The sequence below is a fragment of the Arachis ipaensis genome, chromosome B9, assembly GCF_059453495.1.
Source record: "Arachis ipaensis isolate K30076 ecotype BB chromosome B9, ASM5945349v1, whole genome shotgun sequence".
Classification (NCBI taxonomy): Eukaryota; Viridiplantae; Streptophyta; class Magnoliopsida; order Fabales; family Fabaceae; genus Arachis; species Arachis ipaensis.
In genome coordinates, this window is record NC_142444.1 from 124,428,975 (window position 1) to 124,501,063 (window position 72,089).

The 72,089-nt window shown below is 35.3% G+C and overlaps 1 protein-coding gene and 3 non-coding genes across 4 annotated transcripts; 3 read left to right on the forward strand and 1 right to left on the reverse strand.

Annotated features, from left to right (window-relative positions):
- Nucleotides 1-23,013: 23,013 nt before the first annotated feature.
- Nucleotides 23,014-23,121, reverse strand: LOC148546199 (small nucleolar RNA R71). The gene has a single exon (XR_015900981.1). It is a non-coding gene; the product is annotated as a small nucleolar RNA R71 (small nucleolar RNA).
- A 7,618-nt stretch (nt 23,122-30,739) lies between these two features.
- Nucleotides 30,740-30,847, forward strand: LOC148546200 (small nucleolar RNA R71). Its single transcript, XR_015902099.1, has one exon. It is a non-coding gene; the product is annotated as a small nucleolar RNA R71 (small nucleolar RNA).
- A 10,667-nt stretch (nt 30,848-41,514) lies between these two features.
- Nucleotides 41,515-44,330, forward strand: LOC107617245 (ENTH/VHS family protein). Its single transcript, XM_088500608.1, has 4 exons — nt 41,515-41,641; nt 41,904-42,026; nt 42,465-42,626; nt 43,706-44,330. Exons 1-4 carry the CDS (start codon nt 41,535-41,537, stop codon nt 44,328-44,330), a joined length of 1,017 nt encoding a protein of 338 aa, XP_088356734.1. The 5' UTR covers nt 41,515-41,534.
- Nucleotides 44,331-52,792: 8,462 nt separating this feature from the next.
- LOC148546201 (small nucleolar RNA R71) lies at nt 52,793-52,896 on the forward strand. The gene has a single exon (XR_015901373.1). It is a non-coding gene; the product is annotated as a small nucleolar RNA R71 (small nucleolar RNA).
- The last annotated feature ends 19,193 nt before the right edge of the window (nt 52,897-72,089 follow it).

The following is a 72,089-nucleotide window of genomic DNA, read 5'->3' on the forward strand; positions in this document are numbered from 1 at the left end:
TATTTATGAACTTATCTAAACTAATTTTATTTATATTTATATTTACTAAAAATTATTTTTAATTTAATTTATTAAATATTAATACTACAACTTTTAAAAAATAAAACTTTACCTGACTAAACCTAAGTCTTTCACAAACGCAGTTCTGACACAGGCTATTTTCATAGCAAATTTGAGACACACTAATTTAATTTTGCTATTAACATAAGTCTGGAATAAAATTTTTGTGATGAACTTCCGTGTTTTTAATAGTGAAACTAATATTCAAGTCGATATTCTACTGTCTTATATAAAAAACTATACATATATTAGAAAAACTACGATTTTCTTACTATTTTTCCTTTCATTATTAAATAAGATTTTATTTCTTAATTAAAAGTCACTAAATACAGAATTATACTTTTCTCTAACTTTTATTTTTCGTCCAATTAAAGTTTAATTTACTAATCACTAATTTATTAATCAGCATACACAAACTGAGAAATGATACATTTTTATATTAAACATACGTACAATAAAATCTTATTCTATTAATTAAAGTTGGCTAGCTACATAGACTAATTAAATGACGATTTGCAGTAAAATTTTCATGGAAAACTCCATTAAATATAAATATATTAGAAAAACTATGATTATTTATTATTTTATTATTAAATAAGATTTTATCTCTTAATGAAAAATCATTTATATATTAAAGGAAAAATATTTCTTATGAATTGAAATATAAATTATTTGCATCATGTGCATGCCATAATTGTTTAGATTTATTAGTTTTATTTATTTTTCATTAGTTTTTGTTCATCTTGATACTAAAGTAATACTCTTTGGTTTAAGGGAAAATTTTCATGCAAAAAACTTTCTAAATTTGCTATCCTCTTTGTCTAACACAAGAAAACCACTCTTTGCGCCCCTTGTATATGTTAAAACTTGTAACCATTCAACTAGTCAAACTTTAATTATTTATCAATTATTAAATGTCATTAATGCTTATAATACCACACCAATTTAATTGTTTTGAACATATGATTATAAATATGAAAAATGCAATGCATTCATTTAATTTTCATCAAGCAGTTTTACCTATAAAAAGCCTAGTTTGATGTATGAGAATATATCAAACAGAAGTAAAAAATAATTAGTCGTGTCTAAACTCTAAACTCTAAAGTTTTCGCCTTTTTTTTTGTAGATCCTTATCATTTTCGATAGTAATAATGTCCGACACCTTTTACAACTTCCGTCGACAAGGTTTGTTCAACTATGGGCAATATCGTTCTCTTAACAATAATCACCAAAATCCTATTTCATGTAGAATATGCAACCAAGTTTTTCATAGTTTTCAAGCACTCATAATTCATTCTGAGTCTCATTTATTAACTCGAGAAAATAACCTTTATAGGGGAACACAATCATTTTCACCAAACCTTGTCAATTCTCAAAGAGAACGTTTGATTCCTAGTCATCATAGAAGATTGGTTGCTAATTCTTTTCAACCAAGATTAACAAGAGCTAGCCCATATCCTTATGCTACTCGAGCCGCAATGTCACGACCGCCGTCATCAACAATTCGGCCATGCAATTTTCCTCTCGAGCTTAGGTCGTCTTCTACCTTGAGCTATCTAACGGAAATGACAAGACTGCCATCATCATCAACTCCACTCATCCACCAAGTGGAGGAGATAATGGAAGTTTCAACAGTTGATGGAACTAGGGCATTGATCGATAAGCTCAACAAACCTATTGTCAAGAATCATTTTGTCAATATCATTAACTTAAATGACCCTGCATTGGACCTGGAATTAAATCTCTAAAGTCTCAAGGGTTTATTCATTCATTTATTAGTTTGGTTTTGAGAAATTAAAACAATTGTTTGGTTAAGCATTTATAGAAATTTTATGATACAATGGTCACCATCAATTAGAGTTATATAATAGAGTATCTTTGTTTTTTTCAGTGATGTTATGATTTACATTATGCATGAATTTACAGTAAGTGATTTATTTAATTTATGTTTTAAAATTATTTTATATATATCAAAAGCTATCAATCATTTTGTATTTGTATATATACATATTATTTCATACATTTTTCCAAAAAAATAATCAGCCAAGAGAATAATCAATGAATTTATCATGATAGAAACTATTAGAAACATGCTAGTTATAGTCGAATTTTCCAACGATCGTTATCGTCGAATTTAGAGTAGTTTTTTTAATGATAACTAATGAAATTCGTTTCCGATAGTAAATTATTACCATCAGATTACAATTTTCAACACTAAAAATAACACAAAATTACGGCGCAAAAACTTACCATTAAATTTTGCTTGAAAAAATCTTAAGGTAAAGTATTTAATTGAAACACATCATTTCACGTTGTTATTATTGTGATGCGCCATTTCTGGCAAGCAAGTTGCCATCGCACTATCTTCATTGTGATGCATTTAAAATTGACTAGTTTTATTATACATTCAATGTAGACAAAGAACTTGAAGCATAAGACAGATGACATTGAAGGCTTCAGGAACCTCCACATCATTTTTCCAAAAAAAAAAATTAACTAGCAGCCAGCAGAATAATCAATGAATTTATCATAATAGCAGAAATGATTAAAAATGCGCTAGTTATAGCCAGGTTATTCAGACGATCATTATCGTTGAATTTAGCATAGGTTTTTCTTACGATAACCAATGAAATTCATTTTTGATAAATTATTACCGCCAGATTATATTTTTCAACGTAAAAATGACACAAAATTATGGCGTAAAAATATTTACCATTAAATTTTTCTTAAAAAAATCTTAGGGTAAGGTATTTCATTGAAATACATTATTTCACGTTGTTGTGATGCGCCACATCTGCAAAGCAAGTTGCTGTCACACCAACGTCATTGTGACGCATTTAAAATTAAATTGTGATTTATTTTATTATTCATTCTATATAGGTAAAGGACTTGAAGCATAAGTCAGATGACATTGAAGGCTTTAGGCACCTCCACACCATTTTGCCAAAAAAATAATTAGTGATGAACAAAATAATTAGTAAATTTATCATATTAGAAACTATTAGAAATATATTAGTTAGTGTAAGTTATTCTAACGATCGTTATTGTCAAATTTAGGAAAGATTTTTCTGACGATAATTTAGGAAATTTATTTTTGGTAAATTATTACCATCTGATTATAATTTTCAACACCAAGAATGATATAAAATTATCACGCAAAAACTTATCACTAAATTTTTCTTGGAAAAATCTTACGGCGAAGTATTTAATTAAAACACGTCATTTCACGTTGTTGTGATGTGCCACTTCTGCCAAACAAGTTGCTATCACACCGTTGTCATTGTAACACATTTAAAAATGAATTGTGATTTGTTTTATTATTTATTCTTGTAAAAAAAACTTGAAGCATAAGCCAGACGACATTGAAGGCTTCAGGCACCTTCACACCTTTTTTACAAAAATTAATTAGCAGCTAGCAGAATAATTAATGAATTTATCATAATAAGAACTATTAGAAATGCGCTAGTCATAGACAGGTTATTCCGACGATCGTTATCGTTGAATTTCGCATAGATTTTTTTGACGATAACCAATGAAATTCATTTTTGGTAAATTATTACTGCCAGATTATATTTTTCAACATAAAAAATGACACAAAATTATGCCGTAAAAATTCACCATTAAATTTTGCTGGAAATAATCTTAGGGTAAAGTATTTAATTGAAATATATTATTTCACATTGTTGTTGTGATGCGCCACCTATGTTAAGCAAGTTGCTATCACACTGTCGTCATTGTGACGCATTTAAAATTAAATTGTGACTTGTTTTATTATTCATTCTATGTAGGTAAAGGACTTGAAGCATAAGTCAGATGACATTGAATGCTTCAGGCACCTCCACACCATTTTGCCAAAAAATAATTAGTAACGAGCAAAATAATCAATAAATTTATCATATTAGAAACTATTAGAAAGATGTTAGTTATAGTCAGGTTATTCTAACGATTGTTATTGTCAAATTTAGGAAAGATTTTTTTGACGATAATTAATGAAATGTATTTTTGGTGAAATATTATCGTCAGATTATAATTTTCAACACCAAGGATGATATAAAATTATAACGCAAAAACTTATCACTAAATTTTGCTTAGAAAAATCTTATGGCAAAGTATTTAATTAAAACACATCATTTCACGTTGTTGTGATGCAGCACTTCTGCCAAACAAGTTGCTATCACACCGTTGTCATTGTAACGCATTTAAAAATGAATTGTGATTTGTTTTATTATTCATTCTTGTAGGAAAAAGACTTTAAGCATAAGCCAGATGACATTGAAGGCTTCAGGCACCTCCACACTATTTTTCCAAAGAAATAATTAGCAGTTAGCAGAATAGTCAATGAATTTATCATAATAGAAACTATTAAAAATGCGCTAGTTATAGTCGGGTTATTCTGACAATTGTTATCGTTGAATTTAGCATAGGTTTTTCTTACGATAATCAATAAAATTCATTTTTGGTAAATTATTACTGCCAGATTATATTTTTCAACCAAAAAAATGACCCAAAATTATGGCGTAAAAATTTACCATTTAATTGAAATACATTATTTCACGTTGTTCTTGTGATGCACCACCTTTGCTAAGCAAGTTGTTGTCACACCGTCGTCATTGTGACGCATTTAAAATTAAATTGTGACTTGTTTTATTATTCATTCTATGCAGGTAAAGGACTTGAAGCATAAGTCAGATGACATTGATGGCTTCAAGCATCTCCAAACCATTTTTTCAAAAAAAAAATATTTAGTAAAGAGCAAAATAATCAATAGATTTATCATATTAGAAACTATTCGAAATATGTTAGTTATAGTCGGATTATTCGAACGATCGTTATTCTCAAATTTAGCATAGATTTTTCTAACGATAATTAATGAAATGTATTTTTGGTAAATTATTACCATCAGATTGTAATTTTCAACGCCAAAGATGATACAAAATTATAACGCAAAAATTATCACTAAATTTTGCTTGGAAAAATTTAATGGCAAATTATTTAATTAAAACATGTCATTTCACGTTGTTGTGACGCGCCACTTCTACCAAACAAGTTGCTAACACACCGTTGTTATTGTGACACATTTAAAAATGAATTGTGAGTTATTTTATTATTTATTCTCGTAGGCAAAAGACTTGAAGCATAAGCCAGATGACATTGAAGGCTTCGGGCACCTCTACACCATTTTTCCAAAAATATAATTACCAGCCAGCAGAATAATCAATGAATTTATCATAATAGAAACTATTAAAAATACGCTAGTTATAGCTGGATTATTTCGACGATCATTATCCTTGAATTTATCATAGGTTTTTCTTACGACAATCAATGAAATTCATTTTTTGGTAAATTATTACCGCCAGATTATATTTTTCAACGTAAAAAATTACAAAAAGTTATGACGTAAAAATTTACCATTAAATTTTGCTTGAAAAAATCTTAGGGTAAGGTATTTAATTGAAATACACTATTTCACGTTGTTGTTATGATGCGCCACCTCTGTTAAACATGTTGTCACACCGTCGTCATTATGATGCATTTAAAATTAAATTGTAACTTGTTTTATTATTCATTCTAGGCAAGGAAATGACTGAAGCATAAGTAAGATGATATTGATGGCTTCAGGCACCTCCACACCGTTTTTCCAAAAAAATAATTAGCAACCAGCAAAATAATCAATAAATTTATCATATTAGAAACTATTAGAAATACGTTAGTTATAGTCGGGTTATTCCGACGATCGTTATTGTCAAATTTAGGAAAGATATTTTTAAGATAATTAATGAAATTTATTTGGTAAATTATTATCGTCATGATACAAAATTATAACGAAAAAACTTATCACTAAATTTTCTTGTAAAAATCTTATGACAAAGTATTTAATTAAAACACATCATTTCACGTTGTTGTGATGCGCCATTTCTGCCAAACAAGTTGTTATCACACCGTTGTCACTGTGACACATTTAAAAATGAACTGTGATTTGTTTTATTATTCATTTTTGTAGGCAAAAGACTTAAAGCATAAGCCAGATGACATTGAAGGCTTCAGGCACCTCCATACCATTGTTCCAAAAAAATAATTAGTAGCCAGCAGATTAATCAATGAATTTATAATAATAAAAACTATTAAAAGTGCACTAGTTATAGCCGGGTTATTCCGACGATCGTTATCGTTGAATTTATCATAGGTTTTTCTGACGATAACCAATGAAATTCATTTTTGGTAAATTAGTACCGCCAGATTTATTTTTCAACGTAAAAAATGACATAAAATTATGGCATAAAAATTTACCATTAAATTTTTCTTGAAAAAATGTTAGGGTAAGGTATTTAATTAAAATACATTATTTCACGTTGTTATTGTGATACGCCACCTCTGCTAAGCAAGTTGATGTCACACCGTCGTCATTGTAACGCATTTAAAATTAAATTTGACTTGTTTTATTATTCATTCTATGTAGGTAAAGGACTTGAAGCAAAAAGCTAGATGACATTGAAGGCTTCAAGCACCTCCATACCATTTTTCAAAAAAAAAATAATTAGCAGCCAGCAAAATAATCAATAAATTTATTATATTAGAAACTATTAGAAATACGTTAGTTATAGTCGGGTTATTCCGATGATCGTTATTTTCAAATTTAGAAAAGATTTTTCTGACGATAATTTATGAAAATTTTTTTGGTAAATTATTATCGTCAGATTATAATTTTCAACAATAAGGATGATCCAAAAGTTTAACACAGAAAGTTATCACTAAATTTGCTTGGAAAAATCTTACGACAAAGTATTTAATTAAAACACATCATTTCACGTTGTTGTGATGCGCTACTTCTGCCAAACAAGTTGCTATCACACCGTTGTCATTGTGATGCATTTAAAAATTAATTGTGATTTGTTTTATTATTCATTCTTGTCGGAAAAAACTTGAAGCATAAGCCAGATGACATTGAAGGCTTCAAGCACCTCCACACCATTTTTTCCAAAAAAATAACTAGTAGCTAGCAAAATAATTAATGATTTTATCATAATAAAAACTATTAGAAATGTGCTAGTTATAGCCGGGTTATTCCGATGATCGTTATCGTTGAATTTAGCATATGTTTTTCTAACGATAGCCAATGAAATTCATTTTTGCACTACTACATACTTGATTTTTACTAACATTTAAAAAATGTTACCAAATCATATTAAAATGTTACCTATGTATATTAGTAACATTTTAACAAATGTTAAATATACTTTATGTTACTAAAGAGTTTTACTAATATTTTTCTAAAGATTTCATAACATTTAGTAAAAATGTTATTAAAGATATTCTATAATAATATTATGAGAAATGTTACAATAGACCATTTATGATAATAACACTTAGAAAAATATTACAATTAATATCTTTTGTAACATTTAAAAAAATGTTATCATAGATAATTTTTGTAACACTTAAAAAATGTTATCATAGATATTTTTTGTAACACTTAAAAAAATGTTACCATAAATTATTTTTATAACATTTAGAAAAAAAATTTTTCATAGATATTTTTTGTAACACTTAAAAAAATATTACCATAAATATTTCTTTTAACACTTAGAAAATGTTACTCTTTAGTATTATTTTTTTAGTTATATTATACTATTTTTTTATTTTATATTATACACAATATAAATATACTAAAATTAATTAATATAACATGAAATATTTCATTAAATTCACAAATTCACAAAATAAAATTTTTATAGCCTCTTTCATTAATCAATAATCATTGTACAAATTTGCCTCTTTCATTAAATTCACAAATTCACAAATTCATCTCAATATTACAAGCACACCACTTTCTTCTTTTTTTGATCTTTTCTTAAGCTGGCCATGCTTCATTTTCTCTAATTTCAAGTCAAGAATCTCTTGAGTAAGAGAAGAATAAAGAGTCTGCAAAAAGATAATAACTATTTTAAGGCACCAATACCAATATTTCCACAATAAATCTCAATATGATTATTATAAAGCATGAATTATAAATGCTATTTTAACTTCTTCAATTTTAAGTATAAATAAACCTGCTTCTTTCTAAGTGAAAGAATCACATTCTTCTCCCTTGTTTGAGGTAATGACTTAGTATGAGACTTAGAAACACCTCTGTTATAGTAGATGATTCTAAAGTATTTTCACTATCTGACTTTGATTTACTTGGAACTTAAAATATAGAAAAAATAAAATATTATTAGACCACCCAAAATATAGATGACTTTGATTTACTATGACTGTTGAAGGAGCAATTAATATACATCTGTGCATAATGATACATATGCATACAACTGCAAAGTGTAAATGCTCTGTGTGTGTGCATGCATCTATATATTTCATATTATAGCTAAAATCAACAATTTTAATTTAGACAAACTTTAACTTATTTTCAAGCATTATGTTTTAGCCAAAAAAATGATAAAATCATAGTATAATACACAAATATGTCACTTGACATAACTTTCATTACCAATCATCAAATATTCTTCTTAAAGTCTACTTCAACCCTTTAAATTCTCCAGAGAAACAAGACTTATTTATCCCTTAACCATAATATAATTGGGGAATATGAATGCACTGCTTTGTCTATGCAATCCATGTTTTTTGGGTCTTGGTAAAAAAAGTATTAGAAGGAAACAGAGTATAAAGACCATGAAAGATAAGAATCTGAAGCCATTGTAGTATTCCATGACCATGCTAATGCTTCTCCTTCTCCACTTCAACCACATATAAGGGGAAATTTCGCTACGAAAGACACTACTTTTTTCCATCTACAAATTATAGTAAAATTAGAGGTAGGTTTCACATAGTGATTTATGGAGAGAGAAGAAAATGAGAGGAAAAATGGGATAACATGATGAGTTTTGATCATTGGCATATGGTACTAAAGGTATTTGAGAAGGGCTTGATGCAGTATCTTCTAGCTCACCAATGATATTAACCATAGAACTACCTTTCAATCCTCTACTTTTCTTCACAGTTGATATTAATCGGGATTGACGAGGACCTAATCCAATTTGCTCTTCTTGTTCATAGATAATATCTCTCATTAAGATGCTTGACCTTAAAGCTTTGTCTTTCTTGTTTGCCATAGTACTATTATAAACCAGAATCACAGGAATGATAAAGATTATTAATTATGTAGAATACCTAGACTAGAAAGTGAGAGAAAGTATTCAAGAAAAATCTGAACAAAATCCTGAACTAATTAACCAATAGTGTAATTGTAATTGATGGTCCATTTATATTCATAGGGTAAATCATATGTGTGCAGCATATACAACATACTATTGAAAGTGGCGACCAAGATGCTAATAATTTCAAACACAATAGAAAAGGGGCAATATCAAGAGAGAATAAAGAGCACAATGCAAGATGATATAGCTAGAGGCTCTTATCTATCCTTGTAGTAAATAAGAGCTTTCAGTTTTAAGTTTCTCTTTCCCAGTTTCAAGTTTCTCTTTTCCATGATTTCAAATATATTAAAGTAGATTTATTTTAAAATAGAGGATACATATATATATATATATATATATATATATATATAAAATTCAATATTCTTCTAGAAAACACAGTTTTTTTCTACCTCTTCTCCAAAAGCATAATCTGATTTAGGTTATTATCAGTATGCTCTTGCATATTCATGTTGCATAACTATGGTTTTTATGTAAAATTTGGAAATATTTCTGAAAACTCACCAATATGCTATAGAACATGCGAGCAGAGATCCTTCTAGTTTTCCCTTCCAAGATCTTATTCAAGCCGAGATTTTCAGCAGGGTCCTCCAAAATTAGGGTAATTCGACTTTTGAAAAATTTAGCTACAGCCCTAGAGTTAAACAAGTCAAGAATATTAGCTCAAAGCAGGGGACATAAACAACTAGTACATCAATAACAACACCTGAGCCCTATCACACTAAATAAAGCCAACTACATTTGATGAGGCCTTTACTTGTTATGATTCTTTTGCATAATCACCACCATCAATCCCAAATATATCCAATTACTAAAAGTAACCATTTTTAACTCATACTTACTCTTGCTTGATATGTTATGTTTGAATTTCCACTTACATATTATGATACATCAAATAAATAATCTATTCTAGCCCATGAAAGAGGTTAACCAAAGGCCAAAAATCATATGATGTAGAAGTACACTAGGTAAACGGGAACTATTCAAGTTCCTAGGCTACATGAAGAATAAAATAAAATACTAAAAGTAGATAAAATTAATTATTCATGTAAAACTTGTAATTTGAAGCATAAGATATCAAGTAAGAGAAATTTAAAGAACTAACCACTAACCTGCACAACAGTTGCATCACTAGTAGTAAGAAAAATTCTTAAGATATTCCAACCGAGAAAGTAAATAGGTCATGCACTCGTACACCACCTAAATATGCCATGCCATTTTCTCATACTTTAACTATAATTTCTTTTTTCCTTTTCTTTTTCTTTTTTTTTATGACTAAGAAATGATGCGAGACAGCACGAGCTCCTTTCTTCTTTTTTCTAATCTAGAAGCAATTCAGCAACTTGCATTCTGCTAATGTCCATTGACTCTATTAAAATATCTTGAAAAATATTTGACAAACAATTCAGTGCGTTTTGACCATAACTTCTTCCTAAATTCCAAATTTCCACAGTAGAAAGGCTGCTAAAATTACGTGCTAATAGTGTTTCTAATTGGATGGATTTTTTCTTCGGACAAAGACATAGTACCTAAATATAACTACTACAGTACTAATGATAAACCTTAAAAATATATAAAAAAAAAAGGAGAAAAAAATCAAATCAAATAACTAAAAATTTGACACGCATGGAAAAACGAGAGCCATTCGAGCCGAACTGAAAAGAGCAACTTAACGAGATCGTTTAATAGAGAATTTTTCTCAGCAACTAAACAGAGAACTTATTATCGTTCTTATTTGAAGCATAAGAAAGAACCAAACATGTCTGATTTCATTTGAACTAGAATTGTTATCGTAAAATATTTTTTAAATCTTCTTATTTTGTATAAAATTAATTACTACTCAATACAACAATTTCATCTGGAATCAATATATGAGTTTTTCCAATTGGCAATATCAAACAAAACAGAAATTAAAAATTAGAATCCAAGCTTAGTAAGAGAAAGCAACTAAAAAATAGAGGATATGAAAACATAATAATGTATGGTTTTAACAACTTAATAAGCAAATAAACATGCTTCGAGATTGGTAAATGAAAACCTAAATTCAAAACCTAACTACTAAATAACCAATTAAAAATATAAATCAACTAATAATTGTACAAGAAATTAATTATTACGTAAAGGTTAAAGAGGATTGAAGGAGCAAGAAACTAACTAAACAAGAGAACTGGAACTTACCAGGTCGTGAGACGAGCAGACGATGGAACCGGCGAGAAAACGACGGTGCAAGCGCGAAGACGACGGTGCGAGAGGATGAACCAGTGGCAAGACAACGCGAGCTGCAGTGAGAGCAAGAGGTTGTAACACCCTACCATGCAGAGCTTTACGCTTAAGCTGTAAAGTAGGGGTGGTGTGGAATTACGAAATAATAATAATAATAATAATAATAATAATAATAATAATAATAATAATAATAATAATAATAATAATAATAATAATAATAATAATAATAATAATAATAATAATAATAATAATAATAGTAATGAGAATGATACAATATACGAGGAGCCTTGAAAAATGGATAAAGCAAAATCGCAAAATAAAAAGCGCAACGCTCACGAGACAAGATTACTTGCGTGCTAAGAAAACCACAGTTCATAAGCATAAATTGAACAGAAAAAAGGAATAGAGGGTCAAGAATACAAGATAACAAGCCTCTGACTCAGCCTGCGAAGCTAAGGCTGGTCGGAGAATATTTACATACTAAATATACAACCTTTAACCCAAAAATACATGTTTAAAATCTTAGTTCTCCATAAAACCTCTAAGAGGTACAAAAGCAAAGTATATATATACACCTGAGGAGAATCTGTACATATATATATATATATATATATATATCAAAATATCAAAAGTAGGGCACAAAATAATCGACTTCGCTGCGGACTCCAGACACCTACCGAGGTGCCTCTCAACCTACATCTGAAAAACAACAACATAGTATGGGATGGGAATCGGAGGTTCTCAGCATCGTAAAGGTGCCACGCACATAAGATATAAAGGTCCTAGGATTGCTAGAGGCAATCCAATAACGCCGACACTCAGATTATAAAGCTTAAGGTACTAAAACAGAAACCTTAACAGGTGGTCTTCTAAGATTTTAGCCTAACTGATGATGCGGATATTTTATACGCTTTTTGGCATCATTTTCATATAGTTTTTAGCATGTTTTATTTAAGTTTTATTATATTTTCATAGGTTTTAGTATAAAATTCATATTTTTGGATTCTACTTTGAGTTTGTGTGTTTTTATGCAATTTCAGGTATTTTCTGGCTGAAATTGAGAAGCTGGAGCAAAAGTCTGATTCAGAGACAGAGAAAGCACTGCAGATGCTGTCAGGATCTGAACTCTATGAACTCGGAAAAGCTTTTCTGGAGCTACAGAATCCCAAATGGCGCTCTCTCAACGGCTATGGAAAGCTAACATCCAGGGTTTCTAAAAATATATAATAGTCCATACTTTGCTTTAGAATTGAAGGCCCAAAATTGGCATTCAACGCCAGCCATCTATCCTAGTCCTGGCGTCCAACGCCCACAAGGGAGTGGCCAGCGTCCAATGCCCAAAAGAGGGCCCTAGCCAGCGTTCAACACCCCTAGGGAGTCCAAGCACGTGGGAGACACTAAAGTCAGCTCAAACACTTCCCAAGCGGGTCCCAGAAGTGGATTTTCGCACTACAAGCCTAAGTCTATCATATTTCTATAATTCTTAGTCATTAGATTAGTATTTAAAATAGAAGATCACCCTTGTTTAGGATCTTCGACCTGAATCTTTGCCCATTCGAACCTTTCATTGTATTTTTCTATCAGTATGAGTCACTAAACCTCCTAGGTTAAGGTTAGGAGCTCTGCTGAGTTTTATGGATTAATAAAAGTATTATTATTCTATCTCAATTCGTGTTTGATTCTCTCCTAAGATGTATCTTCGTTCTTCAACCTTATGAATGAGTTGAATCGGCACAAGGTTATCTCTATTCTACATGGGTTCAGCGAGCGTCATTCATCGGATATCAGTGAACCACTAGCTTGAGGATACATCTCTTAGACGGCTAATCCACGACTTTGTTGGGGACTTCTCGAGACATCAGTTCAGCTGAGGTATGGGGAGATTAGAGTCTTTATGGTAAAGGCTAGAACCAAGATGCAACATTCTCTAATCCAGAAGATTCGACCTTGTCTGTGGCATTTTGAGTAGGATCACCAAGGGAATGAACTGCAGGAGCTTCACCCTCATTCAGACTGGATGCACACTAAACCTGGTGTTCAACCTGAGGAAGATTGGCGGCTTTTCAAACCAGCGTTGATCACATACAGCCTGCTATAGAAGAAATCATTCACAATTAGAGTAGACAGTAAGACCGAATTGATCCAGAAGAATAAAGTATCTTTGAATCCTTAACCATCTTATTATCATTGCATTCATCATCAAATGAGTAACATTTTAATTATTTTACTTTTATACACTTAAACAACTAAACTACTTTTCTATACGCTTGACTAAGATTTACATGATAACCACTGTTTGATCCAAGCCAACAATCCTCGTGGGATCGACCCTAACTCACCTCCGGTATTACTTGGACGACCCAGTGCACTTGCTGGTTCAGTGGTACGGAGTGTGAAAATCCGTGCACCACTAACCAAACCTTAAACTAGATTAAAATCCATAACGTCCCCACCTTTCCTCCAATCCTCCAACATCAGTGATACTGCACAGACAAACAAGCAAGCAACGGCAAACACAGCTAGTATACAAGTACTGCAATTAGCAAATATAATAATTAACATAATAATTCACTTAGGCATTCTCAATTAACGCACAACAAGCAAAGCAAACAATATGCACATGATGTATGTCTGTCCTGTGGCTGATGAGTCTCATCTATCGGTTATCAAGCCAACCCGACAAGTGCGGCTGCTAAACCCTGGATTGTCCCCCGTCACGCACCCCCATGAGTCTATGCATAACTTTTTCTCTTTTTATTCATAATTCATACATATATAAAACTTTACTCAATGGGGGTCAACATTCCCGGAAATTCTTAAGTGCCCGGTCACCTCTTACGACATAGAGTCAACAGAGTATCGAGTCTCAACTTGGAACACGTGGTGGCAAGTCAAGGTACTTTATCTAGGAAAACTCGTATCTTAGATAATTGAGTACATAAGCCAAATAATATTTATAATCATTTGTAATCATTGCATAATCATATCATTTAAGCTATGGTACCATATACACTCCAAATATACCCATTTTCATATATAATTCATCACTTTTCCAACTTTGCATCACCCCCAAGTTACCTCCATTTCCTAGCTTCGCCTTATTACTAGGCTTACTACCATGATCTAAGGCTAAAAGAGTAAAAACAAATGTTTAGAGGTTCAAAATTTAGCTTTAAAACACAAAAACTCATTTCCTGAAAACAGGGACATCGCATTCTTGCTCGTGTACGCAAGGACTGATTTTTCCTTACTCGCATACGCATCCTCTTGCTCGCGTACGTGAGATACCTAAACCGATTAGGTTGGTCACGTCGCATTCAAGTGGTCGCATACGCAACCCCCTTAGCACCCTTTGCTCGCGTACGCATGCACCACCCAGTATACGCGAAACGCCCAACCTGAATGGAATGGCCGTGTCGCGTGTGGTGGTCGCGTACGCGAGTTATGCAGAACCAGAAAATTGTTTAAGTTGCAGAATTTCACTTTTTAGTACCAAACTTCCGACGTGCATAACTTTTTTATTTTAAAACATTTTTCATTCGTTCTTCGAACGGCGTAAACTTTACGGACCCAGTTTTCATATGAAATAAGTTTGAAACCATTTGGGGATCCAGAAGCTGAGTTATGGCTTGTCAAAGTTCGGTCAAAAATTAATTTTTTTTACAAAAACTTCAAACCTCAATTTTCACAAAATACTAAACTCAACTCCTACTTCCTTTACTCATATTCAACACAGTAATATACCATTTAAAATACCAAAACCTCTACATCCTACCTTAATAATTAAACCTCAACATATACATAATCTCATACCAAATATTCATTATTTAATCAACAAGATTCATCAACAAACCACCACAAACTCATATTAATCCTTCTACCTTATCAAGCATCATCAATTTATCATTTAGAATTCCAATACCAATATTAGCAATAGACCAAAACTCAACGTTGTTCAAGATATATCATTTAAAGTACTAAACAATTTACATACTCAAGCATTCATTCCTATCCTAAGATCATCTAACCTAAGTTTTCACAGAATATTATATATTAAATACGTGAAACCTAAATCATACCTTGGCCGATTTTCACGTATTTCCCAAGGCAACCCACCAAATCCAAACACAGCCCCAAAAGTCCAAAATCACCAAAGCATTGACACCCATCCTCCACCAAGTTTCCAATGCCCACAATTCAAGCTCATATATATATATATATACACACCTAAGTTTATACTACCACATATATGTATCCAAAACTTAATACCTAATACATAAATTTAAAGAATTAGCTAGAGTTCTAGGATCCTCACCTTACTCAAGTGTCACATAAGCTAGAGTGAATGTTTTCCTCAAGCTAATCGGGTCCTAATCCATCAAAAAAGCAAAATCTCAATATCACTCTAATAATTTTTGAAAATCAAAGGAGTAGAACAACTGGAGTGAAAGTGACGCTTACCAAGAAAATTATTCCGATAGATTCGTAGAGCTCGACGCGGTGGTCGCGTGGTCGCAAACGGTGCGGCGACCAGAGCTCGGAGTGAGGAGATATGGTGGTTGGAAGGTGAGGTTAGGGTTGGAACCCTTCTCTTTCCCTTGGCTTGTTTTAGCGTCCCTTTTTGCTGAATGGGGAAGAAGAGAGCTCTCTCTTCATTAAGTATTAGGCCAATGGGTTGGACCTTCGGCCCATGTTGAGTCCGATTCGATCGGTTCGGTTCGGTTCGTTCGACCCCATCTTCGACCAAATTCTTTAAAATTAGTGTCAAAATTTTTATTTTAATTAGATCTATCCTATTTTACTATAAAATTTATATTTTTAATTTTATTTATTAAAATTTAATTTATTGATTAATTATTTGTTAATTTTACGAGATTTACAGAAGTGGTTTCACAGCTTTGAGAGTGGGAGTGAGAACGACTTTCAGATGCGTGAAATTGGGGAAAAATGAAGAGAACCCCTTTGGTAACGTTTGTATCTTATTTTTATTTATTTTTTTAAATAAAAATTATATTTTCTCACATTTATTTTACGAATGTTACTAAAAGTATAATTTTATTAGTATAGCTAACATTTTAAAAAATGTTAGATAAAAAGTATTAGTAAATATCTAAATTCCAGTAGTGTTAGTAAATTATTACCGCTAGATTTATTTTTCAACGTAAAAATTGACACAAAATTACGGCCTAAAAATTTACCATTAAATTTTGCTTGAAAAAATCTTAGAATAAGGTATTTAATTGAAATACATTATTTCACATTATTGTTGAGATGCGCCACCTCTACTAAGCAAGTTGTTGTCATGCCGTCGTCATTGTGACGCATTTAAAATTAAATTGTGACTTGTTTATTTTTTATTCTATGTAGATAAAAGACTTGAAACATAAGTTAAATGACATTGAAAGTTTCAGGTACTTTCATACTATTTTTCCAAAAAAAACAATCAGCAGCCAACAAAATAATCAATAAATTTATCATATTAAAAACTATTAGAAATACGTTAATTATAGTCAGATTATTCCGACGATCGTTATTGTCAAATTTATCATAAATTTTTTTATAATAATTAATGAAATTTATTTTTGGTAAATTATTGTCGTTAAATTATAATTTTCAATGCCAAAAATAATACAAAATTATAACACAAAAATTTATCACTAAATTTTGCTTGAAAAATTTTACGGTAAAATATTTAATTAAAACACATCATTTCACGCTGTTGTGACGCTGTTGTGACGCGCTGCCAAACAAGTTGTTATTACACTGTGACGCATTTAAAAATAAATTGTGATTTATTTTAGTATTCATTTTTGTAGACAAAAGACTTAAAGCATAAACCAAATGACATTAAAGGCTTTACCACCTCCACGTCAGAAAGAGAATACGGCCTTGTAGGTGGACGAACGTTCGCACGCTTTACATGTAAGTCTGGTATTTTTTAAAGGTGGATACTACAATGAATATTTTATAATTGTCTTCATGTGAAAATATTCTCTTTTGACCTTTGGATGATGAATTGTATGGTTAGATTTTGATATTTATAGAAGTGTTGTCTTATTTAAAATGTAGCTAAAAAATAAATCACATTTTTAAACAAAGCATCTTCATAAAAAAATGTTTTTACCATCTTCATTTGAGTTGTTACCTTTTTTTAAATATACTTCAAATAATGTTCATTTTAGTTTCATAACAAAATTTCTTATTATTGCATAGGATCACACAAAAAATGGAGACTCGGACTCACTGAACCCAACAAAGTGGCAAGGAAGGCCAAGTGGATCCTAATGCGGCTTACTTCGATACCCTTAAAGAGTGGTACTTCATTTGCCAGGACTCTTTGTTCGGATTCATTGGGAGTTTCTTCCTCCACAGCTATATATAAGCCCACCTCTACCTTCTCAAGGAATCATCACACAGTTACGTATGGCGAAGGCCAGCACTTGCATGAAGTTGAGGAGCGGATACGCGTCTTACTTGCTCACTTATATGAGTGTAGGGGTGTTTAAATCTAAATCGATTTAAATTAAACCGCTCATTCAATCAAATTTAAATTAAAAATCGATTAAAATCATACTAATTCGAATTTAATTGGATTCTATTTTTGTAAATCGATGAATCGAATCAGATTTCGGATCTATTTTTCATAATCGATCCAATTCAATTCAAACTGCACAATGTGTTATAATATTATTATTTTATTAATATATTTATAATTATACTTATAACATGTCCAATTTATTATATTTTTATATTATTTATGTATTATTATTATTTAATAAATATTTTATGTTCCAAATTTTATTTATTTATTTATTTATTTTAATTAATCTAAAATTTTATTTCTATTATTATGTTATCATTGGCTTTTTAAGATATTGTTGAGAGCTGTTATGTTTTTTGATTATTTAAAATTTGATGATAAGACTTGTTATATGTATTTAATTTTTTTAATTTACAAAACCGCAAATCCAATCTAATCCATACCTCTTGAAATTGGATTGGATTTGATCGATTTTTTTTTTTAAATTATTCAATCCAAATCCCACCGCAAGTAAATTTAGTGTTCGGATCGGATGAATTTTTGACTCAAAATCGATCCAAACCGCACTACAAACACTCCTAAGGGTGAGTCAATGATCAAAGAGGAGAACTAGAAGATGATGAAGGACATTATTGTTCTGTATTAATTAAAAATTAAAAAATGAGTATATACTCATTTTTGTTCTCAAAGAATTTTAAACTGGACACTTTAGTCCCCAACTAAAATTAATTACTTGATTGGTCCTTAACAATTAATTTTGTCAGTCACTTAGGTTCTTTACTCCATTAACTCTAACGGAGGACAAAATAGTCCCTGATAACTATAACAGAGGACAAAATGGTCCATGATCTCCTCTGTTTGGAAATGACACTGTTCTCTCTCAATTTCCATCATATCTCGCATAATACTAGCAGTCTAACACTGTAATTTTAAACTACACAATGTACACTGATGAGCGGATAATTTATACGCTTTTTGGCATTGTTTTTAGTATGTTTTTAATATGTTTTAGTTACTTTTTATTATATTTTTATTAGTTTTTAAATAAAAATTATATTTCTGGACTTTACTATGAGTTTGTGTATTTTTCTGTGATTTCAGGTATTTTCTGGCTGAAATTGAGGGACCTAAGCAAAAATCTGATTCAAAGGCTGAAAAAGGACTGCAGATGTTGTTGGATTCTGACCTCCCTGCACTCGAAGTAGATTTTCTAGAGTTACAGAAGCCCAATTGGCGCGCTCTCAATTGCGTTGGAAAGTAGACATCCTGGACTTTCCAGCAATATATAATAGTCCATACTTTGCCTAAGATTTGATGGCCCAAACTGACATTCCAAGTTAGCATAGAAATTCGGGCGTCAAAACGCCAGAACTGGCATAAAAGCTGGAGTTAAATGCCCAAACTGGCACAAAAGCTGGCGTTTAACTCCAAGAAAAGCCTCTACACGTGAAAGTTTCAATTCTCAGCCCAAGCACACACCAAGTGGGCCTGGAAGATTCTGCATCATTTACTCATTTCTGTAAACCCTAGGTTACTAGTTTTCTACAAATAAGACCTTTTGCTATTGTATTTTACACACTTTTTTAGACTTTGATATACTTTTCATCTTCGGGAGGCTGGCCATTCGGCCATGCCTAGACACTTTTGTTCTTATGTATTTTCAACGGTGGAGTTTCTACACACCATAGATTAAGGTGTGGAGCTTTGCTGTTCTTCATGAATTAATGCAACTACTACTGTTTTTCTATTCAATTCATGCCTACTTGTTCTCCAAGATATACTCACGTTCTTAATTCAGTTAAGTCAGAATGAAGGGGTGACCCGTGACAATCACCCAAATCTTTGTTACTCGCTTAGCCAAGGTCGCGTGCTTGACAACCACAAAGCGATCTACATGATGTTCAACGTAGTCATTGGACAACAGCTGGAGTATATTCTCTTGGGTTTCTAATCTCAGATTAGAACCTTCGTGGTATAGGCTAGAATTATTGGTAGTCATTCTTGAGATCCGAAAAGTCTAAACCTTGTCTGTGGTATTCCGAGTAGGATCTGGGAAGGGATGACTGTGACGAGCTTCAAACTCGCGAGTGTTGGGCGTGTGACAGACGCAAAAGGATCAATGGATCCTATTCCAACATGATCGAGAACCGACAGATGATTAGCCGTGCGGTGACAGCGCATTTGGACCATTTTCACTGAGAGGACGGGAAGTAGCCATTGACAACGGTGATGCCCAACATAAAACTTGCCATGGAAAGGAGTATAAATGATTGGAAGAAGGCAATAGGAAAGCAGAAGTTTGGGAGGAACAAAGCATCTTCATACACTTATCTGAAATTCTCACCAATGAATTACATAAGTATCTCTATCTCTATTTTATGTTTTATTCATATTTTAATAATCAATTCTCCATAACCATTTGAATCTGCCTGACTGGGATTTACAAGATGACCATAGCTTGCTTCAAGCCGACAGTCTCCGTGGGATCGACCCTTACTCACGTAAGGTTTATTACTTGGACGACCTAGTGCACTTGCTAGTTAGTTGTGCGAAGTTGTGACAAAGAATTAAAATTATGAATGTGCGTATAAAGTTTTTGGTGCCGTTACCAAGGAATGAACGATCACGATTTTGTGCACCAAATTTTTGGCGCCGTTGCCGGGGATTGTTCGAGTTTGGACAACTGACGGTTCATCTTGTTGCTTAGATTAGGTAATTTTATTTTATGATTAAGCTTTTTACTTTCTATTTTTGAAAAAAATTTTCAAAAATACAAAAAAAAATTATATTCTGTTCTTCAGAGTTTTTAAGAATGAATTCTAGAGTTTCATGATGATCTGTTGAAGTCAGTCTGGCTGGCTGTGAAGCCATGTCTAATCTTTTGGACCGAGGTTTCAACTTATCATCACAAGAGCTTGTTGATTTCTATCAATTTTGCTGTTGAGAGTAATGATCTGCTAAAGCTTGGCTGGCCATTTGCCATGTCTAGTGTTTTGGACCGAAGCTTTCATTGAAAGCTTGGCTGGCTAGTAAGCCATGTCTAATTCCTGGACCGGAGTTTTAGACTAACATTGCAATTATTCCTAGAATTCTCATTAAAAATTTTGAATCTCTTTATTTTCTTTTCCATATAATTTTCGAAAAAAATTACAAAAAAAAAATTTAAAATCATAAAAGTCAAAAATATTTTATGTTTCTTGTTTGAGTCTAGTGTCTAATCTTAAGTTTGGTGTCAATTGCATATCTTTATTCTACTTGCATTTTTTCGAATATATGCATTATGTTCTTCATTAATCTTCAAGTTGTTCTTGATGATTTCATTGCTCTGATCTTTAAATTCACTTGTTTTGTGTGTTTTGTTGTTTTTCATTTATTTGTTAGAGTCTCTAATATACAAACTTCTAAGTTTGGTGTCTTGCATGCATTATTTATTTGATCTTAGTTCTTCATGATTTAGTTTCATTTTGTTATTATTCTCTAAAAATTCAAAAAAAAATTTCAAAATTATGTCTTTCCAAGTCAATAATACAGAGAATTGAAGATTCAGAACAGTCAGCAAAGGAATTATAGAGAAAAAGCTGGGCATTCAAAACGCCCAGTAAGGAAGGAAAACTGGCGTTTAAACGCCAGCCAGGGTACCTGGCTGGGCGTTAAATGCCCAAAAAGGTAGCATTTTGGGCGTTAAACGCCAGAATGGATGCCATTCTGGGCGTTTAACGCCAGGAGGACACTAGAGGGAAGATTTTGTTTTTAATTCAAATTTTTTTCAAATTTTCATAATTTTTCAAAATCAAATTTTTTTCAAATCATATCTTTTCAATCATATCTTTTCAAAATCAATTTCTTTTCAATTTTTTTATTTATTACTATTTTCAAAAATCCTTGCTACAATTAATGATTTAATTCAAAATTTTCAAGTTGTTACTTGCCTATTAAGAAAGGATCAAATTTTAAATTCTAGAATCATATCTTTTAGTTTCATGTTAGTCAAGTAATCAACTTTAATTTTAAAAATTTCTCTTTTTGATTTGATTCTCAATCATAGCTTCTCAATCATATCTTTTCAATCACATCTTTTTCAAAATTAATTTTCAATCATATCTTTTTTATTTCTAATTTCAAAATCTTTTTTCAAAAATCACTTAATTTCTTTCCCAATCTTAGTTTTCGAAAATCATTTACCAAATTTTCAAAATTTCTTTTAATTATTTCAAAATCTTTTACTTTAATTTCGAAAATTCTTCCCCTCTTCTCAAATCCTTCTATTTAAAGGACTAACACTTCTCCATTATCAGCAATTCGAACTTTGTCCCTCTTGATAAGTTCGAATTCTCTCTTCTCTACCTCATCCTTCTATTTTTATTTTCCTCTGACACCTCAAGGAATCTCTATACTGTGGGATAGAGGATTCCATATTTTCTTCTCCTCTCTTTTCATATGAGCAGGAGTAAAGACAAAGACATTCTTGTTGAGGCTGATCCTAAACCTGAAAGGACCTTGAAGAGAAAGCTAAGAGAAGCTAAAGTACAACTCTCTGTAGAGGACCTAACAGAACTTTTTAAACAAGAAGAAGATATGGCAGCCGAAAACAACATCAATGCCAACAATGTAAGGAAGGTGCTTGGTGACTTTACTGCACCTACTCCCGACTTCTATGGGAGAAGCATCTCAATCCCTGCCATTGGAGCAAACAACTTTGAGCTTAAACCTCAATTAGTTTCTATGATGCAACAGAATTGCAAGTTTCATGGACTTCCATTGAAAGATCCTCATCAGTTCTTAGCTGAATTCTTGCAAATCTGTGACACTGTCAAGACAAATGGGGTTGATCCCGAGGTCTACAAGCTTATGCTCTTTCCCTTTGTTGTAAGAGACAGAGCTAGAACATGGTTAGATTCACAACCTAAAGAAAGCCTGAACTCTTGGGAAAAGCTAGTCAATGCCTTCTTGGCAAAGTTCTTTCCACCTCAAAAATTGAGTAAGCTTAGAGTGAAAGTCCAAACCTTCAGACAGAAAGAAGGTGAATCCCTCTATGAAGCTTGGGAAAGATACAAGCAATTGATCAAAAGGTGTCCTTCTGACATGCTTTCAGAATGGAGCATCATAGGTATCTTCTATAATGGTCTGTCTGAACTGTCCAAGATGTCATTGGACAGCTCTGCTGGAGGATCTCTTCATCTGAAGAAGACGCCTACAGAAGCTCAGGAACTCATTAAAATGGTTGTAAATAACCAATTCATGTACACCTCTGAAAGGAATCCTGTGAATAATGGGACAAGTCAGAAGAAAAGAGTTCTTGAGATTGATACTCTGAATGCCATATTGGCTCAGAACAAAATATTGACTCAGAAAGTCAATATGATTTTTCAGAGTCTATCTGGAATGCAAGCAGCAACAGTCAGTACCAAAGAAGCTTCATCTGAAGAAGAAGCTTAAGATCCTGAGAACCCAGCAATGGAAGAGGTGAATTACATGGGAGAATCCTATGGAAACACCTATAATCCTTCATGGAGAAATCATCTAAACCTCTCATGGAAGGATCAACAGAGGCCTCAACAAGGCTTCAACAACAATAATGGTGGAAGAAATAGGTTTAGCAATAGCAAGCCTTTTCCATCATCTTCTCAGCAACAGACAGAGAATTCTAAGCAGAGCAACTCTGACTTAGCAACTGTAGTCTCTGATCTAATTAAAACCACTCAAAGTTTCATGACTGAAACAAGGTCTTCTATTAGAAATTTGGAGGCACAAGTGGGTCAGCTGAGCAAGAAAATTACTGAACTCCCTCCTAGCACTCTTCCAAGCAATACAGAAGAGAATCCAAAAAGAGAGTGCAAGGCCATCAACATAACCCACACGGCCGAACTTGGAGAGGAGGAAGAGGCAGTGATCTCCACTGAGGAAGACCTCAATGGACATCCACTGGCCTCTAAGGAGTTCCATAATGAGGAACCATGGGAATCTGAGGCTCACACTGAGACTATAGAGATTCCATTGAATTTACTTTTGCCATTCATGAGCTCTGATGAGTATTCTTCCTCTGAAGAGGATGAAGATGTTACTGAAGAACAAGTTGCTAAGTACCTTGGAGCAATCATGAAGCTAAATGCCAAGCTATTTGGTAATGAGACTTGGGAGGATGAACCCCCCCTTGCTCCCCAAAGAACTGGATGACCTGACTAGGCAGAAATTGCCTCTGAAGAGACAGGATCCTGGAAAGTTCTCAATACCTTGTACCATAGGCACCATGACCTTTGAGAAGGCTCTGTGTGACCTAGGGTCAAGCATAAACCTCATGCCTCTCTCTGTAATGGAGAAGCTAGGAATCCTTGAGGTACAAGCTGCAAGAATCTCACTAGAGATGGCAGACAATTCAAGAAAGGCTTATGGACTTGTAGAGGATGTCTTGGTAAAGGTTGAAGGCCACTACATCCCTGCTTATTTCATAATCCTAGATACTGGAAAGTGTATGGATGAATCCATCATCCTTGGCAGACCCTTCCTAGCCACAGTAAGAGCTGTGATTGATGTTGACAGAGGAGAATTCGTCCTTCAAGTGAATGAGGACTCCCTTGTGTTTAAGGCTCAAGGATCTCCCTCTGTAACCAAGGAGAAGAAGCATGAAAAGCTTCTCTCAATACAGAGTCAAACAAAACCCCCCACATTCAAACTCTAAGTTTGGTGTTGGGGGAAGCCACAACCAAACTCTAAGTTTGGTGTTAAGAGGCCATCATCATGCTCTAAATATCTATGAGGCTCCATGAGAGCCCCCTGTCAAGCTACTGACATTAAAGAAGCGCTTGTTGGGAGGCAACCCAATTTTACTTATCTATGTTAAATTTCTATTTTCCATTGTTATTTTATGTTTTCTATAGGTTGATGATCATGTGAAGTCACAAAAACAATTGAAAAAGCAAAAACAAACTAAAAAAAACAGAATGAAAAATAGAACACCCTGGAGGAGAAGCTGGTGCGCAGAAATTGTGATTACACTTTGATTATGTAAAATTTATCGCTCTTTCTTTCCCTGGTAATGGCGCCAAAAACATGATGCCAATACCATGGTTCACAACTTCGCACAACTAACCAGCAAGTGCACTGGGTCGTCCAAGTAATACCTTATGTGAGTAAGGGTCGAATCCCACGGAGATTGTTGGTATGAAGCAAGCTATGGTCACCTTGTAAATCTCAGTCAGGCGGATATAAAATAGTAATGGGGTTTTCGAAAATAATTAATAAAATAGGGATAGAAATACTTATGTAAATCATTGGTGAGAATTTCAGATAAGCGAATAGAGATGCTTTCGTTCCTCTGAACCTCTGCTTTCCTGCTATCTTCATCCAATCAGTCTTACTCCTTTCCATGGCTGGCTTTATGTGATGCATCACCATTGTTAATGGCTACTTTCGGTCTTCTCTCGGGAAAATGATCCAAATGCCCTGTCACGGCACGGCTAATCGTCTGGAGGCATCACCCTTGTCAATGGTTACATCCTATCCTCTCAGTGAAACTGGTCAACGCACCCTGTCACGGCACGGCTATTCATCTGTCGGTTCTCGATCATGCTGGAATAGGATTTACTATCCTTTTGCGTCTGTCACTACGCCCAGCAATCGCGAGTTTGAAGCTCGTCACAGTCATTCAATCATTGAATCCTACTCGGAATACCACAGACAAGGTTTAGACTTTCCGGATTCTCTTGAATGCCGCCATCATTCTAGCTTACACCACGAAGATTCCGATTAAGATATCTAAGAGACACTCATTCAATCTAAGGTAGAACGGAAGTGGTTGTCAGGCACACGTTCATAGGGAATGATGATGATTGTCACGTTCATCACATTCAGGTTGAAGTGCGAATGAATATCTTAGAAGCGGAACAAGTGAATTGAATAGAAAACAGTAGTACTTTGCATTAATCTTTGAGGAACAGCAGAGCTCCACACCTTAATCTATGGAGTGCAGAAACTCTACCGTTGAAAATACATAAGTGAAAGGTCCAGGCATGACCAAATGGCCAGCCCCCAAAACGTGATCAATAGTCTCCTAAGATGAACAATGGATTAAAACTGAGACCAAAGATAACTAATACAATAGTAAAAGGTCCTATTTATAATAAACTAGTTACTAGGGTTTACAAAAGTAAGTAATTGATGCATAAATCCACTTTCGGGGCCCACTTGGTATGTGCTTGGGCTGAGCTTGAAGTCTACACGTGCAGAGGCTCTTTCTGGAGTTGAACGCCAGCTTTTGTGCCAGTTTGGGCGTTGAACTCCACTTTGCAACTTGTTTCTGGCGCTAGACGCCAGAATTGGGCAGAGAGCTGGCGTTGAACGCCAGTTTGAGTCATCTAAACTTGGACAAAGTATGGACTATTATATATTGCTGAAAAGCCCTGGATGTCTACTTTTCAACGCAATTAGAAGCGTGCCATTTTGAGTTCTGTAGCTCCAGAAAATCCATTTTGAGTGTAGGGAAGTCAGAATCCAACAGCATCAGCAGTCCTTCTTCAACCTCTGAATCTGATTTTTGCTCAAATCCCTCAATTTCAGCCAGAAAATACCTGAAATCACAGAAAAACACACAAACTCATAGTAAAGTCCAGAAATGTGAATTTAACATAAAAACAAATGAAAACATCCCTAAAAGTAACTAGATTCTACTAAAAACATACTAAAAACAATGCCAAAAAGCGTATAAATTATCCGCTCATCACAACACCAAACTTAAATTGTTGCTTGTCCCCAAGCAACTAAAAATTAAATAGGATAAAAAGAAGAGAATATACTATAAATTCCAAACTATCAATGAAACATAGCTCCAATCAAATGAGCGGGACTTATAGCTTTTTGCCTCTTGAATAGTTCTGGCATCTCACTTTATCTATTGAGGTTCAGAATGATTGGCATCTATAGGAACTCAGAGTTCAGATAGTGTTATTGACTCTCCTAGTTCAGTATGATGATTCTTGAACACAGCTTCTTTATGAGTCTTGGCCGTGGCCCTAAGCACTTTGTTTTCCAGTATTACCACCGGATACATAAATGCCACAGACACATAATTGGGTGAACCTTTTCAGATTGTGACCCAGCTCTGCTAAAGTCCCCAATTAGAGGTGTCCAGGGTTCTTAAGCACACTCTTTTTTTGCTTTGGACCTTGACTTTAACCGCTCAGTCTCAAGTTTTCACTTGACACCTACACGCCACAAGCACATGGTTAGGGATAGCTTGGTTTAGCCGCTTAGACCAGGATTTTATTCCTTTAGGCCCTCCTATCCACTGATGCTCAAAGCCTTGGGATCCTTTTTATTTGCCCTTGCCTTTTGTTTTTAAAGGTTATTGGCTTTTTGCTCTTGCCTCTTGGTTTTAAGAGCTTTGGCTTTTTCTGCTTGCTTTTTCTTTCTATATTTTTTTTTCGCCTATTTTTATTTTCTTTTTTTTTCTGCAAGCTTTGTTCTTTGCTGATTTTTCTTGCTTCAAGAATCATTTTTATGATTTTTCAGATTATCAAATAACATGTCTCCTTGTCATCATTCTTTCAAGAGCCAACATATTTAACATTCTTAAACAACAACTTCAAAAGACATATGCACTGTTCAAGCATACATTCAGAAAACAAGAAGCATTGTCACCACATCAATATAATTAAACTAAGTTCAAGGATAAATGCAAAACTCATGTACTTCTTGTTCTTTTGAATTAAAACATTTTTCATTTAAGAGAGGTGATGGATTCATAGGATATTCATAACTTTAAGACAAAGTTACTAACTACTAATGATCATGTAATGAAGACACAAACATAGATAAGCACATAACATAGAAAATGAAAAACAGAAGAAATAAGAACAAGGAATGAATCCACCTTAGTGATGGTGGCGTTTCCTTCTTGAGGAACCAATGATGTCCTTGAGCTCTTCTATGTCTCTTCCTTGTCTTTGTTGCTCCTCCCTCATTGCTTTTTGATCTTCTCTTATTTCATGAAGGATGATGGAGTGCTCTTGATGTTCCACCCTCAATTGTCCCATGTTGGAACTTAATTCTCCTAGGGAGGTGTTGATTTGCTCCCAATATTTATGTGGAGGGAAGTGCATCCCCTGAGGTATCTCAGGGATCTCTTGATTTGTAGCCACACGTTCTACCACTGAGCTATAGACCCTTGAGATGAATCTTTCCATCTCCCATGACTCGGAGGTGGAAGCCTTTGTCTTCCCTTCCCCTTTTCTAGAGGTTTCTCCGGTCTTAGGTGCCATCAATGGTAATGGAAAAATAAAAAGCTTATGCTTTTACCACACCAAACTTAGAATATTGCTCGTCCTCGAGCAAGAGAAGAAAGAATAGATGAAGAAGAAGAAGATATGGAGGAGATAGAGGGATGTGTGTATGGATGTGAGTGGTGAATGGAAAATAGAAGGGATGACCATGAATGGAGAGAGAGAGGGTGAGGTGGGTGGGGATCCTGTGAGATTCACAGATTCTGAGATGATCCTGTGGGGTCCACAGATCCTGAGGTGTTCAAGGAATTACAACCTTACACCAAATTAGGCATGTAAAATGCCCTTGCACACAACTCTGGGTGTTCAGCGCCAGGTTGGTGCCCATTTTGGGCATTCAACGCCCATTTGTTGCCCATTTCTGGCGTTGAACGCCAGAACCATGCTTGTTCTGGTCGTTCAGCGCCAGCTCTTCTCCAGGGTGCATTTCTGGCTTTCAAATGCCCAGATGATGCCCATTTTGGGCGTTCAGCACCCAGATACTGCCCATTTTGGGTGTTTAGCGCCAGAACCATGCTCTGTTCTGGCGTTGAACGCCAGGCAGGTGCTTCCTCCAGGGTGTGATTTTTCTTCTGCTGTTTTTGATTCCGTTTTCAATTTTTATTTTTATTTTGTGACTCCACATGATCATGAACCTATAAAGACATATAACTAAGAAAAATATAGTTAGATAAATAAAAATTGGGTTGCCTCCCAACAAGCGCTTCTTTAATGTCAATAGCTTGACAGTGGGCTCTCATGGAGCCTCACAGTTGTTCAGAGCATTATTGAGACCCTCCAACACCAAACTTAGAGTTTGGATATGGGAGTTCAACACCAAACTTAGAGTTTGGTTGTGGCCTCCCAACACCAAACTTAGAGTTTGACTGTGGGGGCTTTGTTTGACTCTGCTTTGAGAGAAGCTTTTTCTGCTTCCTCTCCATGGATGCAGAGAGAGATCCTTGAGTTGTAAACACAAGGTTGTCCTTATTCAATTGAAGGATCAATTCTCCTCTGTCCACATCAATCACAGCTCTTGCTGTGGCTAGGAAAGGTCTTCCTAGGATGATGGATTCATCCTCTTCCTTTCCAGTATCCAGGACTATGAAATCAGCAGGGATGTAAAGGCCTTCAACCTTTACTAACACGTCCTCTACCTGTCCATAAGCCTGTTTTCTTGAATTGTCTGCCATCTCTAATGAGATTTTAGCAGCTTGCACCCTATAGATTCCCAGTTTCTCTATTACAGAGAGGGGCATGAGGTTTATCCCTGAACCAAGGTCACACAGAGCCTTAAAGATCATGGTGCCTATGGTACAAGGTATTATGAACTTTCCAGGATCCTGTTTCTTCTGAGGCAATGTCAGTTGATCCAGATCACTTAGTTCATTGGTGAACAAGGGAGGTTCATCTTCCCAAGTCTCAATACCAAATAATTTGGCATTCAGCTTCATGATTGCACCAAGGTACTTGGTAACTTGCTCCTTGGTAACATCCTCATTCTCTTCAGAAGAGGAATACTCATCAGAGCTCATGAAGGGCATAAGGAGGTTCAATGGAATCTCTATGGTCTCTAGATGAGCCTCAGAGTCCTTTGGTTCCTCAGAGGGAAGCTCCTTATTGATCACTGGACGTCCCAGGAGGTCTTCCTCCTTGGGATTCACGTCCTCCTCTCCCTCATTGGGTTCGGCCATTTTGATTATGTCAATGGCCTTGCACTCTCCTTTTGGATTCTCTTCTGTATTGCTTGGGAGAGTACTAGGAGGGATTTCAGTGATCCTCTTACTCAGCTGGCCCACTTGTGCTTCCAAATTTCTAATGAAAGACATTGTTTCATTCATGAAACTTACAGTGGCCTTGGACAGATCAGAGACTAAGTTTGCCAAATTAGAGGTATTTTGTTCAGAATTCTCTGTCTGTTACTGAGTGGATGATGGAAAAGGCTTGCTATTGCTAAACCTGTTTCTTCCACCATTATTAAAGCCTTGTTGAGGCCTTTGATCCTTCCATGAGAGATTTGGATGATTTCTCCATGATGGATTATAGGTGTTTCCATAAGGTTCACCCATGTAATTTACCTCTACTATTGCAGGGTTTTCAGGATCATAAGCTTCTTCTTCAGAAGATGCCTCTTGAGTACTATTGGATGCAGCTTGTATTCCATTCAGACTCTGAGAAATCATATTGACTTGCTGAGTCAATATTTTGTTCTGAGCCAATATGGCATTCAGAGTATCAACTTCAAGAACTCCCTTCTTCATAGGCATCCCATTACTCACAGGATTCCTCTCAGAAGTGTACATAAACTAGTTATTAGCAACCATGTCAATGAGTTCTTGAGCTTCTGCAGGCGTTTTCTTTAGGTGAATGGATCCACCTGCAGAAGTATCCAATGACATCTTTGATAGCTCAGATAAACCATCATAGAATATATCCAGGATGGTCCATTCTGAAAGCATGTCAGAAGGACAATTTTTGGTCAACTGCTTGTATCTTTCCCAAGCTTCATAGAGGGATTCACCATCTTTTTGTTTGAAGGTTTGAACATCCACTCTAAGCTTGCTCAGCTTTTGAGGAGGAAAGAACTTGGCTAAGAAAGCCGTGACCAGCTTATCCCAAGAGTTTAGGCTGTCTCTAGGTTGAGAGTCCAACCATATTCTAGCTCTATCTCTTACAGCAAAAGGGAAAAGCATGAGCCTGTAGACTTCAGGATCTACTCCATTAGTCTTAACAGTATCACATACCTGCAAGAATTCAGTTAAGAACTGAAAAGGATCTTCAGATGGAAGTCCATGAAACTTGCAGTTTTGTTGCATTAGAGAAACTAGCTGAGGTTTCAGCTCAAAGTTGTTTGCTCCAATGGTAGGGATGGAGATGCTTCTTCCATGTAAATTGGAATTAGGTGCAGTAAAGTCACCAAGTATTCTCCTTGCATTATTATTATTTTCGGCTACCATCTCCTCTTCTTGTTCGAAAATTCCTGACAGATGCTTGCTGGATAGTTGTAATTTAGCTTCTCTTAATTTTCTCTTCAGAGTCCTTTCAGGCTCTGGATCTGCCTCAACAAGAATATTCTTGTCCTTGCTCCTGCTCATATGACAAAGAAGAGGGCATAGAAAAATAATAATAATAGGGATCCTTTTTACCACAGGTATAGAGGTTCCCCTGTGTGAGTAGAAGAAAAGAAGGAGATGAGAGAGAAAGAGAATTTTCGAAAATAATTTTTGAAAAAGAGTTAGTGATTTTCGAAAATTATTTTTGAAAAAGGTTGGTAATTTTCAAAAATTAAAATAAAAAAATTAAAATAATTAGTTAATTAAAAAGAAATTTTGAAAAAGAGGAAAGGGATTTTCGAAAATTGGAGAGAGAGAGTTAGTTAGGTAGTTTTGAAAAAGATAAGAAACAAACAAAAAGTTGGTTAGTTAGTTGAAACAAATTTTGAAAAGATAAGAAGTTAGGAAGTTAGAAAAGATATTTTGAAATCAAATTTTTGAAAAAGATAAGATAAGAAGATATTTTTGAAAAAATATGATTGAAATTAGTTTTTGAAAAAGATATGATTTTTAAAATCACAATTAATGACTTGATTCACAAGAAATCACAAAATATGATTCTAGAACTTAAAGTTTGAATCTTTCTTAACAAGTAGATAACAAACTTGAAATTTTTGAATCAAAACATTAATTGGTGATGTTATTTTCGAAAATTTGATATAAAAATAAGAAAAAAATTTTTGAAAAATATTTTTATAATTTCGAAAATAACTAAGAAATTTGAAAAAGATAAGATTTTTAAATTGAAAATTTGATTTGACTCATAAAAACAACTAGATTTTTTTTAAAAATTTTTGAAAAAGTCAAATCTAATTTTCGAAATTTTAAGAGAGAAAAAGGGAAAGATATTTTTTTGATTTTTGAATTTTTATGATGAGAGAGAAAAACAAGAAAAATGATGCAATGCATGAAAGTTATGGATCAAAACAATGAATGCATGCAAGAATGCTATGAATGTCAAGATGAACACCAAGAACACTATGAAGATCATGATGAACACCAAGAATATATTTTTGAAAAATTTTTAATGCAAAGAAAACATGCAAGACACCAAACTTAGAATTCTTTAATGCTTAGACACTAAGAATTTAAGAATGCATATGAAAAACAAGAAAAGACACAAAACATGCAAATGCAAAGATCAAACAAGAAGACTTACCAAGAACAACTTGAAGATCATAAAGAACACTATGAATGCATGAATTTTCGAAAAATGCAAGATGAATATGCAATTGACACCAAACTTATAACATGACTCAAGACTCAAACAAGAAACACAAAAAATATTTTTGATTTTTATGATTTTCTAATTTTTTTTTGTATAATTTTTTTTTTCGAAAATTATTTGAAAAAGAAAAATAAGGATTCCAAAATTTTTAATATGAATTCCAGGAATCTTATACTTTTTAGTCTAAAGCTCCAATCAAAGGGTCAGGCATGGCTTAATAGCCAGCCAAGCTTTAGTATGTAAATCAGGAACAGCAGCAGGTGGATTAGCAACAACTAGCTTGCTCTTGATAACAAATTGGAAGCCTCAGTCCAAATGACTTTGGACATGGCTTTACAGCCAGCCAGGCTTCACATGCTTCATGAAACACTAGAATTCATTCTTAAAAATTCTGAATAAAATTAAAAAATTTTTGAAAATATTTTTATTTTAAAATTTTTTTTTTTCGAAAACAAAGGAGAAAATTTTGAAAGATTTTTGAAAAATTTTGAAAACAAAACAAAAAGAAAATTACCTAATCTGAGCAACAAGATGAACCGTCAGTTGTCCAAACTCGAACAATCCCCGGCAACGGCACCAAAAACTTGGTGTGCAAAAATTGTGATTACACTTTGATTATGTAAAATTCATCACTCTTTCTTTCCCTGGTAATGGCGCCAAAAACATGATGCTAATACCATGGTTCACAACTTCGCACAACTAACCAGCAAGTGCACTGGGTCGTCCAAGTAATACCTTACGTGAGTAAGGGTCGAATCCCACGGAGATTGTTGGTATGAAGCAATCTATGGTCACCTTGTAAATCTCAGTCAGACGGATATAAAATAGTAATGGGGTTTTCGAAAATAATTAATAAAATAGGGATAGAAATACTTATGTAAATCATTGGTGAGAATTTCAGATAAGCGAATAGAGATGCTTTCGTTCCTCTGAACATCTGCTTTCCTGCTATCTTCATCCAATCAGTCTTACTCCTTTCCATGGCTGGCTTTAGGTGATGCATCACCATTGTCAATGGCTACTTTCGGTCTTCTCTCGGGAAAATGATCCAAATGCCCTGTCACGGCACGGCTAATCGTCTGGAGGCATCACCCTTGTCAATGGTTACATCCTATCCTCTCAGTGAAACTGGTCAACGCACCCTGTCACGACACGGCTATTCATCTGTCGGTTCTCGATCATGCTGGGATAGGATTTACTATCCTTTTGCGTCTGTCACTACGCCCAGCAATCGCGAGTTTGAAGCTCGTCACAGTCATTCAATCATTGAATCCTACTCGGAATACCACAGACAAGGTTTAGACTTTCCGGATTCTCTTGAATGCCGCCATCATTCTAGCTTACGCCATGAAGATTCCGATTAAGAGATCTAAGAGACACTCATTCAATCTAAGGTAGAACGAAAGTGGTTGTCAGGCACACGTTCATAGGGAATGATGATGATTGTCACGTTCATCACATTCAGGTTGAAGTGCGAATGAATATCTTAGAAGCGGAACAAGTGAATTGAATAGAAAACAGTAGTACTTTGCATTAATCTTTGAGGAACAGCAGAGCTCCACACCTTAATCTATGGAGTGCAGAAACTCTACCGTTGAAAATACATAAGTGAAAGGTCCAGGCATGGCCAAATGGCCAGCCCCCAAAACATGATCAATAGTCTCCTAAGATGAACAATGGATTAAAACTGAGACCAAAGATAACTAATACAATAGTAAAAGGTCCTATTTATAATAAACTAGTTACTAGGGTTTACAGAAGTAAGTAATTGATGCATAAATCCACTTCCGGAGCCCACTTGGTGTGTGCTTGGGCTGAGCTTGAAGTCTACATGTGCAGAGGCTCTTTCTGGAGTTGAACGCCAGCTTTTGTGCCAGTTTGGGCGTTGAACTCCACTTTGCAACTTGTTTCTGGCGCTGGATGCCAGAATTGGGCAGAGAGCTGGAGTTGAACGCCAGTTTGCGTCGTCTAAACTTGGACAAAGTATGGACTATTATATATTGCTGGAAAGCCCTAGATGTCTACTTTCTATAGCAATTGAAAGCGTGCCATTTTGAGTTCTGTAGCTCCAGAAAATCCATTTTGAGTACAGGGAAGTCAGAATCCAACAGCATCAGCAGTCCTTCTTCAACCTCTGAATCTGATTTTTGCTCAAGTCCCTCAATTTCAGCCAGAAAATACCTGAAATTACAGAAAAACACACAAACTCATAGTAAAGTCCAGAAATTTGAATTTAACATAAAAACAAATGAAAACATCCCTAAAAGTAACTATATTCTACTAAAAACATACTAAAAACAATGCCAAAAAGCGTATAAATTATCCACTCATCAGAAGCCTACTGGCGTTTAAACACCAGTAAGGGCAGCAGAATGGGCGTTAAACGCCCAGTCTGGCACCATTCTGGGCGTTTAATGCCAGAAATGGGCACCAGACTGGCGTTTAACGCCATAAAATGGCAAGAAGCTGGCATTAAACGCCAGAAATGGGCAGCAGCCTGGCGTTTAACGCCAGGATTGGCAGCAAAGGGCGTTTTGCAAGCCCAGTTGGTGCAGGGATGAGAAATCCTTGACACCTCAAGATCTGTGGACCCTACAGGATCCCCACCAACCTCAACTCACTCTCTCTCTTCTTCTCACCTTTTTATAATACTCTTCCCCAAATACCCTTCACCAATCAGCTCAATACATCTTCTCCAAAAATCCCCCACCTATCAAATCCTACCCTCTTCTCCATAAACCCTTCACCAATTCACATCCATCCATCATAAACCCCACCTACCTCACCATTCAAATTCGAACTACTTTCCCTTCCAAACCCACCCATACATGGTCGAACCTTACCCTCTCTCCACTCCTATATAAACCCATCTTCACCCCTTCATTTTTACACATCTTAAACACTACTTCTCCCCCTTGGCCGAAACACTAACCCCCCCTCCATCTCCTCTATTTCTTCTTCTTCTACTCTCTTTTCTTTCTTCTTTTACTCAAGAACGAGAAAACCTTCTAAGTTTGGTGTGGTAAAAGCGTTGCTTTTTGTTTTTCCATAATCATTTATGGCACCTAAGGCCGGAGAAACCTCTAGAAAGAGGAAAGGGAAGGCAAAAGCTTCCACCTTTGAGTCATGGGAGATGGAGAGATTCATCTCAAGGGTGCATCAAGACCACTTCTATGAAGTTGTGGCCAAGAAGAAGGTGATCCCCGAGGTCCCTTTCAAGCTCAAAAAGAGTGAATATCCGGAGATCTGACATGAGATTCGAAGAAGAGGTTGGGAAGTTCTCACCAACCCCATTCAACAAGTCGGGATCTTAATGGTTCAAGAGTTCTATGCCAATGCATGGATCACCAAGAACCATGATCAAAGTGTAAACCCAGATCCAAAGAATTGGCTTACAATGGTTCGGGGGAAATGCTTAGATTTTAGTCCAGAAAATGTAAGGTTGGCATTCAACTTACCCATGATGCAAGAAGATGCACACCCCTACACTAGAAGGGTCAACTTTGATCAAAGGTTGGACCAAGTCCTCATAGACATTTGTGAAGAGGGCGCTCAATGGAAGAGAGATTCAAGAGGGAAGCCGGTTCAACTAAGAAGGCATGACCTCAAGCCCGTGGCTAGGGGATGGTTGGAGTTCATCCAACGCTCAATCATTCCTACTAGCAACCGGTCTGAAGTTACTATAGACCGGGCTATCATGATCCATAGCATCATGATTGGAGAGGAAGTAGAAGTTCATGAGGTTATATCCTTAGAACTCTACAAGGTGGCGGACAAGTCCTCTACGTTGTCAAGGTTAGCCTTTCCTCATCTCATTTGTCACCTTTGCAATTCGGCTGAAATTGACATAGAGGAAGACATCCTCATTGATGAGGACAAGCCCATCACTAAGAAAAGGATGGAGCAAACAAGAGATCCCACTCATGGATAAGAGCATGAGGAAATTCCTCATCATGAAATCCCTGAGATACTTCAAGGGATGCATTTTCCTCCACAAAATTATTGGGAGCAAATCAATACCTCCCTAGGAGAATTAAGTTCCAATATAGGACAACTAAGGGTGGAGCACCAAGAGCATTCCATCCTCCTCCATGAAATTAGAGAAGATCAAAGAGTCATGAGAGAGGAGCAACAAAGGCAAAGAAGAGACATTGAGGAGCTCAAGCACTCCATAAGATCTTCAAGAGGAAGAACTAGCCGCCATCACTAAGGTGGACCCGTTCTTTAATTTCCTTGTTCTTTATTTTCTGTTTTTCAAATTTTTATGCTTTATGTTTATCTATGTTTGTGTCTTTATGATCACTAGTGTCCAAGTGTCTATGCCTTAAAGTCATGAATATGAATCCATCACCTTTCTTAAATGAAAAATATTTTCAATTAAAAAAAAGAAGTACATGAATTTTGAATTTTAAAACAGATAATTCTTTTGATGTGGTGGCAATACTTTATGTTTTTCTGAATGAATGCTTGAACAGTGCATATTTTTGAATTTGTTGTTCATGAATGTTAAAATTGTTGGCTCTTGAAAGAATAATGGAAAAGGAAAAATGTTATTGATAATCTGAAAAATCATAAAAATGATTCTTGAAGCAAGAAAAAGCAGTGAAAGGCTTGCAGAAAAAAAAGAGAGGCGAAAAAAAAGAAGAAAGAAAAAGAAAAAGCAAGCAGAAAAAGTCAATAGCCCTTTAAACCAAAAGGCAAGGGTAAAATAAAAAGGATCCAAGGCTTTGAGCATCAGTGGATAGGAGGGCCCACAGGAATAAAATCCTGGCCTAAGCGGCTAAACCAAGCTGTCCCTAACCATGTGCTTGTGGCGTGAAAGTGTCAAGTAAAAACTTGAGACTGAGCGGTTAAAGTCGTGGTCCAAAGCAAAAAGAGTGTGCTTAAGAGCTCTGGACACCTCTAATTGGGGACTCTAGCAAAGCTGAGTCACAATCTGAAAAGGTTCACCCAGTTATTTGTCTGTGACAAAATGCTTAGGGTCACGACCAAGACTTATAAAGTAACTGTGTTCAAGAATCAACATACTGAACTAGGAGAATCAATAACACTATCTAAATTCTGAGTTCCTATAGATGCCAATCATTCTGAACTTCAAAGGATAAAGTGAGATGCCAAAACTATTCAGAAGTAAAAAGTTAATAGCCCCGCTCATCTAATTAAGACTGATCTTCATAGATGTTTTTGGAATTCGTTGTATATTCTCTTCTCTTTTTATCCTATTTGATTTTTTGTTGCTTGGGGACAAGCAACAATTTAAGTTTGGTGTTGTGATGAGCGGATAATTTATACGCTTTTTGGCATTATTTTTAGTATGTTTTTAATATATTTTAGTTACTTTTTATTATATTTTTATTAGTTTTTAAATAAAAATCATATTTCTGAACTTTACTATGAGTTTGTGCATTTTTCTGTGATTTCAGGTATTTTCTGGCTGAAATTGAGGGACCTGAGCAAAAATCTGATTCAGAGGCTGAAAAAGGACTGCAGATGCTGTTGGATTCTGACCTCCCTGCACTCGAAGTGAATTTTCTGGAGTTACAAAAGCCCAATTGGCGCGCTCTCAATTATGTTGGAAAGTAGACATCCTGGGCTTTCCAGCAATATATAGTAGTCCATACTTTGCCTAAGATTTGATGGCCCAAACCGGCATTCTAAGTCAGCATAGAAATTCTGGTGTCAAAACGCCAGAACTGGCATAAAAGCTGGAGTTAAACGTCCAAAATGGCACAAAAGCTGGCGTTTAACTCCAAGAAAAGCCTCTACATGTGAAAGCTTCAATGCTCAGCCCAAGCACACACCAAGTGGGCCCAGAAGAAGATTCTGCACCATTTACTCATTTCTGTAAACCCTAGGTTACTAGTTTTCTACAAATAAGACCTTTTGCTATTGTATTTTACACACTTTTTTAGACTTTGATATACTTTTCATCTTTGGGAGGCTGGCCATTCGGCCATGCCTAGACACTTTTGTTCTTATGTATTTTCAACGGTGGAGTTTCTACACACCATAGATTAAGGTGTGGAGCTCTGCTGTTCTTCATGAATTAATGCAACTACTACTGTTTTTCTATTCAATTCACGCCTACTTCTTCTCCAAGATATACTCTCGTTCTTAATTCAGTTAAGTCAGAATGAAGGGGTGACTCGTGACAATCACCCAAATCTTCGTTACTCGCTTAGCCAAGGTCGCGTGCTTGACAACCACAAAGCGATCTACATGATGTTCAACGTAGTCATTAGACGACAGCTGGAGTATATTCTCTTGGGTTTCTAATCTTAGATTAGAACCTTTGTGGTATAGGCTAGAATTATTGGCGGTCATTCTTGAGATCTGAAAAGTCTAAACCTTGTCTGTGGTATTCCGAGTAGGATTTGGGAAGGGATGACTGTGACGAGCTTCAAACTCGCGAGTGTTGGGCGTGTGACAGACGCAAAAGGATCAATGGATCCTATTCCAACATGATCGAGAACCGACAGATGATTAGTCGTGCGGTGACAGCGCATTTGGACCATTTTCACTGAGAGGACGGGAAGTAGCCATTGACAACGGTGATGTCCAACATAAAGCTTGCCATGGAAAGGAGTATGAATGATTGGAAGAAGGAAATAGGAAAGCAGAAGTTTGGGAGGAACAAAGCATCTTCATACACTTATCTGAAATTCTCACCAATGAATTACATAAGTATCTCTATCTCTATTTTATGTTTTATTCATATTTTAATTATCAATTCTCCATAACCATTTGAATCTTCCTGACTGAGATTTACAAGATGACCATAGCTTGATTCAAGCCGACAGTCTCCGTGGGATCGACCCTTACTCACGTAAGGTGTATTACTTGGACGACCCAGTGCACTTGCTGGTTAGTTGTGTGAAGTTGTGACAAAGAATTAAGATTATAAACGTGCGTATAAAGTTTTTGGTGCCGTTACCAAGGAATGAACGATCACGATTTCGTGCACCACACACTCCATAAATTTAATATTCACAAGAAAAAAAATTCTCAACTTGTTCTCAACCAATTCATACTCGGAAAACTAATGCGTATGTCTCTCAACTAGTTATCATCTTCGATGGATCCCATGAATCTAGACAGCAAGTCTGATTTGTTAAGACCCGTTGGCGTCATTGCCATCTCCCTCCTCCTCTGCCCTATCATCTCCATGACCACATTGTCCACCACTCCGATCGCTTCCTTCAGCTTCTTCTCCGAACCGATGTTCAGTAATCGCTTCAGTTTCTATATGAGCGGCAACGGCGACATTGCTCGTTGTACTGATAGCTTGGATGTGAGGTCGAAGCTGTTTGTCAACTTGGACTCTAGAAAAGAAGGAATGAAGCACTCGGTGTCTATTTTAAATGAAAATTTGCATATGATGTCGAAGGAGAATCTTCTCATGATGTCCTAATTTCCAACAATCTATATTGCTTGCCAGAGAGTGGAGAAAAGCGTGCCCTTGGAGTAGTTGTGAAACTTGGTCTTGAGGATGTCGTGGACGTGTCGGGGTTGGAGGTGATGTTATCGAAGACGTGGAAGTGGATGCTTTTGGTGGGTGAAGTGCAGAGGAGGTGGATGTACCAGTCACAAAGATTTAGAAAGTGTGTGGTCCATGACATATTGAGGTAGATGCGACACATGTGACAATTACACCATGGCTTAATCTTGGAGCTAAAGAGGAGAAAGGATCGGAAAAGATGGAAAAGAAGACTGTAAAGGTGAAGAAGGAGAGTATAAATGTTAGGGTTATGCGAGATATGATAAAAATTGGAGAAGAACAGTGTTGTTTTCGAATAAAGGGGTCATGGATCATTTTGTCCCTTGTTAGAGTTGTTAGGAACCATTTTGTCTCCTGTTAGAGTTGTCAGGGACTATTTTGTCCTCCGCTAGAGTTAACGGAATAAAGGACCTAAGTGACTGAGGAAATTAATTGTTAGGACCAATCAAGTAATTAATTTTATTTGAGGACTAAAGTGTCCAGTTTAAAATTTTTTGAGGACCAAAATGGGTATATACTCTTAAAAAATTATTAATTAAAAAATTAAAATATTGTTTTAATAATATACTTTACCTTTTTTATTTTAATCTCTTTTTATTACCAAAATTTTATTTTGGCTCCCTTCCTAAAAGTTAACCTACCTTCTTCCCTGATTTTCACAATTCCTCAGGTAGCGTTTGTTTTGAGATATTGAGACAGAGACTAGAAGACTAAGACTCAATATTATGTTTGTTGGTTCAGAGATTGATACTAAAATTTCTGTCTCTGTCTCCAAAATTTTAGTATTTCAGTACCTCCAAAAAGTGAGGACTCAGGGGACTAAAATTTTTAGACATGAAAACTGAAACTTTAATAACATTTTATACCTAAAATACCTTCATTCTAATTAATTAATTCCAATTTTACTCTTTGTACAAATTAAATTAGAATTTCATTCTTATTTTAATTTCTATCTACCACTTTGCACTAAACAAAATACTCAGATTTATTTCAATTTATGTCTCTTAGTCTCTGTTTCTCAATTTCAGTCTTTCTGTCTTTGTCTCTCCACCAAACGCTACCTTAGAGATGAGTTTATTAATTTAAATCCCAGGAAGGATGGACGGCCAGAATTTATATGAATCGAATCCAAATGTGTGAATGTTAATGGTTGTTATGGTGCTGAGATCCTAGTTTTCAGTAGCCAATGTCATACAAAAAGTTATGGCTATCTAGCTAGAAGAGAACAAGTCATACATTATGTACATACAGTAGTTAACTTTCTAATATTAGTTCATTATTCCATCACATTTTTCGTCTCCACTTTTTTCTCTGTCCAATGACACTGTTCCTCTATCGTCTAAGCTATAATTTTGGCTACCCATAAGCTTATGTGTATGTTGCTTACTATCGCATTTTGTTTCAGATTCAATTTGTTACTTATATGAACATTATTAGTGGAAAGTTTGATCTGAGTGGTAGTAATAATAATGGGAAGCGTACTACTAGAGCAAATCAAGAAGCAGACAACAAATTTCCTTCAAGAAAAGTACAAATCTGCTAGGATTACATTTACAGATGTTACTGAAATTGAATTGTAAGTCCTTTTGTAATCGAGTTAATAATAATATATGTTTTGGTTAAGAATTTTATTAGACAACCAAAACTTTTGTTGTCGATGAAAGTTTGGATTCCACTCAAATCCGATGATCCCACTTCTCATTTTTTGAATTACCATGATTTTTGGCGAAAACAACTATACCTGTATGTGTTTTTCTAGCTATATATATTTAGCATTTGTCATTGTATATTATAATTAAGAGAGAATGGCGTAAAATAATTATACATGCTTGTTATAGGTTGGCGGAGGAAACAATAAATAAGGATGATTGTAGCCCTGATGCCAAGACCATGACTAGAATTGCAGAGGCATCCTTTGAGTTAGATGACTATTGGAGGATTGTTGATGTTCTTCACTCAAAGTATATATACTTTCGAATAGTTTAATTTTTATATTTACTGTCAGTATGAATTTTGTTTTTACATTGATATTACTATCATACCATGCAAGAAATCTTTAAACATTTATTTTTTAAATTAGGAGTGAAATTTGAACATAAGACTTTTAAGTGAGAATAAGAAGATTATATCATTTGAGATATAATTCGGTGATAAAAAAATTTTTAAACATTTTTTTACTGCATTCTTTATTAATTAAATATATTTTTTATTTTTTATTTATTATAGTTTATATTAATAATTTAAATTTAAAATTTAAAATATTTAAATTTTAAATTTTATAATTTTTTCAGAAACATATGCTTTTTACTTTTTCTCGAAACGCATTAGTATTTTTCTTATCATGGATGTAAATAAATATTGTCAGCATAATATATTTTATTTGATTTTATTAATTTCAGGTTTTGCACAATTGATTGGGAACAATGGAGGCAATCTTACAATGCACTAGTTCTTCTAGAATTCCTGATAACACATGGTCCTGTAGAGTTTGCTCTGGAATTTCAACGTGATGCGGAAATTATAGAAGAACTAGGAAGGTTTACATATATTGACGAAAGGGGGTAAACTTTCAAAATCTGAATCAATCCTTAACCCTGTATAGTTAATAATATTAGAAAAATTTGTTAATTATCTTCATAATGTGTTGAGAAGAATATATATAACAATGTATTTCATAATAGAAATTAGAAAGTGGCCATTGAAATCTTTCTAAACAAAAGACTACATATTTTTTTGGTGACTAACAAAAGACTACATATACTCATATTAATTAATTTAAATCTTTTAAATTGAGAAAATTGATAAAAAAAAAAAAGTGATTAATTACTGTTAAATTTATAATTTTTATGAAAGGTGTGTTTTACTATCTTAATTTAAAAGTGATTAATTCATTATTACTTTATTACTTTACTAATTTTTTACTTTAAAGAATTTTATATATATATATATATATATATATATATATATATATATATATATATAACTATTAGATTAACTTAAATAGTAAGAATTAAATTATTTTTTAAATTCAAATCACGTTATCAGCATTTAAATAATTAGTTGGGTTCGTAATTTTCAATCCACTACCAATTCATGTCACGTGATTTAAATTTAAAAAATAATTTAAATTAGTTATTTAAATTAATTCAATAATTATAAATGTATTCTCATGTAAAGATTGAGTTTCAAAATCACGTAAAAAAGAGTTAATAATTTTTTTTTGTTTTTATACTAAATAATTAGCATTTGTACTGTCCAAAGTGAATGGATAGATTAACAAGTTATGTGAAACGAGATTATATTTTTGTTAACAATCATTTTATTTTACATGAATTAAAAAAATTGTCACTGATGAGTTACTACGATATAAAATTACATATTTAGTATTTATAAAAGGTTTGATTATATTGTTACAAAAATATTTGTTTATTTTTCTGTGAAAAAATTACATTATTATTCGAGTAGTTAATTATTTTGTTAAAAAAATATAAAATAAGATGTATAAAAAAATACAGGAATATGTACTAACTTATTTCATTTTATGTTTATGGAGTTTTTTTTACACAAGCAATAATACTATTTTTATTTTTAAAAATAATTAATTTTAATGATGAAAACAATAATATTACTGGTGATTCAGGTTTAACTGGGGAGCAAGAATGCTAAAGCTATCAGACCATATACTAAAACTATTAGAAGGTGGAGAAGCTCTCAATGAAGCACGTTTGAAGGCTCTCAAGATAACCAATGAAATCCAAGGCTATGGGATTTCATCATCCTCACCATCTTCCTCATCGTCGCCGTCGTCATCATCGTCGTCGTGGCCATCTTCCCCTTGTTCACCACAAGGACCTCTACCAGCATTTCGTTCATTTTCTACCCCAACCACTCCAACTCCTTCCTTCTTTGATAATACTAATTCCAAAAATAATAATAATAGAAAAAGCTTTTCACCACCAACACAAGAAGGAAGACAAGAAGAAGATCTTGGAAATAGGGTTAACTTCCATCAATCAAAGAATGTGAAGAGCCACCTTTGGGGTGGTGCTAATGAAGCAGTAGTTGAAGAGAGGAATGTGTTGATTGATGATGATGATAATGATGATGATGATGATGGAAAATTGGAGAAACCAAAAGGATTTGTTAGTGAAATCTGCTCAAAGATTATTGGAGATCCAAAAGTTGGAGGATTCAGATGCCTTTCTGATGTTGGAAGAAAGGAAGTTAAGAAGAAATATGATCGCCAAAGTTCACTTTGGTTTTAAAGGGACAAAATGGGGATAAAACAAATTAAAATCTAATTTATTACTTTATTTCTCTTCTCATAAAATCTTATGATCTTGGGAAGATAAATTCATATAAATCTTGTGATGTATCGTATATGTCAAAAGCGTTTGTTATGTTAAAATCAAATAATAATAAATAAGGATAATAGTAAAATAAGTTTGTTATTACACAATTCAAATAAATAATGTTAAAATCATCATAACAAACTTATTCCAATAACATTTATTCTTTCTTTAGAGAGATATATATGTATCTATTTTATCATAAAGGTAGTAGATTGTCAATCGGGATGGTCATCATTTCATGACCCGTGTTAAAATATTAATATTTGTAGCAATAACGGTCATGATGATGTCTTTGAAAATTTCATACTGTTTTGCAATTATTTTTTTAGTATGTGATTAAATACAAAAGATTAGTCACAAAAAAAAAAATACAAAAGATTAATTATACTCTCTTTCTTACTAATAACCTTGTACGAGTAAATTTTTATGGTAGTTTATGAGATTTTTGTAATTATTTAATTTAATCTTTAAAATTTTAATTTTATCATAATAGTCCTTCACATTCAGCTTTGAATATTATAGTGGTCTCTAGAATTATTTCTGTTATTAACTCAGCTAATAAAATATTGATGTGACTACTTTTTACCATACTAAAAATAACCAACAGTTAGATAATGTGACAAAATTGTAATTGTATTTAATTTAGTCTCTTTCCCATTATAAAACCTTAATTCATTTCTAATTGTCCAAATTGTATTCCTCTTCTTCTTACTCTTCTATTTCTTCCTCCTCTTAATCGAAGCTCTCTAAACATTGAGAAATTATGATGGGAGGTGAGAGCATTACTACGAACAATTTGATAAGATCACCTTCCAATGTGTACTGGGCGAGGACAACTAACCATGACAGTATAGTGTGGGTGCCGAAATGGTGTGGCTGTCGTTCGATTTTGTGATAGTGTTGTCTCAATTCGAATCCAAACAATTTTTTTGTTGTCTCAATTATAATGTGAGTTAATTTGTTAGTGTTGTGTTAGGTTGTTAGTTCTTTTCTATCTGTTTGTGCAGTATCTTTTTTTTTTCTTTTTTCACTTATTGCAGACAAATAAAAAGAGGTGGTGCGGGTTATTTGTGTGGACAAATACTAGGCAAGATAAAGCTGCTGCAAAACCTAGAATCTGTTAGTCAAATTGATGACCTAAAGCTGAACTTTGCTTGGAAAATAAAAAAGTTGGAAGATGATGTGAGGAGTCAAAAAATAATTCTTCATTTGTTAGTGTTGGTTCTGCTTTTAATAGTAGTATTCTTTGTAGTAATGTTATGTAAAGTTTGAATGTACTGGTGCACGAAACTGACTCCGCATGTTTCGCGCAGATAGACTGGCAAGTATACCGGGTCGTCCAAGTAATACCTCAGGTGAGTGAAGGTTGATCCCACGAGAATTGTTGGTTTGAGCAAGTAGTGGACACCTTGCAGATCTTAGTTAGGTGGATAGAAAATATAGTTGTCACGAGAAAACGCATAAAACAGATAAATAAATAAAACGTTACTAGATTGGTGTGAAATCAATGGTATTAGGGGTGGCAACACTACCCGAACCCGCGGGTAATTACCGCCCCCGCACCGGGGCGGGTTCTTGGGCGGGGCGGGGTCGGGTTTAGGTTAAACCAGCCCCTACCCGCCCCGGTATATATATATATAAAATAATTAGTAAAATAATTAATAATATTATATCATATATAAATTTTTATTTAATTTATGTTATGCTTGTAAATGGTGGTTATATAATTTTTAAAATTTTATTTTATTTGTTGGATTTAATAATTATAGGAGCGGGTAGGGGCGGGGCGGGTACCCGCACGGACGGGTTAGGGTTTAACATTTTACTACCCGCGGGTAGGGCGGGGTGGGTTTCATGCGGGTTTTTTGTCAGGCGGGGCGGGGTCGGGTAGAGCAAAAACCCGCCCCTACCCGCCCCGTTGCCACCCCTAAATGGTATGAAAATGGTTGAGACTTCGGAGATGCTTTGTCTTTCCGGATTAACTTTTCTCACTGTCTACTTCAATAACTTTCTGATTCATTCAATGGCAGCCGTAAGTGATTAACCCATGTCCTCTCATCAAGTTAACCTCCTCTACTGTAGCAATCCACTATGTTGAAGTGACTCATGTCCTCTCATCAAGCTATCTCTAAGTTTCTTACCGTAGCAGAAGATGAAGCTCTAAGAAATCCACTCCCCTTCACGATCCTACTTAAGGTGTCACAGACAAGGAAGATCTTCCGGATCAGAAAATGCTGCTTCTCTGACTCTAGCCTTAACGCCACAGAGACCTCACGCACCCATAGTCAACGGAATTTCATGTCACGTATCCAAAGTTTCTCATATGCTCTATTGGAATCCGCAATGCAATCTCTAGCTTTAGTTCAACGCTATCCGGATCAGGACTCGCACGGAATCCATGTAGAACAAGGGTGATTGTCACATGTCACCCTCAATTCATAAGATGGAGAACGAGAATACATAAGAAAATAGAATCAGACATATTGAAACAGAACAGTAATATTATTAATCCATGAAACTCAGCAGAGCTCCTAACCTTAACCTTAGGAGGTTAGTGACTCATATTGTACAAAGAATACTATTCGAATGTAAACTGGGGAAAAAATGGCCGATGCTTGATCTTCTCCTATATATCTAATCTAATAACTAAGAATTACAGAAATAAGATAAACTAGTCTTGTAGTGCGAAAATTCACTTCTGGGGCCTACTTGGTGAGTGTTTGGGCTGCGCTAGTACCTTTTATGGGTGTTGAACGCTGGCTTGGGACCCCCTTTTGGGCGTTGGACGCCAACTACCACCTTTTGGGCACTGAACGCCAGGAATGGGGCTGGTAGCTGGCGTTGAACGCCCATTTTGGGCCTTTATGTCCAAAGCAAAGCATAAACTATTACATATTGATGGAAAGCCTTGGATGTTAGCTTTCTATAGCCGTTGAGAGCGCGCCATTTGGACAGCTCTAGCTCCAGAAAAGCTCTTTCGAGTGCACGGAGGTCAGAATCCAACAGCATCTGCAGTCCTTTCTCTGTCTCTGAATCAGACTTCGCAAAAACTCCTTAATTTCAATCAGAAAGTACCTGAAATCATCATAAAACACACAAACTCAAAGTAGAATCCAGAAATATTAATTTTACACTAAAACCTATAAAAATAGAATAAAACTTAAACAAAACATAATAAAAACTATATGAAAATGATGCTAAAAAATGTATAAAATATTCGCTCATCAGAACACCAAACTTAAACTATTTTTTATCCCAAGTAACCAAAAACAAAGTAGGATAAAAAGAAGAGAATGATACAATAAATCTCATAGTTTCAATGAAGCTCAGTTTCAATTAGATGAGCGGGACTTAGTAGCTTTTTGCTTCTGAATAGATTTGGCATCTCATTATCCTTTAAAGCTCAGAATAGTTGGCATCTCTAGGAACTTAGAATCCAGATGATATTATTGATTCTCCTAGTTTAGTTCTTTTTTATTCTTGAACACAGCTTCTTTTGAGTCTTGGTCGTGACCCTAAGCGCTTTCTTTTTCAGTATTACCACCGGATATATAAACGTCACAGACACTTAACTGGGTGAACCCTTTAGGATTGTGATTCATCTTTGCTAGAATCCCCAGATAGAGGTGTATAGAGTTCTTAAGCACACTCTTTTTGCTTTGGATCATGACTTTGACTGCTCAGTCTCAAGCTTTTCACTTAACACCTTCACACCACAAGCATATAGTTAGGGGAGGAGTTCATTTGAATTTTTTAGGTCAAGATTGTGTTTTTTTAGGCCCTCCTAACCATTGATGCTCAAAGCCTTGGATCTTTGCTCTTGCCTTTTGGTTTAAAGAGCTACTGGCTTTTTCTTTTTCCTTTTTTTTTGCATGTGTTTTTTTTCTTTTATTGCTTTTTGCTGCTTTTTCTTGCTTCAAGAATCAATTTTTTGGATTTTTCATATTACCAATAATACTTCTCTTTTTTCATCATTCTTTCAAGAGCCAACATTCTTTAACTCCACTATCATATATGCACTGTTCATTCATACATTCAGAAAATAAAAGCAATGCCACCACATCAAGATAATTGAACCATTCTTTATATAACTTGAAATTCATGTATCTCTCTATTCTTTTTCAAATAAAATTTTCTTTCAAGTAAGGTGAGAGATATATGGAATATTTATAGCCTTAAGACATAGATAAAGATGATCATGCACTAGAAACAGACAATAAAACATAAAATTCATGAAAAATAGAAACATAACATAAGCAAATGGAAATATGGAACGAATCCACCTTAGTGACGGTGATTACTGCCTCCTCTAGAGAAGCCAATGGACTGCTTGATCTCTTTTATATCACGCCCTTGCCTCTGTTGCTCTTCTCCCATGGCTCTTTGAGCTTCTCTAATTTCATGGTGGATGGTGGAATGCTCTTGATATCCCATCCTTAGTTGATCCATGTTGGAGCTCAATTCTCCTAAGAAAGTGTGCAATTGGTCCCAATAGTCTTGGGGAGGAAAACGCATCCCTTGAGGCATTTCAGGAATTTCTTGTTGAGGCGGCTCCACATGCTCTTGTTGAGATGCATGTGTAGGCTCTCTAGTTTGCTCCATTCTTCTTCTAGTGATGGGCTTGTCCTCCTCAATGGAGATGTCTCTTTCTATGATAATTCCAGCTAAATTGCATAGGTGACAGATAAGGTGGGGAAAAGCCAACCTTGCTAAGATGGAAGGCTTTTCAGCTATCTTGTATAGTTCTTGAGGTATTACCTCATGCACCTCTACCTCACTTCCAAGCATGATGCAATGAATCATGATGGCTCGGTTAATGGTCACTTCTGACCGATTGCTAATAGGGATGATAGAGTGTTGGATAAATTCCAACCATCCTCTAGCTACAGGCTTGAGGTCAAGCCTTCTTAGTTGGACAGGCTTGCCTTGAGCATCCCTCTTCCACTGAGCTCCTTCCACACAAATGTCTGAAAGAACTTGGTCCAGCCTCTGATCAAAATTGACTCTCCTAGTGTAAGGATATGGGTCTCCTTGCATGATTGGCAAATGGAGCGCCAACCTTACACTTTCTGGGCTGAAATCCAAGGGTCGCCCTCTAACCATGGTGCTCCAATTTTTAGGGCTTGGGTTCACCCTTACATCATGATGTTTAGTGACCCATGCATTGGCATAGAACTCTTGCACCATCAAGATTCCAACTTCCGGGATAGGGTTGGTGAGAACTTCCCAACCTCTTCTCCGGATTTTATGTCGGATCTCTGGGTACTCATTCTTCTTGAGCTTGAAGGGGACTTCAGGAATTACCCTCTTCTTTGCCACTACTTCATAGAAGTGGTCTTGATGAGATTTGGTGATGAATCTCTCCATCTCTCAGGATTCGGAGGTAGAAGCAACAGCTTTTTCTTTCCTCTTTCTAGAGGATTCTCCGACTTTGGGTGCCATAAGTGTGAATGAAAAGTAAAAAATAACGCTTTTCCAACACCAAACTTAAAAGCTTTGCTCGTCCTTGAGCAAAAGAAGGAAGAAAAGAGTAGAAGTAGAAGAGAATTTGTAGAGAAAGGAGTAGAAGAGGATGCGGCCAAGTAGGGCTTTAGTAAATGAAGTGTGTTGGAAAGGTGGTAGGAAGGGCTATTTATAGGGGTGGGATGGGGTAGCGTTCGGTTATGGGAAGGGGAAATGGGAGGGAAAGTTTGAATTTGGAATGGGTGTGGTTGGTGGAGGGTTTATTGGGAAGAGATATGAATGTGATTGGTTGAGGGTTTATGGGTAAGAGTGAAAATAAGAGAGAGAAGAAAGTAGGGTAAGTGAAGATTCTGTGGGACCTACTGATCTTGAGAGGCTAAGAAATTCAAATTCCCTACCCCCTTGTGGGCATTGAACGCCCAGCTCCTGCTCCTAGCTAGTGTTCAACGCCAACCCTATGTTCCCCATAGGGCATTGGACGCCCATTGGGGGCCTCCTGCCTGGCGTTCAACGCCAGGTCTCTGCCTTCTTTGGGGCGTTGAACACCCAATCTCTGCCCCCTAGCTGGCGTTCAACGCCAGCTATGCTGCACCTCATGGGTGTTGAACGCCCACTCTGGCCTCCTTGACTGGCGTTCAACGCCAGCAAGGTACTTAATACAGGGTGTTCTGTTTCCAATTCTGACTGTTTCTATTTCTATTTTAACTACTGCACATGATCACAACTTAAAGAAAAACATGAATTTAAAATGATATAACTTAGATAAACTTAATGAAAAACAAGAAAACTCTAATTATTGATGGGTTGCCTCACAACAAGCGCTTCTTTAATGTTATTATCTTGACAATTAGCACCTTACGAAGATGGATAGAGGCTCAGAATTTTGCCCCTTACAGTGAACTTCTTGCCTGTGCTCCCATGGATGAGCTCCACATGCTCTAGAGACAGGATCCAAATTATTGTGTGTGGAATGACTGGATTGTCAGTGAAGACAACTCTCATGCCAAGTGAGAGACCTTCAGTAGGGATTTTCTTATCCTTCCAGCCCTTGGGCACTTTCTTACTGCCCTTCCTCTCAGAGCTTGATGATGGTTGCCCCACACTAAACTTAGAGTTGGTGTCTGGGGGCTCTGTTAGGCTCTGTACTAAGAGGAGTGGTTGAAGCACTTCATGTTTGTTAATGGTGCTTCCTTCAATTGAGGTAGTATGAGGTTTATGAACCTTGAACACAAGGTAGTCCTTATCTAGTTGTAGGACTAGTTCTCCTCTATCTACATCAATCACAGCCTTGGCTGTAGCTAGGAAAGGTCTTCCAAGGATGATAGATTCATCATCTTCCTCTCCGGTATCTAGAATTATGAAGTCAGCAGGGATGTATAGATCTTCAACCTTCACCAAAACATCCTCTACCAATTCATAAGCCTTTTTCATGGACTTGTCTTCCATCTCCAGTGAGATTCTTGTAGCTTGTACCTCAAAGATTCCCAACTTCTCCATTATAGAGAGAGGCATGAGGTTTATGCTTAACCCTAGGTCACACAGAGCCTTATTAAAGGTCATGGTACCTATGGTACAAGGAATTAAAAAGTGTCCGGGATCTGGCTTCTTCTGAGGTAGTTTCTTCTGAACTAAGGCATTGAGTTCCTTGGTGAGCACTGGAGGTTCTTCCTCTAGTGTCTCTGTGCCAAACAGTTTGGCATTCAACTTCATGAGAGCTCCTAGGTATCGAGCAACTTGCTCCTCCCTAGTTTCCTCATCCTCATCAGAGGAAGAGTATACATCAGAGCTCATGAATTGCAACAGTGCATTCAAGGGAACCTCTATGGTCTCTATATGAGCCTTAGGTTCCTTTAGCTCTTTAATAGGGAATTCTTTAGTGGGCGTTGAATGCGCAACAGGGACCCCATTGCTGGCGTTCAACGCCAGCTTTTGTGTTACTTTGGGCGTTGAACGCCCAGTAGGTGCTTCCTTACTGGCGTTCAACACCAGAGCTTCCTCTTTTTTGGGCATTGAACGCCCAGTAGGGACTCCCTTACTGGCGTTCAATGCCAAGGATGGCTCCTCTTTGGGCATTGAACGCCCAGTAAGGACTGTTACTAACGTTCAACGCCAATGTATCCCCTTCAGATTTGGCCTCCTCCTCTACAGTGATGGCCTTGCACTCTTTTCTTAGATTAACTTCAGTGTTACTTAGAAGAGTCATAGGAGGGGTCTCAGGGATTCTCTTACTCAGCTGACCAACTTGTACCTCTAGATTTCTGATGGAGGACCTAGTTTCAGATATGAAACTATGGGTGATCTTAGAAAGTTCAGAGACTATGGTGGCTAAGTCATAGAGGCTTTGCCTAGAAGTCTCTATCTGTTGTTAAGAAGATGGGAATGGTGGTCTACTGTTGAACCTATTCTGGGTTCTTCCACCTTGATTATTGTTGAAGCCTTGCTGAGGCTTCTGTTGATCCTTCCATGAAAATTTATGATGATTTCTCCATGAAGGGTTGTAGGTATTTCCATATGGTTCTCCCATGTAATTCACCTCTTCCATGGTGGGTTGATCTAGATCATAAGCATCTCCATCATAAGAGGCTTCTTGCGTGCTGCCAGCTGTCGCTTTTGTTCCAGTCAACTGCTGAGAGATCATATTGACCTGTTGGGTCAAGATCTTGTTCTGAGCCAATATGGCATTCAGAGTGTCAATCTCTAAGACTCCTTTCTTCTGAGCTACCCCATTGTTTGCAACGTTCCTCTCAGAAGTGTACATGAATTGGTTGTTCGCAACCATGTCAATGAGTTTTCTAGTCTCTGCAGGCGTTTTCTTCAAGTGGAGTGATCCACCAGTAGAATGATCCAATAACATCTTGGACATCTCAGATAGACCATCATAGAAGATACCCAGGATAGTCCATTCTGAGAGCATGTCAGGAGGACATCTTCTGATCAGTTGCTTGTATTTTTCTCAAGCTTCATAGAGGGATTCACCATCTTTTTGTCTGAAGGTTTGAACTTCCACCCTGAGCTTACTCATCTTTTGAGATGGAAGGAACTTGGCCAAGAAAGTATTGATTAACTTTTTTCAAGAGTATAGGCTTTCCTTAGGTTGAGAATCCAACCATATCCTAGCTCTGTCTCTGACAACAAAAGGGAAAAGCATAAGCCTGTAGACCTCAGGGTCCACTCCATTGGTCTTAACAGTATCACATATTTGCAGGAATTCAGATAGGAATTGATATAGATCTTTCAGTGGAAGTCCATGAAATTTACAATTCTGTTGCATTAGTGAAACTAATTGAGGCTTCAGCTCAAAGCTATTTGCTCTAATGGCGGGTATAGAGATACTTCTTCCATAGAGGTCAGAAGTTGGTGCAATGAAGTCACCAAGAACCTTTCTTGCATCTTCTCTGTTATTAGGTTCGGCTGCCATATTTTCAGTTTCTTGTTCGAAAATTTCTGTGAGGTTCTCTCTAGAGTGTTGTGCTCTAACTTGTTGTAGGCGCCTCCTTAGGGTCTTCTCAGGTTCAAGATTAGGATCAAAGAGAGGTCCTTTACCTCTGTTCCTGGTCATAAACAAGAAAAGGAAAACAAGAAGAAGAAGAATAGGAGTTTCTATGTCAAAGTATAGAGAACTTTCTGTGAGATATGAAGAAGAAAAGAAGAATGAGGATAGAAGAAGATAGAGAATTCAAATTTGGGATTCGAAAATTAAGAATTAAGAAAGTAAAATATTTTTATTTTTATTTTATTTAGTTAATTTGAAAAAGTAAGAAGGAAACTAAAAGCTAATTAACTAACAAGATTTGAAAATTAGGAAGTGATTTTCGAAAAAGAAGGAAGAAGATTTGAAATTGAAAAGGTTTTAATTTAAAAAGAAAGACAAGTTAGGTAAGTTTTTAAAATTAAAAGGAGAAAAAAGAAGTTAAGAGAGATAAGTTTTAAATTAAAAAGATTTGAAAAAGATTTTGAAATTTGAAAAGATTTGATTTTGAAATTTGAAATGAAACTAAGATAAGATGAGATTTTTAAAATTTAAAGAAAGATAAGAAAAGATAATGAAAAGATTTGAAAAAGTTTTGAAAAGATAAGATTTGAAATTTGAAATTTAACTTCACTAACAAGAAAACACCAAACTTCAAATTTTTTTTAAATCAAAAGAAAAAAAGAAAGCAAGATTTTCGAAAATTTGAAGAAAGATAGGAAAGATATTTTTTATTTTTTGAATTAATAAAGAAAGAGAAAAACAACCAAAAGACACCAAATTTGAAATTCTTAGATCAAAGACACTTACTTTTCGAAAATTTTAAAGAGAAACACCAAAAGACACCAAATTTAAAAGTTTTAAGATTAAAACAAGAAAAGAAGCAAGAACAACTTGAATATTAAGAAGAAACATTAAGAGCAATTCGAAAACTTTTAAGAAAATAAAGACAACCAAAAGACACCAAACTTGAGAATTTTGAAAATCAAAGATACTAATTTCGAAAATTTTAAAAGAAAAACACTAAAATATACCAAACTTAAAAGTTTTAAGATTAAACAAAGAAAAGAAACAAGAATAACTTGAATACCAAGAAGAAAAACCAAGAACAGGTTAAAAGAAATGAAAACCAAAGGGACCAAGGGACACCAAACTTAAAAACTAACACAAGACTCAAACAAAAGAAAAATTTTGAAAATTTTTTTGAAAAGAAAGCAAGAAATTTTGAAACTTTAACAAGAACAAGAACAAAAGACTCAAACAGAATACAAAGATTGATAAAGAAAAGCACTGCTTTTTAAAAAACTTTTGGTATTTTTTTACGATTTTTTTTTTGAAAAAGAAAATAAAAGACTCAAACAGAATAATAAAAAGTACCTAATCTAAACAACAAGATAATCCAGTAGTTTATCAAATCCGAACAATCCCCAGCAATAGCGCCAAAAACTTGGTGCACGAAACTGACTCCGCACGTTTCGCACAGATAGACCGGCAAGTATACCGGGTCGTCCAAGTAAAACCTCAGGTGAGTGAGGGTCGTGATGACAAGTCATCTTAGCCTAGTTTCACTAGCCTTTTTCTTTTGTTTTCAATTGAATTATGCACTTTCTTGAGCCACAAGCAAGCCAATTGGGTAGATTTCCATGTTTGCTTTGATTTAATCAACCATAGATGAATTAATGCAATTTCATGAGGATTTATGCTATAATTGCCACATATTATGAAAGAATGACAAACTCATGATTTTGAGCATAGCTTTGATGTGTTTGGTTGATTGATGATAGGTGAAGAAAGCTTGGAGAAAGGTTGAAGCAAGAAGGAATGGCTAGGAGCAAGAGAGAACAAAAAGTTTGAGCAAAAGTTTGCCTCAAACTTTAGCTCAAACTTTCGGATAAGTGAAAACACACCAGGGAACAAAAAGCTTGAGCAAAAGTTTGCCTCAAACTTTAGCTCAAACTTTTGGGAGAAAAGCTTGAGCCAACGTTTGCCTCAAACTTTTTGGCAAACGTTGGCATCACAAATCAACACCCTGGAGAGAAAAAGTTTGCGCCAACGTTTGCCTCAAACTTTTTGGCAAACGTTGGTGCCATCAGCAACACACCCTGGAGACAAAAAGTTTGCGCCAACGTTTGCCTCAAACTTTCTGGCAAACGTTGGCGCCATGAGTGTGCATAAGGGGGCCAACGTTTGAGCAAAAGTTTGACCCCAAACTTTAGCTCAAACGTTGGTAGCAGCAAGAATGGGGTTGCTGATGTAAAAAGTTTGAGTAAAAGTTTGCCTCAAACTTTTACTCAAACTTTTACTCAAGCTTTTATAATTCCCAACCCGGTTCACTTCGGTTCTCTCTCCAACTCCAAGAACAATCAACCAAGGCCTATATCAACCCAATTCCATCAAGAGCAAAGGCCCAATTCAAGGCTTGAAGACCATTTGAAGAAAGTGTATAAATAGTTTAAGATTTAAGTTTTAGGGAGGCTTTCTTTTCGGTTTTGATTTTGGTAGTTTGTAGAGAGCTCACTTTTACATTTTGGCATTGTTGTTTTAATTCAAGAGAATTTGGGGAGGAGAATTGATCTCTCTTCTTCCTCGTTCTTGCTTGAATACTCTTTACTTTTCTTGCTTCGGATCTTGGGTGGAGAATTGAAGAAATTCTGTTTCAATCTCACCTTGGGATCTTGTTTAATTTTCCGCATCATTGAATTTCAGTTTCTGTTAATTGCTTCTTCTTCTACTTTCTTTGCAATTTACATTTCCTTTGCAATTGCTCTTGTTGGATCTAGGAAGGCATTGAGATCTAGACTTGGTTATCTAGTCTCTTGAGTCCTGAGATCTGGATTCCCATTCTCAATTTCTCTGTTTACTGCTTTTCAAGCTCTTTTATATCTCTGTTTTAGATCCGATTCAACCCAAGGCATCTTCTACTCTTCTGTGTGTTGAATTTTACTTTTCCTTGTTTAATTTCTGCAAATCCAATTCCCAATTCCCTTTACAATTCAAGCCATTTACATTTCTTGCACTCTAAGATTCTGCAATTTACATTTCTTGCGTTCTAAGTTTCTGCTATTTAATTTCTTGCTCTTTAAGATTCAGCACTTTAAATTTCAGTTCTCTTTAATTTCATGCAAATTACCCATTCCCTTTACTTTCCATGTAATTTAAATTCTGCAAATCACAAATCTCTCAACCAAATCTTGATTCGCTTGACTAAATCAACCACTAAACTAAAATTGCTCAATCCTTCAATCCCTGTGGGATCGACCTCACTCCCGTGAGTTATTATTACTTGATGCGACCCGGTGCACTTGCCGGTGAGTTTTGTGTCGGATCGTTTTCCGCACATCAAGTTTTTGGCGCCGTTGCCGGGGATTGATTAGATTGACAATGATTAAGTGAGGTGGTGATCTAGATCTAGCATTTTTATTTTCTGTTTCTCTAATCTTTGACTAACACGCTAACTGTTTAAAATTTTGCTTAAACTAAACTTCGTTCTTGCAATAGACTGAAGAGTTACTGGTGGTGTTTCTTGTGTTTTGTTTGTATGTCAGGTACAGGAAGATCCATTCCTGTTTTATCTGAAACTGACCAGAGAACTCTTAGAAGGTTGAGAAGAGCTGAAAGAGGAAAAAATATTGTTGGAGAGGAAGAATCTGAGGAAGAATATCACGAGATGGAAGGAGATCCATCTAATCCAGGAGGAGGGGTTAACAATAACCCACAGCAGAGGAGAGTATTGGCCTCCTATACCTTTGCAAATGCTAGACATTGTGGAAGCAGCATTCTCACCCCTAATGTCAATGCAAATAACTTTGAATTGAAGCCACAACTCATTACATTGGTCCAAAACAACTGCTCGTTTGGGGGAGGACCATTGGAGGATCCAAATCAACATCTATCTACCTTCTTAAGGATTTGTGACACTGTCAAGTCCAATGGCGTGAATCCTGAAACTTACAAACTTCTGCTGTTCCCGTTCTCATTAAGGGACAAGGCCGCACAATGGCTTGAAACTTTTCCTCAAGGAAGCATCACTATCTGGGATGATTTGGTAACTAAATTTCTGGCCAAATTCTATCCACCTCAAAGAGTCATCAGGCTGAAGACTGAGGTGCAAACATTCACGCAATTGGATGCTGAAAATCTGTATGAAGCATGGGAGAGATACAAGGCTCTGCTGAGGAAATGTCCACCAGAAATGTTCACTGAGTGGGACAAGCTACAGAACTTCTATGAAGGACTCACTCTAAAGGCTCAAGAATCACTTGACCACTCAGCTGGAGGATCATTGCAACTGATGAAAACAGCAGAAGAAGCTCAAAATCTTATTGACATGGTGGCCAACAATCAATATTTCTTTGCTCATCAAAGAAATCGCCAACCATCACAAAGGAGAGGAGTAATGGAGCTAGAAGGGGTGGACTCAATCTTGGCTTAAAACAAGATGATGCAGCAGCAAATTCAACAACAATTTGAGCAAATGGCCAAGAGGATTGATAGCCTCCAAGTTGCAGCAGTTAACACAAGCCAACCATCATCCACATGGGGGCAAAATGAAGAAACTCAAGAAGAACAACAACAAGAGCAAGTACAGTATATGCACAACCAAGGACCAAATGAAGTGTATGGTGATACATACAATCCATCCTGGAAGAACCACCCAAACCTCAGATGGGGAGATAATCACACCCAAAACCAACAACCATGGCAGAGGAACTCAAACCAAAACATTTCAAGAAATAACCAAAACCACAACCAGCAGCAAACTAATCAGAACCCCTACAGAAAACCTCAAAACAACTACCCCAACCCCAACCATTACCAATCTAATAACCAACCCACCAACCAAAATGCCTACCATCCACCACCCACATCTCACAACCCACCACAAGCATCACCTGAATCTCAAAGACTCACTAACTTGGAGACCTTGATAGACAAAATGTTGAAACACCAGGAAATGACAACCAAGAACCATGAAGCCTCCATGAAGAGTCTAGAGAGGCAAATTGGGCAGATCTCCAAACAGATTTCTGTTGAGAGACCTTCAAGCTCACTGCCGAGTGACACAATCCCAAATCCTAAGGAAGAATGCAAGGCAATACAAGTAAGGAGTGGGAGAACATTGAAGAGCAGCAAGAGACCACTAGAAGAGGAACAGTCAACACACACAAAAGAAGCCAATGATGATGATGCAATGGCAAGCAAGCAAGCTTCAAAGCAAACTCAAGAAAAGGAGGAACAATCAAAAATTCCAAAAAAGGGGAATGAAGCAATTGAAGAGCCAACAAAGAATCAAAAGCAACAAGCAGAGAAGACCTTTGTACCTCCACTGCCATATCCCCAGAGATTCAACAAGGAGGCAAAGGACCAACAATTTCACAAGTTCCTTGAGACTTTCAAGAAGTTGGAGATAAATATTCCCTTGGCTGAGGCACTGGAGCAAATGCCTCTGTATGCCAAGTTTTTGAAGGAGCTTATCAATAAGAAAAGAAGTTGGGATGAGAAAGAAACCATACTGCTTACTGAGGAATGCAGGGCCTTGATTCAAAAAGGGCTTCCTCCGAAGCTTGAGGACCCAGGGAGCTTCTTGCTGCCTTGCACCATTGGGGAATTAACCATCACTAAAGTAATGTGCGATCTAGGAGCAAGTATTAACTTAATACCATCCTCCTTGGTGAAAAAGCTGCGTATAGAGGAAGTTAAACCGGTACAGATATCTCTAGAGCTAGTAAATAAGTCAACGGTATACCCCAGGGGTATGATTGAAAACCTTCTAGTCAAGGTGGACAATTTCATATACCCTGCAGATTTTGTGGTTCTAGATTCAGATGGGGATGATGGTGACTCTATTATATTGGGAAGGCCATTCTTGGCCACTGCTAGAGCTATCATAGACATAGAGCAAGGAGAACTAACTCTCAGGATGCATGATAAGAGTGTCACTCTGAAGGTATTACCAGAAGCCCAGTTTAGTAATGAGAGGAGGGACTATATGGAAATTGACAAGGTGATTCACAACAACATCCCAAGGCAGAAGATTGTGCAGAAGGATGAAAAAGTCCAAGAGGATATTGGAATATTAGCCACTGAAGAGAGAGATCCCCAAGGTAAGCCTACAGCCAGAAAAGAAAGATCAACAAAAAAAGGGATGAAACGCAGAAACAAAACAAAAAGGGGTTGGAAGAACAGGAAGATTCCAATAGAGGGGCTTTCCAAAGGTGACAAAGTACAATTGATATATCAACAACTGGGAGCAAGCCAACAGACTGATGACTATTACACTGTCAGCAATATACTCTCGTTGGAACATGCTGAAATTGAACACCAGAGAACAAAGAAGAGGATCACAGTCAGGGGAGACAAGTTGAGGCACTACAATCCTCAACCACCATAAAAGAAAGCTCCAATGTCAAGCTAATGACAATAAAGAAGCGCTTGTTGGGAGGCAACCCAACCTGAGGTAGTTTTCTTTTCATAGCCTTTTCAATAAAAATGTTGAATAATTGGTATGCATTACAAGGAGATAAGTTTGGTGTTGCACACCAAAATAATTTAAGGGAGAATGAAGGATTCTAAGTTTGGTGTTCCACCAAAACCTCATTTAAAAGCACATTCTCACCTCCTGCACAATACTAGCTCTAAGCAATCAAACAGGTTATTCACTTACTTAACTGATTTCTAGTTTTAATTCCATAACCTTTAGTAAGGAAACAAGATTTTACATATAGTCAACCTGTTGCATCAGAGGAAGTGGCAAGGAATTAAGTTTGGTGTTCCCACACCAAATCAAACCCAAAAGCCACACTCAATTCATGCATACTAACCAGTCACCTAAGGGCTTGAGAAGCAAGCAACTTTTGAGAATTGTGCAGGGAACTCACTACCATTTGAAGACACTATGCATCATAACTCAAAAGGGCACAACAGAAGGAAGGACAAAAGAACTGCAAACCAGTAGGTTGTATCTACACCTAACTCTTACTGTTGAAAAATGCTTTAACTTGTGTCTTGCTAAAGTGTTCATCTAGTACAAGTAGAATCACTCTTAAAATAAGTAAGCTAGCCTATATGTGTGCTTGTGTGTTTACTTTCACTGAACAAAAAGCATGCTTTGTCCCCTATATCTTTAATTCAATAAAAGAAATGTTTGAATGTGAAGTGAGATAGTTCTCTGTTAGATAGAAGTACAATAAAAGTAAGTGGTGGTATGAATGTGTGATTGCATAATAGCTCGCTTTTAATGAATAAGAGAACTAGGATGTCTCCTCTTAAGTAGAAAGTGGCCTACTGTCTATGAATCTCAATCAAATAAAAATTCTTGGTTAAAAAGAAAAACAAAAAAAAAAGAGAGAAAAGAAAAAGCCAAAAAAAGGCAACAAAACAAAAGAAAAACAAAAAGAAACAAAGCTAGACACCAATAGCTTGAACCTTAGAATATATGCCTGTGGTGTCTTTGTACTAGGATCTGCTTGGATTATTAAGCTCTTTGGAGTGCATCAACACTTGGTGACTTGGGTTAACTAACCCGGGATCATCAGCTGAAAGTCCATTATCAAGAGCAACCTAACTACAAGGCATTTAGTAACCCAAAGAGGTGCTGGGCATCAATGTTTTAAGAAGGAATGTGAGCCAAGTGTCTATAGTGAATAATGTGTCAAGTATAAAGAAATCAATGAACTTGTTACACATGACACTCAAATAAAGCTTATGAACAAAATAATAGCCAAGGGTAAAGGAATAATGAGAGGTCATAGCAGTGTGTTGCTTGATGCTTGAAGAAGACTTTCTAGGCCTAAGAGTCAATAAGAAGTGAGTGTTTACATATCCACATAAAACCCCATGAACTACCAATAATACTCTGCTAGCATGAACATCATCTTCCATTTTATTCTTTCTTCTCAATAATTCATTTCTTGCTTGGGGACAAGCAAGCTTTAAGTTTGGTGTTGTGATGACAAGTCATCTTAGCCTAGTTTCACTAGCCTTTTTCTTTTGTTTTCAATTGAATTATGCACTTTCTTGAGCCACAAGCAAGCCAATTGAGTAGATTTCCATGTTTGCTTTGATTTAATCAACCATAGATGAATTAATGCAATTTCATGAGGATTTATGCTATAATTGCCACATATTATGAAAGAATGATAAACTCATTATTTTGAGCATAGCTTTGATGTGTTTGGTTGATTGATGATAGGTGAAGAAAGCTTGGAGAAAGGTTGAAGCAAGAAGGAATGGCTAGGAGCAAGAGAGAACAAAAAGTTTGAGCAAAAGTTTGCCTCAAACTTTAGCTCAAACTTTCGGATAAGTGAAAACACACCAGGGAACAAAAAGCTTGAGCAAAAGTTTGCCTCAAACTTTAGCTCAAACTTTTGGGAGAAAAGCTTGAGCCAACGTTTGCCTCAAACTTTTTGGCAAACGTTGGCATCACAAATCAACACCCTGGAGAGAAAAAGTTTGCGCCAACGTTTGCCTCAAACTTTTTGGCAAACGTTGGCGCCATCAGCAACACACCCTGGAGACAAAAAGTTTGCGCCAACGTTTGCCTCAAACTTTCTGGCAAACATTGGCGCCATGAGTGTGCATAAGGGGGCCAACGTTTGAGCAAAAGTTTGACCCCAAACTTTAGCTCAAACGTTGGTAGCAGCAAGAATGGGGTTGCTGATGTAAAAAGTTTGAGTAAAAGTTTGCCTCAAACTTTTACTCAAACTTTTACTCAAGCTTTTATAATTCCCAACCCGGTTCACTTCGGTTCTCTCTCCAACTCCAAGAGCAATCAACCAAGGCCTATATCAACCCAATTCCATCAAGAGCAAAGGCCCAATTCAAGGCTTGAAGACCATTTGAAGAAAGTGTATAAATAGTTTAAGATTTAAGTTTTAGGGAGGCTTTCTTTTCGGTTTTGATTTTGGTAGTTTGTAGAGAGCTCACTTTTACATTTTGGCATTGTTATTTTAATTCAAGAGAATTTGGGGAGGAGAATTGATCTCTCTTCTTCCTTGTTCTTGCTTGAATACTCTTTACTTTTCTTGCTTCGGATCTTGGGTGGAGAATTGAAGAAATTCTGTTTCAATCTCACCTTGGGATCTTGTTTAATTTTCCGCATCATTGAATTTCAGTTTCTGTTAATTGCTTCTTCTTCTACTTTCTTTGCAATTTACATTTCCTTTGCAATTGCTCTTGTTGGATCTAGGAAGGCATTGAGATCTAGACTTGGTTATCTAGTCTCTTGAGTCCTGAGATCTGGATTCCCATTCTCAATTTCTCTGTTTACTGCTTTTCAAGCTCTTTTATATCTCTGTTTTAGATCCGATTCAACCCAAGGCATCTTCTACTCTTCTGTGTGTTGAATTTTACTTTTCCTTGTTTAATTTCTGCAAATCCAATTCCCAATTCCCTTTACAATTCAAGCCATTTACATTTCTTGCACTCTAAGATTCTGCAATTTACATTTCTTGCGTTCTAAGTTTCTGCTATTTAATTTCTTGCTCTTTAAGATTCAGCACTTTAAATTTCAGTTCTCTTTAATTTCATGCAAATTACCCATTCCCTTTACTTTCCATGTAATTTAAATTCTGCAAATCACAAATCTCTCAACCAAATCTTGATTCGCTTGACTAAATCAACCACTAAACTAAAATTGCTCAATCCTTCAATCCCTGTGGGATCGACCTCACTCCCGTGAGTTATTATTACTTGATGCGACCCGGTGCACTTGCCGGTGAGTTTTGTGTCGGATCGTTTTCCGCACATCAGGTCGATCCCACGAGGATTGTTGGTTTGAGCAAGTAGTGGATACCTTGCAGATCTTAGTTAGGCGGATAGAAAATATAGTTGTCACGAGAAAATGCATAAAACAGATAAATAAATAAAACGTTACTAGATAAGTGTGAAATCAATGGTATGAGAATGGTTAAGGCTTCGGAGATGCTTTGTCTTTCCGGATTAAATTTTCTCACTGTCTACTTCAATAACTTTCTGATTCATTCAATGGCAGCCGTAAGTGATTAACTCATATCCTCTCATCAAGTTAACCTCCTCTACTGCAGTAATCCACCATGTTTAAGTGACTCATGTCCTCTCATCAAGCCACCTCTAGGTTTCTCACCGTAGCAGAAGATGAAGCTCTAAGCAATCCATTCCCCTTCACGATCCTACTCAAGGTGCCACAGACAAGACAGATCTTCCAGATCAGAAAGTGCTGCTTCTCTGACTCTAGCCTTAACGCCACAGAGACCTCACGCACCTATAGTCAACAGAATTTCATGTCATGTATCCAAAGTTGCTCAGATGCTCTATTGGAATCCGCGATGCAATCTCTATCTTTAGTTCAACACTATCCGGGTTAGGACTCGCACAGAACCCATGTAGAACGAGGGTGATTGCATGAGTCACCCTCAATTCATAAGATGAAGAATGAGAATGCATAAGAGAATAGAATCATACATATTGAAATAGAACAGTAATATTATTAATCCATGAAACTCAACGGAGCTCCTAACCTTAACCTTAGGAGGTTAGTTGCTCATACTGTACAAAGAATACTATTCAAATCTAAAGTGGGGGAAGATGATGGCTGATGCTTGATCTTCTCCTATATATACTAATCTAATAACTAAGAATTACAGAAATAAGATAAACTAGTCTTGTAGTGGGAAAATCCACTTCTGGGGCCTACTTGGTGAGTGTTTGGGCTGAGCTAAGAGTGTCTCCACGAGTTAGTACCCTTTAGGGGTGCTGAACGCTGGCTTGGGACCCCCTTTTGGGCGCTGGATGCCAGGAATGGGGCTGGTGGCTGGCATTGAACGCCAGTTTTGGACCTTCATTTTCAAAGCAAAGTTTGGGCTATTATATATTGCTGGAAATCCCTAGATGTTAGCTTTCCAAAGCCATTGAGAGCACGCCATTTGGACTTCTGTAGCTCCAGAAAAGCTCTTTCGAGTGCATGGAGGTCAGAATCCGACAGCATCTGCAGTCCTTTCTCTGTCTCTGAATCAGACTTCGCAAAAATTCCTTAATTTCAGTCAGAAATTATCTGAAATCATCATAAAACACACAAACTCAAAGTAGAATCTAGAAATATGAATTTTGCACTAAAACCTATAAAAATAGAATAAAACTTAAACAAAACATAATGAAAACTATATGAAAATGATGCGAAAAAGCGTATAAAATATCCGCTCATGATGTACATTGTGGTTAAATTTTCAACGTACTTTGTGGTTAGTTTATGTATATAATAAAAAATCTAAAGTTGTTATAATGTTCTGTGCAATGAAAAAAATTTGAAGTTGTTAGAATGTTCTGTGCAATGAAATATATGTGTAAAATGTTTGTTCTATAATTTTTTCAGATCCATGAATATTGCTTGAATCAAGAAATAAGCGTAAAGAATGAAAATAATATATAACCATTAGTGCTATGATGTTTTCACATATTCATAGGATTATACCAAAATAACAAATTAGGACTACACATCTTTAATCAAACAGTTCCTAAATTTTTCACAAAAAATAAAGCCCTATCTATATTATTCAAAGTCTTTAGTTCTTTTTTCTTAGAGCCTTAAATTCTGGAGTTGGGACAAACTTGAAGAAGTTTACCACTCTTGTTGTTCCTGAACTAGCATTTTATATTGGATTGACTGGGATAGTTGCTGTTGGGGAAGAGACCTTCTTCTTGGTGCCAACTTTAAAGACCATGTGGGAACGACAACCTATGAGTAAAAAAAATATATTATACATCTGAAAACTCAAATAGCATATCTTTATATATAAATTAAACATTGTACCTATTGAATGTCTTCAGGATCAGATCCAGTTGGCTGAGAGAGATCAATCTCCACAGGTTGGGCACTCAAATGGGTCTTGGCAGGCTACTCATCATTAGCTACAGCTATAATCTGCTCAACTACCTGGTCCTGAGGAGGTGCATCTCCCTCACCTTCCTTTTTCTTAGATTTCTCTGCACACAACAAGAAAAACGCTCAGTACTTTCGAAGTTATAGTCAGATTTACCGTAAAAATAATAATGGCGAGATTTTTGTCAGATTTACCGTCGAATTAGGTAATAAATTTGTAACTCTAAAATATTACCGTCGAAACACAAATTCTGACGGTAACGCCGACGGTAATATTTTGAGGGAAAGAAATAATTTTTAGCGCACTAAATACTGTCGAATTTAGCGCGCTAAAGAAATAAGTACTATTGGATTTCAAGCAGTCAAGAATAATATTGATGTTATCAATGACTTGAGGATCATTCATGGCTACAAGTGGAGTACATTTTTCTAGAATATATTCTTTTTTGGTTAATGCTGCCTGAGGCAATTTGTTAGTTGTTTTCGTCCCTGGGTCAAGAGACATTGCCACAATTCCTTCAAAGGAATAGACCCGTCGAGCTTTGGAAAAGATATTTTTCAGGCCGAAGTCAATATCCTCAGAATGAAAATCTCCAGTTTCTTGAGAAGGAATATAATCGACGAATTTCTGTGTCGATGGTATGAAAGTAGTGTCTTTGGCGACGAATTTCTGTGTCAAGAATCCAAGGAATAAAAACATAAGATTAAGGGAGCAGTCAGAAGAAACTTAATAGAAAGACTAAATAAGAAGGGTACAATGAAGAAAAATTGAAGCATGAACTACTGGATGTTGAGTCAGAACAGGGGTAGTGAAATAACAGTCGAAGTAGGTTGAGTAGGCTAGCAGTAATTTGAGTGATAGGGGTGTGTCGAGTAACTAAGGACATTGAGAGAACAAGGTAAGTGAGATACTGAAAGAAATATTGAAAATTTAATAGAAGATTTCTTTTGCTTACCTCTAGTTCTTTTTTATGCCACCTATGCGTGGAAAAATACCAGGTTTGAGAGTGTTTGATCGGCAGAAGTGCAATGATCAAAAAAGTAGTTTGACCACCATGTTTAAAAATCAGGATTCGATAAGAAACAATGTTTGATATCAAGATGGTGTTATTGAGTCGGCATCCTCTGGTGATTTATTTCTAACATTTGGTCAAATTCTTGTATCTCTGACACCTCTTAGTGAACCTTTTGAGTTTCAGGGTCGAGAGACAAAGGAAAAAGGCAAGGGTTGAGCTAAACCAAATTGTCGAGCCACATACTGTAGCAAATAAATAACTAGTTGCCTTTTGAGAGCCCATGTCGATTCATGCAGTAAGCTAATAGGAAGGGTTTGAGGAGTTAAGAACCTAGTCCACATATCATCGACTGATTTTTTATTTTTTGGTTGAGAACTGGTAAAAGAATTTAAACATGAAACAGATTTGGGTTGAAATAAGAATGAGTTTGGAAAATATAAGATATTATTGTCCTCCTTAATATTGAATAAGGTTCTGACAAAGTGTCGAAGGGCACCAATGGGGGACATGGTTTTTGTTTCGTCCAGGAAGGTTGGAAAAGAAAAATGCCATCAATAGGAGTGTCGGGAATTTTCGATCCAGAGGTTATGAGTCGAGGCTCCAGAATATCTTTGAGCCACAAGTTTACGACCCAAAGGGGATCAAAAGGGTTGATTGAAGGATCCCTTCGACGGATTTCATCAACAATCAAAGAAAGAGTTTCAAAAAGTTGACTCAGGATTAAGGCCGGAAGATCAATGAATTTTTTGTGATGGAGCATAATGGTCAGAGACAAATAATTGTTCTTTTGAATTTGAACCGACTTAGAGCAGAAGATGAAAGAATTAAGCCAAAGTAGGAGAAAGGCCACATGTTCGCTATCAGTAACAGGGTCTTTGTCAGAACCCATGTTGTTTTCAATAAAGCTCGCTATGAAATTTACGTCAAAATTGATATCAAAATCATCTTTAGGACGGTCAGTTGACCATGACACAAATTCACCATCGACTGGTAAACCGGTCAGGGCCAAAATGTCCATTAGGGTCGGGTCCATCATTTCATAAGGGAAATGAAAGCTATTAGTGGCTGGGCACTAGAAGTACATACTGGCCCCTAACAAAGAAGCAATGTAAGAAAGATCAAAAGTAGCTAATTATAATGCATGAATAATGTTTAAAGATTCCCAAATTGGCTTGTATACAAGTGCTAGTCGAGACATTGATAAACCATTTATGATTTATATTGTGTTTAATTGAGTGGTTTTATCAAGTCTTTACCCACTTATTCATATAATTAGCATGAGATTACAATTCCTTCCTAATATTATTTTATGATTGAAAACTTGCTTCCTAAAGATCTTTAATTAGTATATTTTAATTCTCCTTTATACCATTCAATGCCGTGATCTGTGTGCTAAGTGTTTCAGGCTTCATAGGGCAGGAATGGCTTGGAAAATGGAGAGGAAGCTTGCAAAAATGAAAGGAACACAAGAAACTAAGGAGATGACCAGTGAACAGCGACGCGAGCGCGTGCCTCATGCGAACGCACGGAATGGAGAAAATCGCAGCGACACGAACGCGTGCCTAACGCGTACGTGTGGATTGGAGTCTGTACGAATGACGCGAACGCGTGGACGACGCGAACGTGTGACAAGGAAAATCGCTGAATGACGTGAACGCGTGGACGACGCATACGCGTGACCTGCGCGATTTGCAGAAATAACAGAATACGCTGGGAGCAATTTCGGGCCGCGTTTTAACCTAATTTTTGGTCCAGAAACACAGAATAAAGCTAGGAAACATGCAGAAACTCATCACGCATCCACACACATTCAGATACATTGATGTTAGGATTACTTTCAGTTTTAGATCTGAATCTAAATTAGCTTTACATTCATAGTTTATGCTTTTGCTTGGATTTTGGATGTTGAAGAGTCATTACCTCCATTGAAGACACTACTTTAGTTTGTTTCCTTATTCCTTTACTCTTTTCAGTTGCTCATTAACCCTATTCAGATAATTATGTTGCATTTTGAATTTATTAATATATAGAGTTACTTTTATTTTTAATTAATTTTAATTCTCTATTTTATTTTAATTAATTTATTATGTCTACTTATATTTTTATGAGCGTTATATTCATGTCAATGGAGTAGAAATCCCACTTGACATGGGGGTTGATTAAGAGGAAACACTTGAGTTGGAATGCTCAAGTACTTAGTTAAATTGGACGTTGTTGGCTAATTCTGTACCTACTAACACTAGACCTTCCCAAGGGAGAGGACTAGGATTTGCGGGTAAGAATTAGCTCAATCACTTGACTTTCCTTTATTTAGTAAGGGTTAACTAAGCGAAAATAACAACCTATTTACACTACACCTGAGAAGATTCCAACAAGGACAGAACTTCCAATTAATCATTCCCCCAGTCAAGGCTTTTTAATATTAATAATAATTCTTAGTTTTTATTGCTTTAATTTATAAATATTTTTACCCAACTCAACTTTTCTGGAAAACTCCTGATTAATAAATTAGCACTCTTTCCTGCAACTCGTTGGGAGACGACCTGAGATTCATACTCCTAATATTTTTATTTCTAATTTTTGTGACAACCCTTTTTAAATTGGTGAGGCGGATCTTAGCTGGTTAAGAGCTATATGTGCAACGCTATTCTCTTATTTAAAAATCTCTTAATTGGTCTAACTTCTGCCACGCATCAGACATCCAGGTTGAAAAAAGAGAACTCTTTAGGGGGAGCAGTTATGAACACTCGACCACCAAAATATGAAGCCTTAATGTTTTTACAAAAAATCAATGGTAGATGTTCTAGTGGTGATGGAAAGAAGGAAGAAATAGAATCAATCTATTCTTGGGTAGCCAAAAGACCCAAAAAGGAATACAACTCCCCATTAACCGAGAATGACAAAAATACATGGTGATGCCAGAGAGTAGAAGTTTCGGCATTTGGATTTGGGACTCTCAAAACTCCATCGTCATCATGAAACTGCATTATTGTTTCAGCCACTAGTGGAGGAAAAGGCAAGGCTTTGCCTTCTTTTCCGCGAGAATGAGACGTGGTAGCCATGGATGTTAAAGAAAATATGGCGATGATGGTTGACGAAAAAGATTAATGAAAGAGTTGAAAAACTATGGAAAACACATTGCCTAGGGAGAGAAAGGATTAGGGTTTCTTCAAGAAGCAAAGTTTTGGAATTTGAAATGATTTAATTCGAGGAGTAATGTTTTGTTTCATACGGTAATTCAGGCCTAAGGCGTTATGCATTTTTACAAAAGTGCGCGATTTTAAAAGAAGCGTAACAGTTTTTTAAAATTTTAAAGAATTTGAAAAGATTACATGTGCCTAGTACGAGGAATATTAAAACTTGTATCGTTTGAACAAAGTCACACGTTTTAAGGGGCAATTTGTTAGTATAAAAAATAGACTTTTTCGACTATTGAAGCAGCATTTCGACTACAGAAACGAAATTGGGCAAGTAGGAATCGATGGAAGGTACAAAAATGTCGAAATCAAAGGGTAATTGGTGACCTCCTTCGAAATATCAAAAGCTTAATTCAACCTTCAAGTTAAAGAAGGTAACATGCGAGGGAATTTGAGGAACAAATGGGTGTCAAAACTTGGGGATAAAGGTTTTTCGTGGTCAAAGCAAGGCCGTGGCAGAGAAAAAGGAGAAAATGTGATCGTGGACTACATGCTCCAAGATCAGTCAATTTCATAGTCTATAAATAATAGAGATTCAAAAGAAGTTTAGAATTTCGTTCAAGAACATTAGATCATCACTTAAACTCATCAAATTCTGAATCTCTGCAATACAACGAAAAACATAGAGTGCAAGTGCATGTGAGTGTTACAAATCAAATTTTTGCTTTTTTTTTTTTTTGCTTATTTCATTTTACAGTTTGTGTTATTATTTTGTTTCAATTATTACTCTACATTTTCATCATCTTTTATATTTTTTCTTTTGATGTTTATTTTAAGTTTATCATTAGCAATTTTTATACAAATTATTTTGACACTAATTAAATAATTTCTGAGTCGAGTTTACCTTTTTTTAGAAGAATTAGTTATTCAATACTTAAAATTTTGTTACAAATTTGTTTCGACAACATCTCTTGAAGTCAACTAAAAAAAGAATAAAACAGTAACATTATTAATTAATTTGCTAATTAGTAGCTTTATAATACTACCAACGTACACGTAGAAAGATATATGTCTTCCATTCGGCTTAATGTTTAGCATATCTATTTAGAAATGTTTATTAGTAATAAATTATTACTGTAATAATAAGTAATTAAAAATCACATAAAGGTAGTAATGTGAACTTGACACAAATTACAATTAGGTCAATAATTATTAGAGCAGACAAAATGTCAAAAGAAAACACTGGCCCAATAGGTAGAAATACGATAGTCAATAATGCTGGCCCCATAACTCATCATCAAAATTCCTCACCCACAAAGGACATCATCGATGTCCAAAATAAAAAAAATATATATATAAAAACAAAAAAAATAAAACAAAAATGATATCCATTGATTGAACAAGACATCAATGAAACTTCGTCCTAGATACTTTAAGTGGGGCAAATTATAATCAAACAGATCGAGAAGAGAACATACACGTGGGTGAGAAGTTACTATTTAGATTAGCGTGGAACTACTTGCAAATCTATATCGTGTCATGTGATTCGGATTTGTTTTTCTTTTATTTTATATTTTGGGAATAAAAGCATTGGAAAAAAAATTAATTAACACATTTTAATATTTTATTCTTATTTTTAGAGTTTATTTGGTGTTATTAAGTTATTAAAAAAATTAATATATTTAGCAAATTTATAATAAAAAATAAAAATGCTAAAAAAACATTTTTTTAAAAATTATTATTTAAATCTTTTTAAAATTTTTTTTACTTTAAAAAATTATTTATTACATAATAAATAAATAAATATTTTTATATTATTGTATCTAAATATAATTAACAAATAATTTTTTTTATATGAGATATCTATTATTTTTATTTTTTAAATAATTTTTAAAAAAATAATTCAAAAAATAATATTTTAAAAAAAAAATAATAATAATAATAATAATGTTTTAATTAGGAGATATGAAATAAAGGCATGCATGTCATGATGTGAACAACCATCATTTAATCATCCATGAAGCACGGATCCAGATCACCTGTTATAAATTCATGTCTCCTACTATGCACCGCCATTTAGTTTCGCCCCAATGTAAATTATGATATAGTTCCGATCTGTCCCCTTAAGAAATAAAACGATTAGATAGTCATGATGTAATCAATACTGTATGAGTAAATATCGATTGGGCATTGTGGATTACATAGTGATTGAATGAGTGACGGATCCAGAAATTTTAAACAGTGGAGATAAATATATAGCATATAAAAATAATAAAAAAATCTTATAAATATATTAAAATATATAAAAAATAAATAATATAAAATTATTAAATATTAAATAATTTTTATTTATTCATTATCAATATTAATATATTGATAAATAATAATATAATTATTAATTTATCTTTTTATAAACTAAATATAATAATAATAATAAATAAAACTAATCAAAAATATAAATAAATTATCTTTTAACCAATAATAAAAGAAAACATATTTTTTTATGAATTATATATGATAAATAGTATTTTAGAAAAAAAATTATGCATCAAATTTTTCATATTCTTATTATATGTTTTATAGATTATTTAATAATTATTTAATTATTTAATAAAAAAAGACTAAATTTCAAATAATAATAATAGAGTTAGTCATTTAGACAGATAAAAGTACAAAATGTATTAATATTTTAATTGATTTTTACTTTAATTGATGTTTGAGAACTAATTATCA

Excerpts from the sequence above, each read along its gene's own strand:
- LOC107617245 (XM_088500608.1), top strand. The coding sequence starts at position 41,535 with ATGGGAAGCGTACTACTAGAGCAAATCAAGAAGCAGACAACAAATTTC. Across the intron at positions 42,027-42,464 it reads GTTGATGTTCTTCACTCAAA|GTTTTGCACAATTGATTGGG; the intron begins GTATATATACTT and ends TATTAATTTCAG. Across the intron at positions 42,627-43,705 it reads ACATATATTGACGAAAGGGG|GTTTAACTGGGGAGCAAGAA; the intron begins GTAAACTTTCAA and ends CTGGTGATTCAG.